This window comes from Oncorhynchus clarkii, chromosome 16, assembly GCF_045791955.1.
Source record: "Oncorhynchus clarkii lewisi isolate Uvic-CL-2024 chromosome 16, UVic_Ocla_1.0, whole genome shotgun sequence".
NCBI lineage: Eukaryota > Metazoa > Chordata > Actinopteri > Salmoniformes > Salmonidae > Oncorhynchus > Oncorhynchus clarkii.
The window spans coordinates 58,929,482-59,001,570 of NC_092162.1; the positions used below are offsets into that span (position 1 = coordinate 58,929,482).

Genomic DNA, 72,089 nt, shown 5'->3' on the forward strand with positions numbered 1-72,089 from the left:
AACATAGAAATTCTGGGAACATCAGAAGGGGGTGGGGGGAATTAACTATATTCTGGCATTCCGATCAATTGAACATATGCGGTGGTACTTAATGAATATGATGTCAGTTCGGTTGTCATCTGAGACATTCTCATCAATGATAAGATGACAAACTCTACAGCGGAAAGTCTACACATCAGAGTTATTGGATTCACATGGAATTGTTGTTCAATTTAAATGTTTGAATATGAAATTATTTGTGATGGGATGAAATTTAATTTTAGCTTCTAAAATGTGAGATTGGGGTTTTCATGCTCAATCAGTGGCCCGCCCCTGTGAAGGGACATGGGCTATAAAACTTTTCAAACACGCCCTCCTCTCCCTTCCTATATAAGCCCTTGACGACAATATAACCTCCTGTTCCAAAGATGTGAGGATGACGGTCCTATGTCAGAATGGTTCAGATAATAACTACAGAACAAAGCCAACATCAGCGTGAGCTTTGGTTATGAATGGTATGAACTTTGAACTCTTATTCACTACAGAAGTGAAACCTCCTAGCCGTTGAGATAGCAACAGCAGATGCAAACGCAGGTTAGGAAGGAACAGACAGAGTATCCCGTCTACCAACCAACGACGTTACTACAACGTATCCAATTGACAACCAGAGACATTCTTCAAAGGACTCGGTTGGGCCACAAGGCCTTCCATCTACCACCAACCTACCTAAGCGCAGCTCAGAGTAAATATTTATTGCATTTTCCCTTTCCAAATGGGCGGTAATTTAGAATGCATCAGATACTGTATTTACAATAGCACAGTTTCTCCCTGTGTCCCTCAGTCTTCCCACTCTTTCACTCAAACCCAGCCCTTTTCCTTTGTGTAACAAGCTGTCATATCTGAACAGATAGGGACGTCATTTCTTGAACCGCTAGGGACGTTTTCCTTCATGACGTAATTTGTAATCAAGTTATGATTTAATTATGTGTATGTGTAATTCTGAGTGATTAGTTAGGTATTTAGTAAATAAATAATTAAACCAAATTTTGTATTGATGATTCAAATTGTTAGCCAGGGTTCGTGCAGATAACCAAGAATTTACAACTTTCAGATGAGACTGAATTAAGATGACGATTGATATTGACTGCTATTGATGTAAAATATTACTAGGTCTTTAAGAGTTTATTCGGAAGATAACAGCTCTATAAATATTATTTTGTGGTGCCCGACTCTCTAGTTAATTACATTTACATGATTAGCGCAATCAGGTGATATTAATTACGGAGAAATTATTTTATAGAATAGCATGTCATATCACTTAATCCGGCATAGCCAAAGACACGACACTGGTCACAACATAAATACCCACCCGTATCATGCGCTCCAGCAGGTATATTGCACTGGTCATCCCCAAAGCCAACACTTCCTTTGGCTGGAACGAATTGCAAAAATCTCTGAAGCTGGAGTCTTATATCTCCCTCTCTAACTTTAAGCATCAGCTGTCAGAGCAACTTACCGATCACTGTACCTTTACACAGCCAATCTGTAAATAGAACACCTCATCCCCATATTATTACTTACCCTCTTCCTCTTTTGCACCCCAGTATCTCTATTTGCACATCATAATATGCACATCTATCACTCCAGGTTGCAGTTATAAATGAAAACTTGTTCTCAACTGGCCTACCTGGTTAAATAAAGGTGAGGCCTCGACCCTCCCGGTCGAGGCCTCACCTTTATTTAACCAGGTAGGCCAGTCCGTGGGGCGACGCACAATTGGCCCAGCGTCATCCGGGTTACGGAGGGCTTGGCCGGTAGGGATATCCTTGACTCATCGCGCACCAGCGACTCCTGTGGCGGGCCGGGCGCATGCACGCTAACCAAGGTTGCCAGGTGCACGGTGTTTCCTCCGACACATTGGTGCGGCTGGCTTCCGGGTTGGATGCGCCCTGTGTTAAGAAGCAGTGCGACTTGGTTGGGTTGTGTATCGGAGGACGCATGACTTTCAACCTTTGTCTTGTAGAGACAAGATAGTAGCTTCTAAACAATTGGATACTACGAAATTGGGGAGATTTTTTTTTTTTTTTTTTTTTTTTTTAAATCAAAAAATCAAATAAAGGTGAAAAAAAAAAAAAAAAAAAAAGGAGCAACCAAGTAGGCTACATACTTCTGGAATTGTAATGCAACCAGGAGGAGAGGGAGAAGGCACAGTTTATTGACAATTTCCTCTTGAATACTTCCCTAACAGCAATGTTTGGGATTGTTTTTTTTGTTTCTCTCTCTCACTTGACATACAAAAGAAAATCTAAAAGTTGAAAACAATAAACAATAGCCATCTCTTTGGCCAACTATATAGTGAAATTCGATTTAGTACTTTTTCAAATGTATAATCTTTTAACCCATTAAACCACGACTACATGATATTTATTCAACTACATTACCATAATCAGACTGTTACAGTACAACATAAACCAGGATCAGATCGACATGTCCACTTTATACGGCATTATACAGAAAGTGAATGCTACACACAGAATATCACGAATGGGAATAACAGACACTTCCTTACCGTTAATCTGGTTAGCCTGAAGGTAGAGGTTCTCTTGCTGATGGTGGGAATCTTCTCCAGTTTGTTGTGGGAAAGGTCCAGCTCCACCAGACTGCTGACATTGAACGTGTTGGGAGGAATCCCTCTGTCAGTCAACTTGTTATGGGCCAGCCTGACAAACTGCAGCTTGGGATACATAGTGAGGGAAGTTCACAGGGATCTTGCTATGTCGTTAAACTCCAGGTAGAGCTGATGCAACACCTGAGGGAGGTTATCTGGAATCTTCTTCAGTTTGTTTTTCCTCATATCCAGTAGTCAGAGACTTGAGTCCCTTGAAAGCCCCCCTGACCTCTTCAACGGTGTTGGCATGGAGATGGAAGTAAGTGAGGTAGGTCATCCCCTCAAACATGGATCTTGGAATTCTTGTTTTGATCCATGCGTAGATCCTTGATGGACTTGTGTAGGTTCATGGGCACGCGGGCCATCTTGTTGTTATCCAAGTACAAGAGAGCTTGCTGAAGACGTTCTTGCCCACCTTGTCAGAGCTGAGCTGGTTCTGGTGCAAGATGACCCAGACGAGGCTAGTGGCTTGTCAAAGAACCCATCCTGGATGCCTGTGATCTAGTTGCACTGCAGGTAGACGTACTTCATGTGGGAGGGGACATACTGTGCTGTATATTGCGGCTGTGGCAGTACATGGCTACGGGGAAGCTGGCCAGGCAGTCACACTCTAGGGGGCAGTCATCGTCCAGGGATGGTAGCGGCTTCTCAGGTAGTTGAGCCACTGGAGGGCACTGGAGTGCTGGGTGAAGCTCAGGTCCAACAGTCCAGCCACGATCAGGAACACCACCGTCCGTCTGCATGGTCACTGCAGGGAGAGGAAGGGGAACAGAGATCAGAACACAGGTGTACACTGTGGTGATTTAAATTATAATTATTGGGTTACATTTGACTTTTCTTTGTGATTGATTTAAATAAAAAATAAAACTATTTTCTACTTATTACTTACCAATTGTGTTGAAATTGAGTCTAGGAATGATTTATTGTACTTGCCCTTCAGGGCTTCCGAGTGGTGCAGCGGTCTAAGGCACTGCATCTCAGTGCTAGAGGCGTCACTACAGACACCCTGGTTCGATTCCAAGGCTGTATCACAAAAGGCTGTCATTGGGAGTCCCATAGGGTGGCGCACAATTGGCCCACGGTCATCCGGGTTTTGCCGGGGTAGGCCGTCATTGTAAAGAAGAATTTGTTCTTAACTGACTTGCCTAGTTAAATAAAGGTTAAAATACAAAGCTAGGTCATTAGTCATTTACAAGTGAATACCACTAAGACAAAACTGTAAAATCAAGGCTTGATAATGCTTGAAGTTTGCCCATTACTCTCTCAAAACCTTGTTGTTCAATGAAAACTCTGAGAATTTTCAAGTGTTTTTATCCACAAACAATTGCTTTCATTTAAATACATAATTTCTCAAATTAATGGAAATAAACATACATTAAAGTAAAGTAACCAGACTGTTGTTTAGAGGCAGTTCCTCCTTCCCAGTCTCTGTTGCAGTGTCTCCTTCAATCTGTGCTGGAGAGGGGATTTACTGTTGTGTAAATAGCCGTCTCCCCCTTCTTGTCATCCCCAGCTGCAGCCCAGCCACTCTGTCACTTTACAACACACACATTTTCCACTAGCAAGTAAGACATTATACAATGGGTGGGTCTAATCCTGAATGCTGATTGGTTAAAACCGCATTACAGCCGGTGTCTATTCCACAAGTTACCATCGGCTAAATCCATGATGTTAGACCATCTGGTCTTCAACAACCTTGTTTTCCACCTCTCTCTCTGTTGTGCCTTGTCATTAATTCATCTTTACCTTAGCAACAAGGGTTATGCCTTGAGGGTTATGCCTTGATGTTTCTACCAGCATCTCTTTCGGGAAAGAGATGCTGGTAAAGAGGTTAAGGTATGAGACCACATACAATCATACAAAACATGCCAAGGTATGACTGCAATCCATCAAATTAGACCTTCACACCAAAACATACTCCACTCTGTCAGAGCGCCTCGGGGAACAAATTCACAGCTTAGAAGCTTAAATGCAAGTTATAGTCTTTAAACTGTGGAGAAAGTTAGGAAACGCCTTGACTGGCGCCCATTCAGACAGATGACCACTATTCCCTAAAGAGTGTCCCTTTCCTCTATTACCTGGAAAACAGGAGAGAATTACCTGAATTATGCAAAGTATCTCAAGTTCAATTTATCTGCATCCTCTTCAGCTGTGGAAAGGGAAAGTCAAAAACCCAACTGGTGTTGTTAACACTTCACATGTAATTACCATTGTCTGTTATCACAAACACAATGCCCTTCCATTGAATGGAGTGTGAACATGACAAGAGCAATGGATGAATATTGGGTCTACCTGGATATTGCCAGGGCACTGATGGATTTACAGTATCATTGTAAGAAGAACTCTACTAGTGAGGTCAGTAATATGGGCTTACTTGGAAACAACCTCAAACTACAAACAACCTCAGGTCTAAATCCATGACTTCATTCGTTTTTTTGTAGATTAAAATGGCCGGTATATGTCCAAGTGTCTGCATCTAAACCTCAACCTCTGTGATAGGGTGCTGGCACCACTGATTGTGCCTGAGGTAGACTTGATAATTGGTCTCTCTGTGTGTAGTGAAGATTGGCTAGGGTTGTGAACAACATGACACCAAGCAGAAAGAATGCAAAGTGTTTCCTGTTTCAGTGCCTTGGCTTGGTCCTTGAAGTTGAACTCACTGACTATGATTTGGCATGAATATAACCAGCAGTAGGAGCCATCTGTGTCATGGTTTAATAGGGCCATACCTACTACCTCAGGTGCTTAGGTTTCAAACAGGTACATGAAAAATAGGCTGTATATAATGCTACGTTCATAACCAAGTGAGAAGGTGGTATTTGCCACAATACGACTGGGAAAAATCCAGTTGAACGGCCCTCAAACAGGTAATTACTAGTGGGAAACTCGTCTATCATCCCTCAGCTCTGACGTCTCCCACATGCTGAGCTCTGACGTCACCTACTAGGGAAATTACCTTGATAACAGCATTTTAGGCAGTGAAATGCAACAAAACATTATAAAATGTAATCTATACTAAACAAAAATATAAACACAACATGCACACATTCAAAAATTTGACTCAGTTACAGTTCATAGAAGGAAATCATTGAATTTAAATACATTCATTAGGTCCTCATCTATGGACTTCACATGACTGGGAATACAGATATGCATCTGTTGGTCACAGATACCTTAAAGGTGATCAGGCTGTTGATTGGGACCTGTGGAATGTTGTCCCACTCCTCTTCAATGGCTGTGCGAAGTTGCTGGATATTTGCGGGAACTGGAACTGTCGTACAAGTCGATCCAGAGCATCCCAAACATGCACCATGGGTGACATGTCTGGTGAGTATGCAGGCCATGGAAGAACTATGACCCTCACACCCCAAATGCACAATCACCACCTGGTACAGCAACTGCACCGCCCACAACCGCAAGGCTCTCCAGAGGGTGGTGCGGTCTGTCTGTCCTCCAGGACACCTACAGCACCCAATGTCACAGGAAGGTCAAAAAGATCATCAAGCACATCAACAACCCGAGCCACGGCCTTTTCACCCTGTTATCCAGAAGGCGAGGTCAGTATAGGTGCAACAAAGCTGGGACCGAGAGACTGAAAAACAGCTTCTATCTCAAGGCCATCAGACTGTTAAATAGCCGGCTACCACCCAGTTACTCAACCCTGCACCTTAGAGGCTGCTGCCCTATATACATAGACATGGAATCACTGGTCACTTTAATAATGTTTACATACTGCTTTACTCATCTCATATGTATATAAAGTATTCTATTCTACTGTATTTTAGTCCATGCCATTCCATTCTTTTACTTTTAGATGTGTGTATTGTTATGTATTGTTAGGTATTACTGCGCTGTTGGAGCTAGGAACACAAGCATTTCGTTACACAATAAAATGTGATTTGATCTGGGACATTTTAAGCATCCAGGAATTGTGTACAGATCCTGTGCATTCAAATTGCCATCGAAAAAATTAAATTGTGTTCGTTGTCCGTAGCTTATGCCTGCCCATACCATAACCTCACCGCCACCATGGGGCACTCTGTTCCCAACATTGATGTCAGCAAACCGTTCACCCACACGGCGCAATACTACACGTGGTCTACAGTTGTGAGGCCAGTTGGACGTATTAACAAATCCTCTAAAAGGATGTTGGAGGCGGCTTATTGTAGAGAAATTAACATGACATTCTCTGGTAACAGCTCTGGTGGTGTCAAGACCCTCCACGAGAATCTAAATAGGTCACATCAGGTTTGCAATTAATAACTTAAATCCTTTCACCCGTAGAGGAACTAGCGGGGATTAACAACTCATGCCCTGTTGTTCATCAAGGGGAGAAGATTCAGGCCTGCCTTCTCAAGATTCACCAAAGGAATGTTCTTTGATTCAACAGACTTTTTGCCATTGAAAGGTCAGAGACAACCTATAGAACACTAATGTCATTTTGTGATGTCATTACAAATGTTATAAAGGAAATACTGTTACTTGGAAAGTATACACACTACATATACGAAGTTTCCAGTTTTTGCATGCAATATAAAAAAATTGTTTTTGTTAAGAGAGAAATGTGATTTGAGAAGCTATAAGAGATTATTGTTTTCCATAAACTTTGCACAGTGAGTAGTGAGATCACCGCGACGAAGTGAGATCAGAGAGCATGTCAGCCGGCCGGAACCGCCCATTTCGAGCAATCTGTATAAATGATGGGTTAAGAAAAAACGCACATTAGACCAGAAAGACGTGAAGCTGTAGCAGAACATTTAAAGTGATTTGAACTTTGAATCTCAATACGAGGTGGAGACGATAAACTCACCTCCCGGACGATCACTGGTAAGGCTGATTAGCGGTCCGAAGAAAGTATCTTCGAAAGCGAATTTAAGTATGTACATCCTGTTACTCTGCTCAAACCATCTGGCTAGCCTATCTTCAAAGATGCTTCTTACAGAGTGAATGAAAGGAAAGTCAACTATGTAATTCTGTTCATAACTACATGTAAATACATTTATGATTTCTTACTCAAAGCGGGCGGCGGTTCGTGTGCAAGGTATATGGATACTGTATGTGAGAGTAGTTTCTGAATGTACCAATGTTAAGTGTCTCTGTCCCTCTCCCTCACTTCTTTAACAAGCATCAATGTTGTTGCCCACTAGGGACCTGTTTTCAGGTTATTACGTCTCCAGTCAATAACCAGTGCAGAGTGTGTATGTTTATCCTGTGTTCTCACTTAATTAGTTAGTAAATAAATATACCAATTTGTGTAGTACTGAATCATAAGTAAGGCTGGGGTTTTTGCAGATGCAAGGTTATAACTATTCAGAATGATGATATGATACGAGGTTATGATTGATAAGTTGACTGTTTATAGACGTGATAGGTAAAGAGCTTTTAGAGTTTAATTCGGAAGATGGTAACTCATTAAAGAATCACTCTCCTGGTGCCCCAGATCCTAATGAGTTAATTGTTACATGATTAATTTAAAATCGGGTAACAATTAAAAACATTGTTATTTATCTAATTTTCAGCCCATGAAAAATGGGACCAACACTTTTACATGTTGCGTCTGTATTTTTGTTCAGTATGAGGTTTTTGAACACTAATTTGTTTACAAGCATGGCAGCTGTACTTTTAGTTATGGTTGGCGCAGCTTGTTGGCCATTATCCAATCAACGTTTCTCAATAGGTTCTGAAAAAGATCTGTGATTGGTCAAAATACCATTTAGTGGTAAAAATATCAGAATTGAGCTGCCCGTGTAAACGTAGCCTTAGAACCCTGCATTACATCACAAAATCATCCGCTCCAAGTCACGCATATATCAGAGGTTGACTGTATGAGGTTGAATGCTTGTCTTTCCATCTCAATGACAGCAGAGGGTGGTAAAGGGCTGTACAAACAGGAGAACATCTTACATTGCCACAGTATGACATCAAGGCTACTTTAGGATTCTGGCACACCACCAGTCACATACCAATCAACACTTTTGAGAGTACAAGCGACTTTGTACGAGTTTTAATCCACAGTAAAAGACAGCCAGGACATTAGTAGAGCAGTTTGCGACTAGATGTGCTACATTTCATATGTGTACCGCCATACCCCCATGCATTACAATGGTGCCCTTACCCTCAGTGTTCCCCATCGCCTACCACAGCAGAAACCCTGAACAACACTATTGCTGATGTGTGGAAACCGATAGTTAGTGACACTGATGTTGTTGAGTTCAGTAGTGAGAATTCTCTGATAAAATATTCAAAAGAGTGCAATCAGCATTAATCTGTGACTTTCATCAGGAAAAGTGACATGGGCTACACCATCTATGGGCTTTTGTGAGCTCATTCTATGGGGTGGATATTGGATAACAAGGTCCCTGTGCTACTGTCTACCACAAGGTGGCTTGAATATTCCCTCACTGTCATCACATTGGGAAAAATCTAAATTTGAGACTAGTGCACAGACCTTGAATGTGTGTCAATCACGCATAACATCAATGGGAGGTGTGTGAAAAGTTAGGCTACGTGCACAGGTCTCAAGTAAGGATTCGGCCCAATGTCCCCAAGGCACACAGTCTTCTTTTCTAAACAGTCAGTCCACTTTTAATGGTGGTGGTTATAGCTCTGGCTACAGGTGTGTTGGCTAAGATATCAAACCCAACCAACAATGAAAACCCATTAAATTTCAGTCATACAATTCAAAAGTCCAATCTAAAACAAAGCAAAGAGTTCATGGCAAACAAAAACACAACAAATAGAAAATGAATACCGTTGGTGTGAATAAGTATATACAACGAATGACAACTAAAGCAATAAACTAAAATACATACAAATGAACAAACAGAAAACATTGCATCCCCCATTGTGAAGAGTTAACTAATGTGGCCCTTCAGTGCACAGGTAGTGTTTCCAGTGCATAGCAGAAGAAAAAAAAAAATAGACACAGCCATGTCCTTAAAGCAGGGGTAACCACAGTATAACTGGATGCTTCCATGGTCTCTAAGCTACTTACCCACAACAGTATCATCATGAGAACCATGTGGCCAATACTGAGGGGAATCAACATTGAAGAACACAGAACAGAGATGGGTCAGATACTGAATTAGTTACAGTGCTGTCGGCTCGCATATAGTGATCAACAACAACAAAACCCACTGCCTCACAGATACCATGTGATAACCATCTGATCTCTTTGCAGACAAAAAAAGTTATTTACCTTGAATGGCAATGTTAAAAAAAAAACGATTAAAGGGGGTAAAACGATGAGAATAAAACTGATAAAAATTAAGTTAAAAACTAAAATGGAAAAATTTTTCTTGAGATTCTGACTTTCACCCCTTAGCAATCTCTGCTTGTCCTATTAGCTCTCTTTCACCGCATGAGTGTGTGTGTGTGTGTTTCACAGGCCCGGTGTTTCAGTGAGTGCTTTGTTTGCCTTCATTCTTCTCTTCATCAGCAGCGGATTGGTCGAGTCCTTGATGGTCTTGATTTTGATTTGCTCATAGTCCACTCTCATGGTTGCTAAGGCACTTGTCATTTCCTCCTAGTAACAAAAATATAAACATTATTAGCATATCACAGAAACAATTTCAAATCATGTGTAAAGCACAGAGAAAATCCAAAGAAGTGAATACGCAATTGTGTAGAGTGTTTGCTTCTATGTTGTACAGTCTAGAGTAGGATATTATTGTGCTCAATCAGCCGTGTGGATCCAAGTCAGAAGCAGAAAGAACGCTATCAAATCACTACAGTGCCAGTGTCTGTGCATGTGTTCACCTTGACCTCCTCCCAGACGTCCTGCTCCTCCTGCAGCACACGGCTGGTGTGGAGAGGGGTTTGAGGGACCTCCATAGACTGCTGCAGGAAGACCAGCATGGGTTAGCATTAGCACATAGCTTTAGAGAACACATTGTCTCAAACCAAGGCACGTTAATATAGGAGCAAACTGGAAATGTGAAAAGTATTCAGAAACTCTTGGAGGATACTTGATAAGTAGCGCTCCCGAGTGGCACAGCGGTCTAAGGCATTGCATCTCAGTGCTAGAGGTGTCACTACAGACCCTGGTTCGGTTCCAGGCTGTATCACAACCGGCTGTGATTGGGAGTCCAATAGGGCGCCGCACAATTGGCCCAGCGTCACCCGGCCCACCCCGGGTTTACTATTAAGTAAAGATACCTTAATAGAAAATTACTCAAGTAAAAGTCACCCAGTAAAATACTACTTGAGTAAAAGTATTTGGTTTAAAATATACCTAAGTATCAAAAGTAATAAAGTATAAATAATTTCAAATTCCTTATATTAAAGAAAACCAGATGGCACTATTCTTGTTTTTTATTTATGTACGGATAGTCAGGGGCACACTATCACTCAGACATAATTTACAAACAAAGTATTTGTGTTTAGATCAGAGGCAGTAGGGATGACCAGGGATGTTCTCTTGATAAGTGTGTGAATTGGACCATTTTCTTGTCCTGCTAAGTAAGCATTCAACATGCAATGAGTACTTTTGGGTGTCAGGGAAAATGTATGGAGTAAAAAGTAAATTGTGAAGTTGTCAAAAAGATCAATTGTAAAGTAAAGATACTTTAAAATACTTTTTTTTTGCAGTATTTTTTTACTTAAATACTTTACTCCACTGCAAACCAGGCAGCACCATTTATTTATTTATAGATCGCCAAGGGCACACTCCAACGTAATTTACAAGCGAAGCATGTGTTTAGTGAGTCCGACAGATCAGAGGCATTGAAATAAAATGTACATTATTTTATTTAGAAAAATAGTGAAGTAAAAGTTGTCAAATATAAATAGTGAAGTACAGATATCACAAAAAATAACTTCAGTAGTACTTAAAAAATAAAAATCCTCCACAGTGTATTGATTCTGTGCACATTTGTTAATAATAACCTTGTACTATTACATTGTGATCAAAACACACTGCAGCAACAGTTGCTCAATGGGTGTACCACCTAGCCCAAAGGGTAAATTAGGGGGAACACAGAGGGGTGCTGTGCTTACATTGATCCAGGGGTGGTTCATGAACTCTGTGATGCTCATCCTCTGGGTGGGCTCAGTCTTCAGCAAGTGGCGGATCAGCTGCTTGGCTGAGAGAGAGAAAACAGAGGAAATCAGAGTTACAACTATTGTAAGCAATTCATACAGGATTAAAACTACACCTATCCAGTGTATGTGAAATCAAAATGTATATTGTTTTTATACATAATTCCCATCAATGTCATGATATTCATTTTGAATTTGGCCCATATAAATACCCCTGGCTTCTTTTTATTACCTTCTTCAGACACGTCAGACCACTCTGGGTTTGGGAACTCGTACTGTCCGTTCCTGATGCGTCTCTTCATCCCTGGGGAGATGGCCAGGCCATGGTTGGAGTAGAAGGGAGGATATCCACACAGCCTGGGGAGAGAGGCGGAGAGGAACATTTACACAAACCAAAACATGCTACGTCCTGTAAATGCTGCTATTGGGAATTGATTCATGCTGTCAAACTATTTTGTATCACTTACAGAATATACATGATGACGCCCAGAGACCACATATCACAGGATTTGTCGTACTTCTCTGGACCAAGAACCTCAGGAGCTGAGATAAAGGAGGGAGAAAAACCAAGACTAAATAAATCCAAGCATTATATTTAAAGAACATAGTAAATTAATGGCATTGAGATCTTCATGAATAATTACACCAACAAGATTTAGGGTGTATTATAAATCACAGAGACAGCAAGCATGTTGAACAGCAAGCATGCAGACCGAGGGGCATGCCCTTACCAACATAATAGGGGGTGTAGCATGGCGTTGCCAGGGAGTTGAGTGTGGTGATTTCTTTTGCAAACCCAAAATCTGTGAGTTTGAGGAGGGCGTCTGGCCTTTTGGAGGTGTACAACAGATTCTCTGGCTGAGAGATAAGAAAATAGCATTACATTTTTTGACTAAACATGTACATAAAATTTGTTCTGCCTGAAGGCATATACAGTATAATTCTGTTCAGACAGGCTTTACCTTGATGTCTCTGTGAGCAATATCAATGGCATGCAGGTACTGGATGGCTTCACCTATACTCTTCATAATGTCAGAGGCCTCTAGATAGGGGGTGGGAGAGAGGAGAAAGAGTTCAAGGCATAACTGAGCGAGTGAAAAGTTGAATACCAGAGGATTGAAGGGAGACATTCAAACGGTCCAAAAATTTGGAAAAATATGCCTTTACCTCTTTCTGTGAATGCCTGGTTCCCTCGGTCTTGAATATGGCTAAACAGCTCACCGCCATCCATGCTAAAAGATAGAAAAAACATTGAATAACATAGGCTAAAAGGATGTGTGTGTGTGTGCGCGCGCATGCGTGACCTACCACTCCATGACAATGAGCAGGCATTTTTTGCCCTGGTAGAGGTTCTCGTAGACGTCCATGATGCGTACAATGTGAGAGCAGGGCGATGCCCTCCAGTGCAGCTCTACCTCCCGACGAGCCTTCGCACAATCCTGCAGCATCTGAAGAGAGGGAGGAGATGAGAGAAGGGTGAGGATGGAATCAGAGGTTACAACTCATCTTCATGGCTTCTTTCTCATCACCACTGATTATAACAGACTGTAGGCTTTCTACATAAAAGTGAAAGCAATATGACAGACAGTCAGAATTACCGAGCATCAGAAGGGGATTTTTAGGCCTGAACTAATAACCAACAATGACGCAAGCTTATGGTAAACCACACAGAGCCGAGCTGCTGACATCTTTCAAAAAAGGTTACGTAGTCTAGATTTCTCCTCAACCAGTGACTAGTGTACCATTTCCTCAATTACTGAGGATGCATCAGGCCAGGGGTCTCAAACTTTCAGTGTCTAACTTGTCACCTTTGTTTCTAAATGAGAAACAACGCAGTGGCTTTTCCTCAATCAGTCATCAGTTTACTACGAGTTTAGAGAAGACCTCAAACAATGACGGAACAAAAGCCTTCCAGAGGTAGTCACTTCCCTGACTCTGCCATTCAGATCTGATTACGGCAGCCTCAGACATTATAATAACATTTCCCTTCTTCCCAGATGCTACTGCTCCGGAGGCAGCCTTACGCAACCTAAAGACTTTACTTACAACTTTGGAGTGCAAGAACAATACCATATGAAACACCAAGCTGGTGAATAAGGTAAAGGCTTAACCCTCGCCGTGCCTGCTGCGACAGGCTAGTAAACAAAACACACTGTAAACACTTTACAGTCAGATGCATTAATCAAAGAGAATCTTGGATTGGCATCAATTCTCCAACGTGTTCTTCCTCCAGATTAAGCTGGCTGTAAACTATATTACTTTAAGTGATTAACGTCCACTAGCCTGTGTCACATCCTGAGACATGAACAGTGTAGAGGCCAGTTAATAGTGACGTGTAGCAGAGCAGTTTCATGGTAGGGAAAGGCTTCAGGAACACACACAGAGACAGACTGACATTTAAAAGTATAACTGACAGTGTTTAAGCAACATGAAATGTTAATCAAATCTTTTCATATACACCCTCACGGCTTCTAAGCTAACATATGGAATTGTTTTAAGATGGTCATACCTTGGGCTGTGGCATTCACAAAATTTAATCAGCCAGTGATTGTCAAGAAAATAACGGTCGGTCTCACGGTAACACCACGGTCTCAAGAGGGCCACCATTGTTCCTGTTCCCAAGAAAGCTAAGGTAACTTCCATCATCATGAAGTGCTTTGAGAGACTAGTCAAGGACCATATCACCTCCACCCTACCTGACACCCTAGACCCACTCCAATTTGCTTACCGCCCAAATAGGTCCACAGACGATGCAATCTCAACCACACTGCACACTGCCCTAACCCATCTGGACAAGAGGAATACCTATGTGAGAATGCTGTTCATCGACTAAAGCTCGGGATTTAACACCATAGTGCCCTCCAAGCTCGTCATCAAGCTCGAGACCCTGGGTCTCGACCCCGCCCTGTGCAACTGGGTACTGGACTTCCTGACGGGCCGCCCCCAGGTGGTGAGGGTAGGCAACAACATTTCCACCTCGCTGATCCTCAACACTGGGGCCCCACAAGGGTGCGTTCTGAGCCCTCTCCTGTACTCCCTGTTCACCCACGACTGCGTGGCCACGCACGCCTCCAACTCAATCCTCAAGTTTGCGGACAACACAACAGTGGTAGGCTTGATTACCAACAACGACGAGACGGCCTACAGGGAGGAGGTGAGGGCCCTCGGAGTGTGGTGTCAGGAAAATAACCTCACACTCAACTTCAACAAAACTAAGGAGATGATCATGGACTTCAGGAAACAGCAGAGGGAACACCCCCCTATCCACATCGATGGAAGAGTAGTGGAGAGGGTAGTAAGTTTTAAGTTCCTCGGCGTACACATCACAGACAAACTGAATTGGTCCACCCACACAGACAGCATCGTGAAGAAGGCGCAGCAGCGCCTCTTCAACCTCAGGAGGCTGAAGAAATTCGGCTTGTCACCAAAAGCACTCACAAACTTCTACAGATGCACAATCGAGAGCATCCTGTCGGGCTGTATCACCGCCTGGTACGGCAACTGCTCCGCCCACAACCGTAAGGCTCTCCAGAGGGTAGTGAGGTCTGCACAACGCATCACCGGGGGCAAACTACCTGCCCTCCAGGACACCTACACCACCCGATGTCACAGGAAGGCCATAAAGATCATCAAGGATAACAACCACCCGAGCCACTGCCTGCTCACACCGCTATCATCCAGAAGGCGAGGTCAGTACAGGTGCATCAAAGCTGGGACCGAGAGACTGAAAAACAGCTTCTATCTCAAGGCCATCAGACTGTTAAACAGCCACCACTAACATTGAGTGGCTGCTGCCAACACACTGACTCAACTCCAGCCACTTTAATAATGGGAATTGATGGGAAATTTAAAATATATATCACTAGCCACTTTAAACAATGCTACCTAATATAAATGTTTACATACCCTACATTATTCATCTCATATGTATATGTATATACTGTACTCTATATCATCTACTGCATCTTTATGTAATACATGTATCACTAGCCACTTTAACTATACCACTTTGTTGACATACTCATCTCATATGTATATACTGCACTCAATACCATCTACTGTATCTTGCCTATGCCGCTCTGTACCATCACTAATTCATATATCTTTATGTACATATTCTTTATCCCCTTACACTTGTGTCTATAAGGTAGTAGTTTTGGAATTGTTAGCTAGATTACTTGTTGATTATTACTGCATTGTCGGAACTAGAAGCACAAGCATTTCGCTACACTCGCATTAACATCTGCTAACCATGTGTATGTGACAAATAAAATTTGATTTGATTTTTAACTGACTTAATGAACATAAAAACATTAAGCTTCTACTGGCTTACACACAAGCCACTGATGAAGACCTTTGGAACATCTACATTTTAAAAGTCTAATACAGTCATGTTATATAGCCTACACCTACACAATAAATCCATTGCTCATTTTAGACAGGTCTAAAGAAGCAAGTTGTGAAGAAAATTTATATTTCAGAAGTACATGATTGCATACTCTGAGTTGTCCTTATGTTAGGTCCTGATCTGGCTACGCCAAATGGTTGTGTGCTACACAATTTTAGCAGACAAGATTTGCTTAGAATTCAGTTGCATTACATTGAACAAAGCTAAATAAAATATAAAGGATATTTTCTCCAAACGATTTGAGGATGTGCGCACATGCGGCTATTCTGTGAAATAGGTATTCCTCTTTATGCTTAATTTAGAATGATTCATGTAACTTTAGTTGTTCTACAAATGTTGGGCTATATGTTGATTTTTTATACATTGTAAGGCTGTATGATGAGACTAATGACGATTTGAAAAGTTGTTTGAAAAGCATGTTTTTTGTGCAGGTTTTACACTCTATATCAGTCACTCATTCACAATTTCACAAGCACTTGATAATGCCTAGAATCTCACAGCTGCATCCCCTTTGTGTGGCTGTAATGCACCCTAAAAAAAATACAAAAAATACATGCCTTTTGCGGCCAGTGGCCGTTGTGGCCTTCTCCCTGAGTGCTGCACGCTCCATCACATGATTGGGTCTTTCTAACAGGCTACAAGTGAAGGCAGACACATCGGGGACGCAACTACGTGTTCTTATCCAATTCCGAGGTGCATATTGAAGATATTGGAAAAACTGTCCATGTTTACTTTGTCAGCGAACAAGATGAGTAGGCCTAACGAATAGCAAAAACACTAGCTTAATTCATTCCACTATCCCCCATAGTACAAAGGTCGACCTATTCTATTCTGTCCGAGAAATAAATATTCCAAACATAGTCTGGGACAGTTGCGGAATGCGATAGAGGTTGTATTAATTTGGGAACTATCATAAAAAAAAGAAACTTTTTTACACAATGTGGCTAACGCAACAGATCAAAACGTTTAGCTTCAAATGTCTTCACATTATACGCGCAGCAATGCACACATGGTAGATGGCTATAAGCGCAAATGTTCCATTAGCAGAAAACACAATTATCGAAAGTGACCGCAAATGCAATTCGGCATGTAATGCCTTTTATAATGAAAATGTGCGTTGATCTTTCCCAAAATTGAAACTCACACGCTGCTTATTTAGGCCAGTTATGCTCTACACCCCTGTAAAGCGGATTAATGTACTTAATTTTAAGAAGTTATTTGGCCACTTTGTATCACTAAAGCTTATTAAAACATATAGGCCTATGGGCTTGCTACATGAGGTGTGTGACTATGACTAGAAAAAGTCACAAAAAATGCATTGTTTCCTATGCTGGGCATCATTCACAAGTAATATATATAAGTTAAGGGTGACAATATTAGCCTATCAGACTATTCTTGATTTTAATCTCGTCGTCTTTACATATACAAAAAAAAACAATGTGAAATTTGTTTTGATTTAGAATGGACCATTATCATGCACCTCTATCGAAACGGGCAGCGGAAATGTCATTATGCACTTAATAGCGAATGGAGGACACTTTTCCCTGCGGTTTTTTTTCATGCCAGCCAGGTAGGCTATACTCCCGTTGTAAATTAGAAATTCGCTTAACATTAGGAAAGTAAGATAAATAAATATAGAATGCCTAGTCTATAGAAAGTTGATCCCCCTCTTTTTAGTAGAGGCCATCCCGCTGTTCTCTCGCACAATTACATAGACTATTGAAATGTTGCGCAACATGAGCCCTCATGAAGTGTTTGATTAGATTTTCGTAACATTTGCATTGATGTCAGGGACAATATGATTAGAGGGACAATAGCAGTAGGGTAAAAGTACTACTTAAGTAGTTTTTTGGGGTATTTTTCACAACTTCTACTTCACTACATTCCTAAAGAAAATAAATTTACTTTTTACTCCATACATTTTCCCTGACACCCAAAAGTACTAGCTACATTTTGACAGGAAAATGGTCCAATTCATACACTTATCAAGAGAATATCCCTGGTCATCCCTACGGCATCTGATCTGGCGGACACACTAACCACAAATGAGTCGTTTGTAAATTATGTCTGAGTGCTGGACTGTAACACGGGTTATCCGTAAACAGTAATTAAAAATAATTAAAAATGGTGCCATATGTTTTAGTTAATATAACAAATTTGAAATGTATACTTTTACTATTGATACTTAACTACATTTCAGCAATAACATTTAATTTTGATGGTTAAGTATATTTAAAACCAAATACTTTTAGACATTTACTCAAGTAGTATTTTACTGGGTGACTTAAGTCATTTTCAATTAAGTTTACTTTTACTCAAGTATGACTATTGAGTACTTTTTCCACCACTGGACAATAGAGTGCTGAGTACCAGGCAGTTAGTAGCCTACCAAACTTACTAATGACCAGCAGCAGCAGCAGAGCTTGGAGAAGCCTAATTACCATGACTAAACGGTCACACGGAATTTGACTGCCTTCATGACCGCAGGTGTGGGGGTAATACGGTCACACCAACAGACCTAGTCAAGCTACCATTGTGGGCTAAGGGTTAAACACGGCAATAAATAAAATGTATTATCCAAGACCTGAGTCTATGCAGAGCGGTGTGCCATAGCCGATCAGAGATACAGTAGGCCTTTATGCAAATAAGCCATTGCCACACAGGCCTGCCATCAGTCACTTTGAAATGGACTGTGTGTACAGGCAGTAGCAACAGTGCAACTTTAGCTCAAAGGCATTCGTGAAAAGCCACAAAATTCACCCGAATGGATTTCTGCAAATACCACAGGAGTCCCCTTACATTTGGGAACTTTACAGTCCTATTGATCAAACCACCATGAAAAAGGTTGGCTCGCTCTCCCTCAGGTACACACATCAACTAATGCAAGCCAGAGCGAGATGAGTCAAACTAACAAGTGAACATTAGCGAAACCCTCTCAATCTTTTCAGCTAGTTGGCTGTCAAAATAGCACTGATAAACAATGGCGTAGCCTAATCTTCCTTATGCAGCTTGCCTGTCAATGCATGCTTGTCCCACCAATGCATGCTTGTCCCAAACCATGTTTTGACAATAATGTGAACTTGCCTGCTCGCCCATTTGATTGATGCCAAATACATTGGATTGACAACCAAAGTTATTTTTTTATAAATTTCCTCCAGTGTGTCAGTAGGCTTGGGGATAGAAGAACAGGAATAATGAAGGTCATTTAAATGTAGTTAGGCCGTGACTGGCCTCACACTCCAGTAAAGTAGATGGTGGGGTATGATCCCAGCGTTCCTAACAGTGGCAGTCAAGCACCAAAGCTAAATGGCTAAAGTTGGCTAGATACTTCCAGACAAAGGAGAGAACACTTCACTGACCATTTCTCACCCTAGCAGAGCTGGTTAGGCTGTTAACATGTTACTAACTCGCAACACTGGCTGAATATGACCAAATGGATAGCAGTCATTCAAGTGCAGCATAGCTAGCAAAGCAATTCACATTTCTTGCTAGCAAACCAAATGACACCTGCATCTCTAGCTGTAGCCACCGAAAAACAATATGAGTGGAAAAAGTTGGTCACTCACCCAGTCCTCCAATGACATGACATCCTCCCAGCAGCTAGCTAGCTAACGTTAGCAAGCTAAAAACACAAGAGCCTAAGTAAATAGCTACATAAATAGATATACTAGCCTATTAAATCATGTTATCACTGCCCTTGCTAATTTGATTGTATTGACATTCACAGAATTCGTTACATTCCTCTGTTTTTCTGACAAACAGTGCATCCCAAATGGGTGGAGGCAGCAAACAATGTACCAGTCCAGCTGTGATTTACAACCTGATATAACCTATTTTTAAAAACCTCTTATAAAAAGTTGGTTTAGCAGCATAAGCTGGGAATTTGAAGTCATGGACAATTATGATTGTCTTTCATATTTGCTAAGTACTTAAAACGCTGTCAGTTCCACTTTAAGGCTCTTCTGGAATGTAAGACCAAACACTATTCTCCTCAATAAAGTATTGTATGAATGTGGGATTATCCAGTACCTTTGACTCCTGATATTGACTTAATGCAACTCGTCCTTTGCACTAAACCAGAACATGCAGAAATTCGAAGCAACTAAAAAGTAGGAAAATTGATTTTACAAGTGAACAGCACTTGTAGGCTTAAAGAGAGCTCGCACTTAATGCATGTCGGAGGTTCGAGGCCCAAGGTGTCAGTGGTGTTGTGTCCTCCTGGCTGTTTACTGTACGAAATAGGCTTGGGCGATATACTGTTTATCAGGGTATTTCAAAATACCAACTGAATGATTTTCAATACCGGGGGTGCGTGCTACGCCCCTGCTTATAACTAAGTTATTTATAACTATAAGAAATCTAAGATGTTAAAGCTCCAGCTATGCATTTGGTTTGCTAACATGCTATCTAAGTGGCTAGATGTCAAGGTAAAGCATCTTGGCAAAATTGTTCTGTGCATAAAAATCCATCCATCCATAGTACCAGTCAAAAGTCTGGACAAACCTACTCATTCAAGGGTTTCTTTATTTTTACTATTTTCTACATTGTAGAACACATGGAATCATGTGGTAACCAAAAAGTTTTAAATCAAAATAGATTTTATATTTGAGTTTCTTCAAAGTAGCCACCCTTTGCTTTGATGACAGCTTTGCACACTCTTGGCATTATCTCAAGTAGCTTAATGAGGAATGCTTTTCCAACAGTCTTGAAGGAGTTCCTACATATGCTGAGCACTTGTCGGCTTCTTTTCCTTCACTCTGCGGTCCAATTCATCCCAAACCATCTCAATTGGGTTGAGGCCGGGTGATTGTGGAGGCCAGGTCATCTGATGCAGCACTCCATCACTCTCCTTGGTCAAATAGCCCTTACACAGCCTGGAGGTGGGTTGGGACATTGTCCTGTTGAAAACAAATGACAGTGGGACTAAGCACAAACCAGATGGGATGGTGTATTACTGCAGAATGCTGAGGTAGCCATGCTGGTTAAGTGTGCCTTTAAATTCTAAATTATTCACTGATAGTGTCACCATCAAAGCACACCATCACACCTCCTCCTCCATGCTTCATGGTGGGAACCACATATGCAGAGATTATCCATTCACCTACTCTGCGTCTCACAACGACACAGCGGTTGGAACCAAAAACCTCAAATTTGTACTCCAGACCAAAGGACAGATTTCCACCGGTCTAATGTCCATTGCTCGTGTTTCTTGGCCCAAGCAAGTATCTTCTTATTGGTGTCCTTTAGTAGTGGTTTCTTTGCTGCAATTCGACCATGAAGGCCTCATTCATTAAAAGTAATGATGGACTGCCGTTTCTCTTTGCTTATTTGAGCTGTTCTTGACATAATATGGATGTGGTCTTTTACCAAATAGAGCAATTTGGTAAAAAGCATTAAGGAAAGAATTTGCACAAATGTACTTTTAACAAGGCACACCTGTTAATTGAAATGCATTCCAGGTGACTACCTAATGAAGCTGGTTGAGATAATGCCAAGAGTGTGGAAAGCTGTCATCAAAGCAAAGGGTGGCTACTTTGAAGAATCAAATATATTTTGAGTTGTTTAACAATTTTTTGGTTACTACATTATCTTGTGTGTTATTTCATAGTTTTGATGTCTTCACTATTATTCTACAATGTAGAAAATAAAGAAAAACCCTGGAATGAGTAGGTGTCTGAATTTGACTGGTACTGTATATAAAATTAAATGTAATGGTGGCCCTTGCGTGCACTTCCAGTAATACCGTGTACCCGGTTTGATACAGAAACAGTATGAGTTATGAAAATCTGGATATCGCCAAACCCTAATTTGTAGCCTACCCACTTGCACATCAACAAACAAGAGTCACTCCCTGACGTCATTCAGTATCCCTGGGAGGAGGGGGCTCTGTACAGCTGGCACTGTCATTCCCTCAGCATAACACACACCAACCACGCGTATGTACCCACACACGTCAGACATGTTTATGGGACACCTGAGCCTTGCAATGAGAACTACACAAAGCGCAGAATAAATATCAGCCCATTGAGAGAAGCAGGAGATTGAAATTCACTCAACTTTTTGATTGAAATTCACTCAAGAGTTTTCCCTGTTAGTTAACACTATCAATGTTTCCCTTCACAGTGTCAATTGTGATCGAATCAATGCAATATTAGCCACTTTCAACAAAACATACCGAAACAAACTATGCAAGAGACTGTTCCTAGGCCGTCATTGAAAATAAGAATTTGTTCTTAACTGACTTGCCTAGTTAAATAAAGGTAAAATAAAAATAAAATAAAAATGTTGTCGGCAGAAGGCATGGGAGTAGGATTTTATTGCACACAATTCAGCCTGTACTCTACACAGACCGGTGCGGCATAGCCAATCAGAGCTGCAGTAGGCTTATATGCAAATAGACCATTGCCATATATGGATCTGTGCCATTAACTTTTTTTTGTGGCCTGTTTACAGCAGTGGTCCTACAAATTGCACAAAATGTGCTCATTTCTAGACATCTTTGAAAAGCGAGTCAGGTAAAGATCTGTTTTGTTAGGGGCAGTGTTGTATTTTGAGACAGCCTTGAATAAGCTAAGTAGCCAATAGACAGAGGGGTAGCATAATGTGTCTGATTCTGTTTATTATATTTTGTAAAGTGGTTTCATGCAAACCAAACATGTTGAGTCACCTTGTCTGAAGGACAAGCGGATAAACAGGTTAATGTCAAGCCTGCATGGTTTTTTTTCAAATGTCTCATGGAATGTTTATTTTACCTTTATTTAACTAGGCATGTCAGTTAACAAAGAACAAATTCTTATTTTCAATGACGGCCTAGAAACAGTGGGTTAACTGCCTTTTCAGGGGCAGAACGACAGATTTGTACCTTGTTAGCTCAGGGATATGAACTTGCAACCTTTCAGTTACTAGTCCAAAGCTCTAACCACTAGGCTCCCTGCCGCCCCATGTAGGCCTACAATAAACACCACACATTGGCTGCTACTGTAGGCTGAATGATAGAACAGCTACTGCCATGTTAAAATTATATGGGATGCATTTTCGCCACAGTTTTTATGGTAGGCCACTCTGGTAGGCCTACACTATGATCAAATAGCCACAGTAGTCTACTTGGCCACAAAACTAATTGAAGCAGGAACAGCCTCAATGTTCACAGTTGCAGATGATTTTCACAACGTTCAAGTTTAGCTAAAAATGCCAACATCAGTATCGGCCCGAGATCTAGTTTAATGCCGATGTGCAAAACCAATGTCAAAGCTGAGGTGCATACCGATATACATGACGTAATGATGCCACATAAAATTTTGCGCTACACTTGCAAAACAGCATCTCTAACCTAGCACACAATGTCTGCTGTGTGGATCAAGCAGTCATTTGAAAGAGTAAAAAAAAAAATTCCGCGAGACAACTCAAAGGCGAAATCCCTTAAAATCGGCAAGATGATGGAATTCATTGCACTTGACAATCAACCGTTCTCTGTCGTCGCTGAGGTTGGCTTTCGTGACTGGTCGAGCACCGGTACACACTACCAAGGGCCCTATTTTTCAGATGTTTCCCTACCAGAGTTACACAGTAATAGCGTCACTGCTATTAGCTTCACAACATACTATGGAATGCCATTTGGGTCTAAAAAAGATAAACGTCAAATAACACTATTTGATAAATAAGTTAAATAAGCCTTTAACTTGACACATCAAATAACAGTTTTATTATAGAATGTTGTGTGTGCAGAATTTGCACGTGCAGGCCAGGCGCCACTACTACTATCAGTAACACTGTCAAAGCTGTACAAAAAAAGTCTGCAAACAAGCAAAGACCGGCCACGAAGGATGTGTTTACAATATCGCGCTGGTAATAAAGCAATATTTGCTTGACCACAACTTCCGGGTTAGCTAGCTAGCTTTAGCTTGGTACCTAGCTAGCACAAATACAACCAGTCTGAAAACAATGACCAGTAGAAACTCCAGTCATTTTCATTATTCTTAGCAATGATTTAGGAATCCTTGTGAGTAAGTATTAGCTAGGTAGTCACTTGTTGTTCAATTACTGAAATTGAACTTCAGTTCATGAAAATAAATAGCTAGCCAGCTACTTAACCCTGTTGCCCAAAGCTAACGTTATAAGCAGCCAGCTAGCTTCATCTGGCTAGTGAGGCTCGGACCAGACTGGGTTGTGAAGCTAGCCATAATAAGGATTAGGCACAAGTGGAATTTGCGATTGCCTTCAAAATAAAAGTCCCTCTTTGAAAGTGCCGCAGAAGGTTACAATTGGTGGAATCATGCCATATTTAGACTAGATAATGTTACACAATGTTGGAACATGAAGCAATGAAATGCGGTATCAGTCTACTCGGTGACACCTACAGAACACAACTGAAGAGTTTACGCAAATATTAGCATTGTATCTCTTATCGCGGGACTGTGAACATGTGAAATCACCTCCCCAGTCACCATATTTGGGGGGTGTATGGACATTCATATTGCACTGTACAGCTTTACCTAAGGATTGGGGATCAATGAAATGGGTTATCTGTCTACTCAATACCCAATATTTTTTTCCCCCCAACGTCCTGCCCAGGAGTTATCAGACCGCAAAGTGTTCAATACACATAGCTTGAAAATAAATGTAGCTCAACGCCGTTGTTTCAGAGTCCCGCAATAAGAGCTACGATGCTAATGTTTTCTGGATGTCACTGAGTAGACTCATACCTATAGAATGTGGCTCAATGACATGGGGGTAAGGCTGTGAAATAAGTATGCCCCAATGCAATTCTAAAGTATAATACATCCAGTGTGATTTCAACATTGTCAAATTAACAAAATTGTCTTTTGTTGATTTTATATAACATTCCAACCTTATTTAGCATGATCTATTCAATTATGGCAAAACTATACTATTTGTATTCATTTGCGTCACTGTCAATTACATACTTTTATTTTGAAGGCTAATCGCAAAGTCCACTATTGTGGATAGCTTCATATAGATGGTCCGACCACTATTAATGAAATAAGAACTGTCTTATAAATAAGGGTTATTTTAGATGATACCTAGCTATAGCTACTGAAACAGAAACAGACATTAAATTATGTGACGTGCAGTCATTCAGGTCCTGATTGGTCAACGAGCTTATTTGACATGTCAAATAGTGTTATTTGTAGAGGTCAACCTATTAAATCGGAATGGACGATTAATTAGGGCCGATTTCATGTTTTCATAACAATCGGTAATCGGCATTTTTGGACACCGATCATGGCCGATTACATTGCACTCCACGAGATGACTGCGTGGCAGGCTGACTACCTGTTATGCGAGTGCAGCAAGGAGCCAAGGTAAGGTGCTAGCTAGCATTAAACGTATCTTATTAAAAAACAATCAATCTTAACATAATCACTAGTTAAGTACACATGGTTGATGATATTACTAGTTTATCTAGCTTGTCCTGCGTTGCATATAATCGATGCGGTGCCTGTTAATTTATCATTGAATCACAGCTTACGACGCCAAACGGGTGATGATTTAACAAGCTCAATCGCAAAAAAAGCACTGTCGTTGCACCAATATGTACCTAACCATAAACATCAACGCCTTCCTTAAAATCAATAGAAGTATATATTTTTAAACCTGCATATTGCCTGCTAACATGAATTTATTTTAACTAGAGAAATTGTGTCACTTCTCTTGCGTTCTGTGCAACAGAGTCAGGGTATATGCAGCAGTTTGGGCTCGTTGAACATGCGTGAAGACCATTTCCTCCTAACAAAGACAGCCAACTTCACCAAACGGGGGATGATTTAACAAAAGCACAATCGTTGCACGAATGAACCTAACCATAAATATCAATGCCTTTCTTAAAATCAATACACAGAAGTATATTTTTTAAAACCTGCATATATAGTTAAAATAAATTCATGTTCGCAGGCAATATTAAACTAGGGAAATTGTGTCACTTCTCTTGCGTTCGTTGCACGCAGAGTCAGGGTATATGCAACATTTTGGGCCGTCTGGCTCGTTTAACTAATTTTCTAATTCAATGACATAACATTGAAGGTTGTGCAATATAACAGCAATATTTAGACTTATGGATGCCATTCGTTAGATAAAATACGGAACGGTTCCGTATTTCACTGAAATAATAAATGTTTTGTTTTCGAAATGATTAGGTCATTAATATGGTCAAATCTGGAAACTAAGGCTCGTATTTCTGTGTGTTATTATAATTATGTCTATGATTTGATAGAGCAGTCTGACTGAGCGGTGGTAGGCAGCAGCAGGCTCGTAAGCATTCATTCAAACAGCACTTTACTGTGTTTGCAAGCAGCTCTTCGCAATGTTTATGACTTCAAGCCTATCAACTCCCGAGATTAGGCTGGCAATACTAAAGTACCTATTAGAACATCCAATAGTCAAAGGTATATGAAATTCAAATGGTATAGAGAAATAGTCCTATAACAAAACGCCAACCTAAATCTTCTTACCTGGGATTATTGAAGACTCATGTTAAAAGGAACCACCAGCTTTCATATGTTCTCATGTTCTGAGCAAGGAACTTAAACATTAGCTTTTTTACATGGCACATATTGCACTTTTACTTTCTTCTCCAACACTTTGTTTTTGCATTATTTAAACCAAATTGAACACGTTTCATTATTTATTTGAGACTAAATTGATTTTATTGATGCATTAAGTTAAAATAAGTGTTCATCCAGTATTGTTGTAATTGTCATTATATACAGACACACATTTATATTTTAAAGAATTGTCAGATTAAAGCGGGATCTGCTTTTTTTGGTCCTCCAGTAAATCGGTATCGGCATTGAAAAATCATAAATAACCTCTAGTTATTTGACGTGTATAGTTTGACACGCAAACGGCATGGTCAGTGTGGTGTGAGTAACTTTACTTAACTATGCAAGTCAGTTAAGAACAAATTCTTATTTACAATGACGTCCTACCCCGGCCAAACCCAGACGACGCTGGGCCAATTATGCGCCACCCTATGGGTCTCCAGACCAAGCACGGCCTGATGTGATACAGCCTGGATTTGAACCAGGGACTGTAATGACGCCTCTTGCACTGAGATGCAGTGCCTTAGACCGCTGCGTCCATGTGTGTGTGTGTGTTAACTATTTAACTGTACTAGAACGCTGAAAAAGGTCACAAAAATTTGAAAAATTGGTTATATCGGTATTGGGTTTTTTTGGCAAAGAAAATAATCGGACATCGATATCGGCCAAAAATGTCATGTTGGTGCATCACTAGTCGCAAAATCTATATTGTTTAGATGTCGTGACCAATGTTCCGACCAAATAATTTTTGGCACCGACCAAATTTCAGGTCTACTGAAATATTATATATATATATATATATATATATATATATATATATATATATATATATATATATATAAAAAAATATATATAAGTGGAGACCACTACCAGCCCAGTCAGTTTTAATCGTAAGATTCAGTATTCTGCTATACCGGTTAGCTGATAATTCATACAGGCAAAAACGGGAAGGAGTCTCTTCCCTCCTCACAGACAGCCTAGCCATTGGCAGAGATACGGGAAGAATCTTCCCTCCGTATACCGACAGGCATTTGCAGACAGGGAAGAATCTGCTTACACAACAGCCCCTGAAAGGACACTGTCGGGAAGGGCAATGTTGTTCCATTTCCAGCACAGAATCTCTGACACACATATATACACACACACAGCAGGCGATTCATACAGTACTATGCTCAAGAGACCACTTGATAATCAGAGGCTAAAGCACATACAGATCTGAGGCTAGGCTAGTAGGCAAACACCTATCCAAAGAGGGAAAGGCCATCTAAAATGGTGGTTCGTCATTCCAGGGAGGTCTCTCCTCTGGTTTGCCCCGTCTCAGGACACCTGCCCAATAAAAGCGGAGTGTCTGCGTGGAGCATGGTGCTGTACGAATCCAGACCGAATAATCCCCCAGTCATCTCTGGACTCTTGCGCCAGGCTACTTTTAGAGCTCAGACACACCGGAAGGACCGTCAAAATGTTTGCAGTACTCTGTACCTCTGTACAGTGTCGGCAGTCGATGTCTTTTGTGTTCACACAGCAAAGACCTTAAAGTCGTCAGCCAAAGCCCTGTTAAAATACTTCAAACCAGGTGGCAGTAGCATTATTTGGCAATGGATGTCTGTGTTGCTTTTAGGGTCTAGTTCCCTCAAACTCAACTCTGGACCTTGAAGCCAGTTCCTCAGCCTTTCTTCATTGTTCTCCTCGAAAATCCAGGACCGATTTAGACCTGGGACAGGTTGATTTAATTAATCAGATAGAACAGAAAACCATTAGGATCCAGTCCTCGTAGGGTACGAGTTGAATACCCCTGGTCTAGTCAATGTTTGCTAGCTAGCTGATATAACAAGCTAGCGAGATCACAAAGAAACAATTATATTCAATATCCATAATCACATTCATATATAATATATACATTTTTGGTAACGTTAGCATGACTCACTAGCTGTTGTGCTAGCTAGGTAAAGACAATGCATTGACTCTTTTCAGCCAGCTACTTCATGGAAACTAATCTATTGTGATTTAATTATGTTACTAGCTACAGTGGCCAGATAGCTAGCATGGTAAAGCATTGAGTGTTGTGTGCATTGTGCTGCACTTACCACCCCATTCATTTCATAAGTAGTGTGTGTCACTACCGTGCTCAGTTAGCAAGCTAACATTAGCTAGCTAATAAACAAACATGATAAAAAAAATAATTCAAGGACAAAACTCCTTAGACATAAAAGATGTTAAGTACTGCTCTAGATTTTTTTTGCAGCTTTATTGTTTTAGTTAGAACAATGCTGTCAGCTCCCCCACGCGGAGATTCACGCCCTCTGATTGGCTCAAAGTCAAGTTATTGACCACTGCTGAGCATTGTGAATCCACAAGTAAAAACGGCAGGTTCGTCGGTACACAGCAGGTACATATTTTGTTCTAGCAAAAGAAGGCCTCCTACTGTGATGCACCTACCAACAGTCAGATTCTCAGGTTGTTTTATGCTTTAGACATCGGCTTTTTCTCCACCAGCTAATAGTATTAGGACGGGCCAAGCAAGGAAGGAAGAGACAGCAGGGACGGGGTTACTAATAGCAAACCTTTCAGCTTCAGATCGTAGAATAACTCGACTTTGAGCGAATAAACGCACCAATTCCGCATGTTCTCTCTGTTGCTCTTTAAAGAAAAACAAGATTTCAATCTGGGGGGTTCGATGTGGCAGTTAATGGTGTTAGTCCACCCATGAGACATAGGAACAAAGCCAGTATCACTTCCTCAAAATCATCAGAATGAATCTAAGATACCTAAAAAATGCATTTTAAAAAGTAATTAATTGACATTTTTGCAGAGGTTTTTGTCACTCAATTTTACATCAAGTAAGTGCACAATGCTGCTGGGCTGGTCTGTCCTACTGTCTGTGCGTTCTGCGGTAGGATTGTGTAGAGCAAAATCACCGCAGCTGTGTATCCTGGTGTTAGTGGGCAAGTGAGCATTGTCAAAATCAAAACCCAACCCTGAAGTAACTCATGACAAAACTAAATTTTGGATGAAACTGACCAAAATTATGCTATTTACTTCGTAGTCAATTTTGACACTAGAATAAACGTTTGTCTAATATCGATGCCACATAGGCCGTTTTTGATCAGAAAAGTTGTTTATTGCTTTCAGTTGCGCTTTAAGGTAGAGTAAGAACAAAGCAGTGGCCAATTACTCAAATGTTGTAAAGGGAACATGTGCTCTTCTCTCTATCCCCATTAGGCCTAATAGTATTAGCCTGGCCCGGGCAGTGGAGGAAAGGGTGTAGACTAAGCCTAAAAGCAAAGCGCTCATCCTCAAGACTTTGGACGCAGTAGAAAAGGAAGGATTTGAGAGGTCACAAATATTCAGAGGTTCATGATCTTGAGTCTTTATTCAAATATATAAATCTTTAGCCTTATATAGACTATATGGGAAAGGAAGAATGACATCTGTTCTTGTGCAATTCCTCCTAAAGGCAATTTATAAAATGCAACACTGAATGAAGCCCTTCTACAGCATACCAGCTTAAGGGGCCTGACAGTCAAAGCCCTGGTCACAATTAGAGCTGGGGGGGATAAACCGAAAATGAACTGCAACGACCACTTATCGTGAGCATTTTCCTGATATCGTTCATTACAATAAGTAGCCTATACTAGAGAAATGTGAAGTTCAAAATAAGCTTGCTAATATGGGTTATTGTTAATGGGACAATTGATGGCTACAAACTAGTAGTATAAAAGTTTTTTTTTTTTTAAGTTAAAAGTATCGTTATTAATTCTGTCAATTTATTGCGATATAGATTTCTATCCATATCACCGAGCTAGTCACAATACAACATTACAAGCTGATCAATAAACCCATATACCAGAGGTGTCAAACTCATTCCACAGAGGGCCGAGAGCAGGTTTTCGCTCCTCCCTTGCACTTGACAGATGAATTAAGATCACTAATTAGTAAGAACTCCCCATACCTGGTTGTCTAGGGCTTAATTGAAATGGAAAAACCTGCAGACACTTTTATTTTTTTAAATTTAACTAGGCAAGTCAGTTAAGAACAAATTCTTATTTACAATGACGGCCTACGCTGGGCCAATTGCGCGCCGCCCTATGGGACTGCCAATCACAGCCTGGATGTGATACAAGCTGGATACTAGGCCCTCCATGGAATGAGTTTGACACCGCTGCCATATACACATCTGACACCTCATCCTCATCTCCACTGCAAAGTCAAGCTGTGCTCAGCATCACAATGCCACCAACCCCAGTTGCCCAATCAGAGCAGGAGGATACATGCATCAGGGCTGACCAATAGATCCCAGAGGAGCAGACTGAGGAAATATGTGGGGAAGTTATCAATTTTCAATTATCTCTGCCTGAAGGCTAACACTGGGGCTCAGCAGGCAGAAACACTGCCCCGAGGGGCAATGAAAGAACATAAGACTGTGTCTGTGAGATGAGGAGTGTGTGAGGTGAATGGAGAGAGGTGGCAGGATGCTGCTATTGTTTAGGGCTTATCTGGGAAACCTAGAAATTAGCATGGGACATCTGTTTGTTTCAAGTCTGTCAATGATCTAGAAATTATTTTAGGGTTGACAAAGAACAATGCACTGAAGTGAACAAATGAGTGGTATATGAGTTTCTGAATTTCAGAAATAACAGTTGTCATACATTTTTTTTTTTAAACAGCCTTTTTCTGCAAATTTTCCTGGGAACCTGTTATAAAAGCTGATAGCACAAAATAAACAGATGAGTTTTATTCCGAAACATATTTTCACAAACAATGGATTATTCGTGACTCATCGAATTTGACAGTTGCTGAATATGCCTGTACCTGAAGCCCAGCCTACTAAGTCAATAATGTCAGGGCAAAGACACAGAATTACTATTTAACTACGTTATATAAATAGGCCGACAGTAAGTCAAATAATGGCAGCAGAAGACCTTTTGTTAGTTTCCGTATCTGCTTCAGGGTAGACAAGAGGCCAGAGCTATTTGGGGACCAGAATGACAGCTGCGGTATGACGATCACGAACACCAGCAAAGAAAAGCCCTGGTTGAAAGCAATGTTGATACTAAACAACAGCACCAACTAGGCCTAAATACAGACATTCAAATAGGATCAGAAAGTTTTCCCATTTTAAAGTGAGAGGAGAGGCTGACCTTAATGTAATCAAGAGCAATGATTTGCTCTATCAGCCATCCTGATGGTCGGATATGAATCATAGGATTTCTAGTGTAGAGTCAGGGCCTCAGAGGAAGTGGCACCCACAAGAGATTAACTATGCCACGGAGGTACTCTGGTCTGCTCTCTTGTGAGCAGTATAGTAGTAAACAGATTTCTTTCTCACTCAAATGGAATTGAAAACTTGAACACAATAAAATGTAAATGTACTCACACTGAAAACAGTCAGTGTGTCAGTGCAACAGACCTATTACACTTCAAATCTAGGTAAAAAATAAATACAAATCTAGGCTTAGGCTATATCACATTGATAAAGAAAATGAGAGCTGCACACCCTAGGAGCTCCGATGCAATACATTTATAACCAACTTTGACAGGGTCGAAATGTTGGTTATAAAATGATTGCATGGAGCTCTCCTTTTCTTTTTCCAATATTATACTCCGCTAGCCAGCGCCGCTGGCTAACCAGGTGTGCGTTTCTCTCGCCTTCAGATAGAGCAATCACATTGATAACATTATACGGTAACAAAGTAGCAAGTGACACTCGTGAACTTATTCAACTGCCACTCTGGAAATGGAATAAGGTGGTGCATTGTGTGCTTTGAAAAGCGTGGGTATGTTTTGAGGAATTCCTAAGCATTTTTTCTGTCCAAATGAAAGACCTTTTGCAGAATGGCAGTACAATACCATAATTGGTCATTCATAAGTGGGATGGGGGGGGGGGAAATAATCATACTCGATTGAGTTCTCAAATATGCACGGCTATAAAAGCCCCATTCTTTAAAATGACATTGTTTCACTTGGACGGTTTACGTTTTAGTATAGTCTCAAAATCACAAGAATGCACAAAACACATTTACCTTCAAAGCGTATTTATCTCCACTTCCTTTTTGGAATATCTCCAATACTTTCCCATTTATGCCCATGCCAAGGACTTGACTTGTAACTTTGTAGTCGTCAGTTATGGCATTCTTTTTTATCTGAAGAGGGTTGTGGGGTTTGACGAAAAACGGAGGAAAGGGGGCAGAGTTCAGATTTGGCGCTTGCTGTTGTTGCTGGTTCGGAAAAGCCGGTTGGTTCTGGTTCTGAGCGTTCGATAACATTGTTCTGATTTGGTTTGAGAGAGCGGGTTCACTTATAACAATTCCAATTTTACGGCAGGGAAATCCTCAGTTAAAAATAGTGGTTTCCTAATGCTAGCTACCTGCTGATATGTGGTCGAACTCGCATGCTAACATTAGCTAGTTATACAATCACAGTGCCAACTTCCAGGCGAGACTCAAGTGGCCTTAAAATAACTTTAGTTAGATTACTATCTAACACGCTTATTGGTTAAGCTACTTGCTCATGAACCGTCCCTTAATATTCAAAGTTATCTCGCGACAAAGCTAACGCTCCGAAGCTTCTAAATTCATTCGATTCGACACTCTACCACCTGCATTGAAGTGAAGTCACCACCAGAAATAGGAGGAGCTTTTTTTCGTTACGCATCCGCTTTCCGTTCTTTGAACATGTGTTTATCTTGTCCAGTATTGGTGGCCTTTCTATATTTTCAAGGTAGCTCCCACTGAATAAAATCTTCAGACTTCAGTATCGAACGTCTCAGTCGACACGACTTTCAGGTTGTATCTTGTTTGTTTTTTCCCCACTATCGCTACTGTCTGTCATAATGACCTCACAAGTTTAACTCGCTCGAGACTCGAATCACCGGAAGATCTCAATTTCTACCTACTTGCGCCTTCTCTCCGCGTATCCTTCTCAAAACCCATTGGACAAGAAAGCCAGAAGTCCCTCCTCTCTGATCGTCTCCTCCAATGGGTTTCGAGAAAGAGAAGAGAGGACGCGAGGATGATGCGATAAATTTACATTTGAGATCTTCCCACAGATTGGATATTTTAAAGGCCCAGTGCAGTCAAAATTCAGTTTAAAGGACCTTCAGGCTTTGGACACACCGACAGCTTTTGGCATTTTGGTACAGCAGAATTACATACATTTCCAATGAAACGCTGCGTTTGCCTTGCGACATTGCGTTGCAGGTGCAGTGCATACATTGGATTTATCGGTATTTAAACGGTGTGCGTAGACGGTTTGACAGCAATGGTTGCAGAAGGTGAATGTTGAACTTATCCAGATGCTGCGTACTATTGTGTTCGAAGCGTTAACGCCTCATATCCACCAGATCCATCGAGCTCTTTCTGTTCCACGGAGGTCATTCATTTTCAATGGAGAAGTCCGCAACGCTACTTTGGCGGTGCCGTACTAGGTTGTGGTGCATTCTCTGTACCGCATGCATTCAATATTTCTTATCCTGCATTGCTTTACCTTGCGGTGGTACCAACATAAGTACACACAGACTCCAACTAGCTATCTTTTAGCAAGTTGAAAGCGAAGCAAGTGCCTCAAGTACAGAAAATGGGGACTAGACACAGCGAAACATCTGCATCAGATGGACATTGTGCATAAAGGTCCAATGCGGACGTTTTTATCTCAATATCAAATAATTTCTTATTTGTAACAAATTAATTAAATCATTAAAATTGTCAAATTAACAAAAACAGCCTCTTAGCTAAATGTAATTTCTCTGACTAAAAGTGCATTTTCATAATTTCCCAGTGTTATTTCAACCTCATAGTCGGGATATATATAAAGCACAGTAATATCACGTGTTTGACTGCACTGGGCCTTTAAGGTATCTCATAGGACTGAATTTACGGCAATTGGCAGAATCCTTCCGGACGTAGTTTGTGATGCACCAAAATAGCTGCTGTCCATTTTCGTGCTGAATGTTTTTTTTAAGAACTTGCGAAGTGTGGGTTTAAACTTAGCTAGTAAATATAATCGAATACATTTTAGGAGTAAGAACTTGAGTTGACGACGGTGACGTTTTCAGTATGTTTGCGAAGTCCAACACAGTGATTAAACGCTCCGATAGGCGAGGAGTCACTCGTTCCACATTAAACTCAACGATTTACAATGGAGTTGAGCGACGACGAGTAGTGTGGTGGGCCGACTGGAGCTCCGACGTTTTAATGGAAAAAAAACGACACATTTCAGCACCCAAAGAATAGGCAGCAATTACACACGATATTTTCTATTCGCCGCTCAACTCAACAGGCATCCAGCCTCTTTGGTAGCTAGAAAGGTACCCAGACAGCCAGAGTGAGAGGAGTCTGGAAAAGACTTGCAATTTCATATATGCTAGATTGTGACTGAGACTGAATGCCAAAAGATTCAGTAGAGGAGGTGCCTAAAGTTGGCCATTTTTGCATACTCCACCATACCATGAGGCATCCATGTCTTCATCAGTGGAAAAGATTAACGGTCGAGTTTGATATAATTTTAAAGCTTACAAGAATTTTTTCAAACTATTTGATCATTTCTATAACTTTAAATTGTTTTTGTATCTTTAATTTAAATTATCAAAAAATGCATAAACTCAGATTATTTTCAATTTTTGCCTATGTTGTAGTTTATGTGTCGTTAAAACAACTGGGGACTCTGAACATTACCAGGTCAAATCATGACATCAGTGATCTTCAGGTCAGAAAGTAGGAGCTCTAGAAAGAGGCCCGAATTCCGAGTTGGATGACTGTTCAAATAGATTTTTTCCCCAGTCGGCTCTCTTTTCTTCGAGGTCCAAGTTGTTTTTAATGCACTTAAGTCAGAGAGTTCCGAGCCCCCAGTTATTTTGAACACAGCATTAGACCCTATTTTATATCATCCGAAGTGTTTGAGTTTTGGCCGCCATCGGTTGAAACCATAGAGATAGATAAGAGGACTCGGCTTTGTGTCTGTGACAGCATGGGCAGTGCCATTGAGGCTATCTCCATTTGACGTAGTCCATTTTCACGACTCCAACAGGGTCACCAGGAGAGATCAGCCAATGAAGTTGGAAGTCATACCTGTTGACTACATTAAAATGGTGGAAGCCCTCAATGATGCCTCCCATGCTAATACAGCTTTTTGGCCACTATGATTCATTATGATTGAGACAGCATGCTCTTAACACAAGGTGGGTGTTAAATGTACTAAAATGGGAATCAAATGGTACACAAAGATGGTTGGATATCTACACATCAGATAATATTGACTTGAATGGGAATATCAGTTATTTTAAAGTACACTGTCAATCTTCCATAGGAAACCTATTGAAATCATAGAAATATTGATAATAGAATAGACATTCCCATTTAAGTTTACATTCGACGATGGGTGGACCAACGGCCATCTTTGTGGTAGCAATCAAATTACAATTTCTAAATTGCAGTGGTCTGAAGGATAGGTTCATTCTATTAATTACATTTCTATGATTGAAATGACACCCACCCTGATATCAAACTCAACCGTTCGTATTTTCCAGTGATGAAGACATGTATGTCTCATGGTATGGTGTGGTATGCAAAATGGGTAAACTTTCGGCACAAATCTCCTGAACGTTTTTGCATTCAGGTCCAAAAAGTCACTTTCTGACCACTTCTAACATGGGCAAATATGTATGGAAAGTTCCATTCAAATGTCAAGGGTGAGGTCAAAAAGTAATTGAAATCAAATGGAATAACCCCTGTTCCATTTTCTAGAGTCACACTCACAAACAACTAAAGATGTACATGGTGCTTATAATTCACTTAGGATTTTTGTGGAATGAAGCATCACAACATTTCCTGAAAACAGAAAGGGTTACAGTCAACATGTCTATCCCACAGGTAGGGTTAAAGTCAACATGTCTATCCCACAGGTAGGGTTAAAGTCAACATGTCTATCTCACAGGAAGGGTTACAGTCAACATGTCTAGCCCACAGGTAGGGTTAAAGTCAACATGTCTATCCCACAGGTAGGGTTAAAGTCAACATGTCTATCCCACAGGAAGGGTTTACAGTCAACATGTCTATCCCACAGGAAGGGTTACAGTCAACATGTCTATCTCACAGGTAGGGTGGGGCGGCAGGGTAGCCTAGTGGTTACCGGAAGGTTGCAAGTTCAAACCCCCGAGCTGACAAGGTGCAAATCTGTCATTCTGCCCCTGAACAGGCTGAACATGCATTCTGAAATTCTCATGAGATCCGCTTCTCCACAGATCTCATGCTGGTGCCTCCAAGTGGTCTCCCAGAGGTGAAGAAGGGGGACTTCTGTGCTGTTAAAGTTGTTAGCAACAGGTAAGTTGATTGACTGAATCCATTTGCAGTCATGATTAGCTGTTACCGCTGTCTGTAATGAACACATTGACATACTGTAAACACATTGACAATGGCAGGCTTCATATTCTTGCTCATAACGTGGTTGTTTGTTGCCAGTGATATGTTTCTGCTTATAATTTCAGATATTTTGGTAGGCTATTTGTTAGTCAACTTGTCTATAATTAGCTTTTCTTCTGTCATTATATGTTGGCCTAGAAGATAAACCCAATTCTGCTTGGATGCATATTTGATGTGATTAAAATACTATCAGCTTTTATGGTGCTGATAAAGATAGCACCTCTACAGACGGTATCTAACTGCACATTTGCATTCTCTCAAGATGCTGAAAGAAAGAAATCATATTTCTCCACTCTTTTTCCCCAAGTCAAAATGTAGCCTACATTTGAAGGAGTTAATATTAAGGCTATGTGAGAGGTTATAGACATACAGTCAGTGTCCAGATTTCAGTTTCCATTTAACCCATCTGAACAGTAGGCTACAGTTCCCTTGACAGGCCATGGCCTATTAAGTCCCCGTCTTGTGACTGTCGAATTTGTAGGCCAAACCGCCTCACAATCATCACACATAACGTAGCCGGGACTGCTATAATCCTCTTTTACCACTTCACTAAATATTACTTTTTTGGCCCTCCCTTCTCTTTATTTTCAACTCTCCAATTCACGGCGCTTCTCTTATTGAATTAAACTCAGACATTGTCCTTTTTGTTTCCGTGGATTGACGTTTACTTTTTCTGCCCGTTCCCAAAAGCATTTGGCATGTAAGCTATTTGCCGCGTGTGCAGTTAATCCCTAAAAGTTTAGGCTAATGCACTACTACCATATAGCCTAAAATAATACAAGAAAAACCTCAATGTAGCCTATATATATATGTGGAAAAAGTCAAGGGGTCTGAATGCTTTCTGAATGCACTGTAACTGCCATTTTAAAGGGAACACCAACATAAAGTGTCTTAATAGGGCGTTGGGCCATCACGAGCCACCAGAACAGCTTCAATGTGACCAGTGCGAAAAAGCACGAAAAATGTATGCACTTACTACTGGATAAGAGCTAAATGACTAAAATGTATAATGTAAAGTCATGATGCATCACAGCGTCATCTTGTGTCCACAGGACGCTAGACAAAATGCAGCACTGCCACCAGCTGGTCTTCCCTGGCCAGCCACCCGTAGTAAAGAAGGGCCACATTGAGCCAATAGACATCTCTGTGGCCTTCAGGAACTCCAACAAGAAGGTACTGCCTTGACAACATCTTTACAATCTTTCTTGTTTTAAATCAGCACTCCTCAATCTTTGTGATTAATAAAATATCTGTTCCCCCGCAAGTACATCCAGGGTCTAGACAAAGTTCAGAAGCCTGAAAAGAAGAAATAATATAACCTCAACATTTCATCAACAAGTACAGTGGGGCAAAAAAGTATTTAGTCAGCCACCAATTGTGCAAGTTCTACCAAAAAGATGAGAGAGGCCTGTAAATTTTCATCTATGACAGACAAAAAAAATCCAGACAAAAAAAATCCAGAAAATCACATTGTAGGATTTTTAATGAATTTATTTGCAAATTATGGTGGAAAATAAGTATTTGGTCAATAACAAAAGTTTATCTCAATACTTTGTTATATACCCTTTGTTGGCAATGTAAGTCTTCACAAGGTTTTCACACACTGTTGCTGGTATTTTGGCCCATTCCTCCATGCAGATCTCCTCTAGAGCAGGGATGTTTTGGGGCTGTTGCTGGGCAACACGGACATTCAACTCCCTCCAAAGATTTTCTATGGGGTTGAGATCTGGAGACTGGCTAGGCCACTCCAGGACCTTGAAATGCTTCTTACGAAGCCACTCCTTCGTTGCCCTGGCGGTGTGTTTGGGATCATTGTCATGCTGAAAGACCCAGCCACGTTTCATCTTCAATGCCCTTGCTGATGGAAGGAGGTTTTCACTCAAAATCTCACGATACATGGCCCCATTCATTCTTTCCTTTACACGGATCAGTCGTCCTGGTCCCTTTGCAGAAAAACAGCCCCAAAGCATGACGTTTCCACCTCCATGCAACTCAGCATTCTTTGTCCTCCAAACACGACGAGTTGAGTTTTTACCAAAAAGTTATATTTTGGTTTCATCTGACCATATGACATTCTCCCAATCTTCTTCTGGACCATCCAAATGCTCTCTAGCAAACTTCAGATGGGCCTGGACATGTACTGGCTTAAGCAGGGGGACACGTCTGGCACTGCAGGATTTGAGTCCCTGGTGGCGTAGTGTGTTACTGATGGTAGGCTTTGTTACTTTGGTCCCAGCTCTCTGCAGGACATTCACTAGGTCCCCCCATGTGGTTCTGTGATTTTTGCTCACCGTTCTTGTGACCATTTTCACCCCACGGGGTGAGATCTTGCGTGGCGCCCCAGATCTAGGGAGATTATCAGTGGTCTTGTATGTCTTCCATTTCCTAATAATTGCTCCCACAGTTGATTTCTTCAAAACAAGCTGCTTACCTATTGCAGATTCAGTCTTCCCAGCCTGGTGCAGGTCTACCTTTTTGTTTCTGGTGTCCTTTGACAGCTCTTTGGTCTTGGCCATAGTGGAGTTTGGAGTGTGACTGTTTGAGGTTGTGGACAGGTGTCTTTTATACTGATAAGTTCAAACAGGTGCCATTAATACAGGTAACGAGTGGAGGACAGAGGAGCCTCTTAAAGAAGAAGTTACAGGTCTGTGAGAGCCAGAAATCTTGCTTGTTTGTAGGTGACCAAATACTTATTTTCCACCATAATTTGCAAATAAATTCTTTAAAAATCCTACAATGTGATTTTCTGGATTTTTTTTCTCATTTTGTCTGTCATAGTTGAAGTGTACCTATGATGAAAATTACAGGCCTCTCTCATCTTTTTAAGTGGTAGAACTTGCACAATTGGTGGCTGACTAAATACTTTTTTGCCCCACTGTATGTATAGCTGTGTAAACAAATTGTTTACAAATTGTCTATCATGAAATAAAGTTTACTCCAGGATTAGCTAAATTTATGTTGTCATTAATGTTACATTGTGCTAGCCTAGATGCCAGCCTGAGATGTCTGTTCAGTTAGAATATTCCACTCAATTAGAATATGACCTGTCCAATCACCATCCTCTGAGTCTATGAGTGGAGTTAGCAATCCCTGACATTGACCATGGTTACTGATGAAAAGGTGAACCAATCATTCAAATAGGCTGTGTTCCGTAGAAACAGCACTCATTAATGAAACAATGCCAAACAGTTTCTATACCAGAGTTACCAGGCTGAGAAAGTCTGTCTTGCATCCAGGCTAACATTGTTCTCTCTGTAGCCTCAAAATCAGGGAAACTTTAAATAAATAGGCCGTATTATTGTACCTAAAAAAAGGGTATTATACTGATAAGAAGCTATTCGATTTTTCCATACATACAGTATATGACGTCTGCTTTGAAGAGATTTTCAGCTGAATGACTCAAATGTCAGTGTCCACAAACAATTCCATAGTGACAGACAGAATGCAATAACTTGTCTCTGACAACATCTGAGTTGTTAGAAAGACTTGTTTTGTAACTGATGGTACACCACAAAATCAATAGCTAAGCAGTAAGCCTGTCATATATTGGCATGTTTTGAAGACATCAATAATGGGAAAGTACAGTGGTCAAGAGTTGGAGCGTTGCAACAAAACCTACAATCACATACTTCTGTAATGGAGTCACTGGTTCTATCAAGTCACATCAAAGGCTTTACGGGGGTCAGAAGTTTACACTGCATTAGACAACATTGTCAGATGAAATTAATAAATAAAATATGATTTACTTCCTTTACTAATCCATTTAAATGTCAAATGTATTGTGATATCCATCCAAAATGTGTGGTTTAAAAGAAAAAAAATATTATAGCCCATTTGAAAAATAAATATAAGCACATTTAATACTATATTTTTTAAACAGTAGCTAACATGTTTTAAATGCCTTTTGCATGTGGGTAAAGAATGTGAGGACACCATTACAGCAGTATCCATAACAAATGTCCATGGTGACATCACCCTCAATAATGTAGCTTATTTAACTTCAGCTACAGATATTAGGTTGCTGGTTTGGGGCGGCAGTTCCATAGGTCGCTGGTTTGGGGCGGCAGGTGGTTAGAGCGTTCAGCCAGTAACCGAAAGGTTGCTGGATCGAATCCCGAGCTGACAAGGTAAAAATCTGTCGTTCTGCCTCTGAACAAGGCAGTTAACCCACTGTTCCCCGGTAGGCCGTCATTGTCAATAAGAATTTGTTCTTAACTGACTTGCCTAGTTAAATAAAGGTTACATTTTTTTAAAATACATAGATGACCGTCAGGTAGAAGGCGCTGGACTACAGAAGATGAGGAAGGTAACAATGTAGGCTAGACGAGGTTTTGGTATTATTAGGGTTTCGCCATTGGAAACAAATGAAGCATATAATCATTCATGCAAAGTATAAACCAAGCTTATACCAGCCTTCTCTTAATGTTACTGTAGCCATATATCATTTAATCAAAGAAAGATTAATTATATTCATTATCCTTTAAATGCAGTATACATCAGATATTACTAGTTAATTTGTGGAAAAAATAACATGTATATTCTGATAAATATGTGCCGAGCAAATTAACACATTTTACTACTACTTCCCTAGTTATTGTACTCATCCATCTGTTTAAGACAGCATTAGATACCCAGCAGCAGTTAGTTCTATAGGTATACTTACAGGGGATGCACACTATACCCAGGGCTTGGTAGAACACACCCTGCAGAGTGACCATCCAGTGTTCCTCTTGAGGAATTTACCCACCACATATACTGTATTAGCAGAAACAGCATCCAGAAGAGTGCCTCTCCTCTCACCAGCACATATCTGTGCTATGGTCATATCACTGGGGGTTAACCACGCACACATACAGTGCCTTGCGAAAGTATTCGGCCCCCTTGAACTTTGCGACCTTTTGCCACATTTCAGGCTTCAAACATAAAGATATAAAACTGTATTTTTTTGTGAAGAATCAACAACAAGTGGGACACAATCATGAAGTGGAACGACATTTATTGGATATTTCAAACTTTTTTAACAAATCAAAAACTGAAAAATTGGGCGTGCAAAATTATTCAGCCCCCTTAAGTTAATACTTTGTAGCGCCACCTTTTGCTGCGATTACAGCTGTAAGTCGCTTGGGGTATGTCTCTATCAGTTTTGCACATCGAGAGACTGAAATTTTTTCCCATTCCTCCTTGCAAAACAGCTCGAGCTCAGTGAGGTTGGATGGAGAGCATTTGTGAACAGCAGTTTTCAGTTCTTTCCACAGATTCTCGATTGGATTCAGGTCTGGACTTTGACTTGGTCATTCTAACATCTGGATATGTTTATTTTTGAACCATTGCATTGTAGATTTTGCTTTATGTTTTGGATCATTGTCTTGTTGGAAGACAAATCTCCGTCCCAGTCTCAGGTCTTTTGCAGACTCCATCAGGTTTTCTTCCAGAATGGTCCTGTATTTGGCTCCATCCATCTTCCCATCAATTTTAACCATCTTCCCTGTCCCTGCTGAAGAAAAGCAGGCCCAAACCATGATGCTGCCACCACCATGTTTGACAGTGGGGATGGTGTGTTCAGCTGTGTTGCTTTTACGCCAAACATAACGTTTTGCATTGTTGCCAAAAAGTTCAATTTTGGTTTCATCTGACCAGAGCACCTTCTTCCACATGTTTGGTGTGTCTCCCAGGTGGCTTGTGGCAAACTTTAAACAACACTTTTTATGGATATCTTTAAGAAATGGCTTTCTTCTTGCCACTCTTCCATAAAGGCCAGATTTGTGCAATATACGACTGATTGTTGTCCTATGGACAGAGTCTCCCACCTCAGCTGTAGATCTCTGCAGTTCATCCAGAGTGATCATGGGCCTCTTGGCTGCATCTCTGATCAGTCTTCTCCTTGTATGAGCTGAAAGTTTAGAGGGACGGCCAGGTCTTGGTAGATTTACAGTGGTCTGATACTCCTTCCATTTCAATATTATCGCTTGCACAGTGTTCCTTGGGATGTTTAAAGCTTGGGAAATCTTTTTGTATCCAAATCCGGCTTTAAACTTCTTCACAACAGTATCTCGGACCTGCCTGGTGTGTTCCTTGTTCTTCATGATGCTCTCTGCGCTTTTAACGGACCTCTGAGACTATCACAGTGCAGGTGCATTTATACGGAGACTTGATTACACACAGGTGGATTGTATTTATCATCATTAGTCATTTAGGTCAACATTGGATCATTCAGAGATCCTCACTGAACTTCTGGAGAGAGTTTGCTGCACTGAATAAACATATAAAGATTAAATATTCTCTTTGAAAATCTTCCTCTGATTTGTAATCCAAAGGGTCCCAGCTGTAACATGTGGTGTCGTTTTGTTAGATGAAATCCTTCTTTATATCCCAAAAAGTAAGTTTAGATGGCACCATCGATTGAGTAATCCACTCGTTCAACTTGCAGAGAAAGAAATCCGAAAATCTACCCCTAAACTTTGTTTCAACAAGTCAAAATATGTTTCTATTTACTCCTCAGATAGCCTCAAATGTAATCAAACTATAATATTTATTTCGGAAAGAAGTATGTTCAATATGAAACCGATTTTAGCAGGTGCGTAATTTCTTCATGGCGTGCGCAAACACGGATTTCCAAGACTGTCCTACTAAAACTGTTATTTCTTATTCGTTGTTAAAGTTACAAGCCTGTAACCTTGGACATAGACTGCTGTCACCATGTGGAAGCCGTGGGAATTGCATCAAGGGAGCTCTTGATGTCTAAGAGGATGGTCTCTCTCTCAAAAAAATAATTCCGGTTGGTTTTTCTTTGGATTTTCTCCTATCATATCTTTTGTGTTATATTCTCCTTCATTATTTTAACATTTCTACAAACTTCAAATTGTTTTCTTTCCAATGTTACCAATTATATGCATATCCTGCATGATCATAACACAGGGGCATAGGGGCACCTTGTGCTGGGGGGCAATAAAATGCCACTCTAAAATGTGCAGTTTCGCCACACAACACAATGCCACAGATGTCTCAAGTGTTGAGGGAATATGCAATTGGCATGCTGACTGCAGGAATGTCCACTGGAGCTGTTGCCAGATAATTTAATGTTAATTTCTCTACCAGCGTCGTTTTAGATAATTTGGCAGTACGCCCAACTGGCCTCACAGCCCCAGACCGCGTGTAACCACGCCAGCCCAGGACCTCCCACATCCGGCTTCTTCACCTGCAGAATCGTCTGAGACCAGCCACCAGGACAGCTGATGGAACTATGGGTTTGCACAAACTGTCAGAAATCATCACAGGTAAGCTCATTTGTGTGCTCGTCATCCTCATCTGGGTCTTGACCTGACTGCAGTTTGGCGTCGTAACCGACATCAGTGGGCAAATGCTCACCTTCAATGGCCACTGGCTCGCTGGAGAAGTGTGCTCTTCACAGATTAACTCTAGTTTCAACTGTACCAGGCAGATGGCAGACAGCGTGTATGGCGTCGTGTGGCAGAGCGCTTTGCTGATGTCAACGTTGTGAACAGAGTGCCCCAAGGTAGAATTGGGGTTATGGTATGGGCAGGCATAAGCTACGGACAAAGAACACAATTGCATTTGTCGATGGAAATTTGAATGCACAGAGATTCCGTGACGAGATCCTGAGGCCCATTGTCGTTCTATTCATCCGCCGCTATCACCTCATATTTCAGCATGATAACGCACAGCCCCATGTCGCAAGGATCTGTACACAATTCCTGGAAGCTGAAAATGTACCACTTCTTCCATGGCCTATATTCTCACCAGACATGTTTGGGATGCTATGGCTCGACGTGTACGACAGCGTGTTCCAGTTCCTGACATTATCCAGCAACTTCGCACAGCAAGTAAAGAGGAATGGGACAACATTCTACAGGCCACAATCAACAGCCTGATCAACTCTATGTGAAGGAGATGTGCCGCGCTGCATGAAGCAAATGGTAGTCACACCACATACTGACTGGTTTTCTGATCCATGCCCCCAACTTTTTTTAAAGGTATCTGTGACCACCAGATGCTTATATGAACTGTAACTCAGTAAAATCTTTGAAATTGATGCATGTTGTGTTTATATTTTTGTTCAGTGTATAATGGGCCATTACATTGGCCTGTCAGAATGTAAGCATTTCTGACTGGAAAGATCAGGGGCTGGATAGATCAGGGGCTGGATAGATCAGGCTATAGCACTCCATTACTGCAGTTGTCTGTTCCGCCTCTAAGGATTTTATATTTCTGAAGTTGACAACCAAGGGAATGCTTGTCGAAATATCACTTAGTGTCTGCATTCTCTTGCCCAGTCCCTTTTGAAGTGATACTGTGAAAAAAATCATGCAGGCTGTGACTGGAATATGTTTTGAAATATCTCATCCATTTCATTAATGTTCTAACTTTTTACGGTCTCTCAGTCCCATTGTGAGTTGCTTCAGACTAGAATATGCAGACTCACCCTTTTTCTCTCCTCTCATAGCTGACTGAGTGGTGGAGAGGACATCCAGACTCACCCTTTCTCTCTCCTCTCATGACTGACTGAGTGGGGGGAGAGGACATCTATCTGTGTATGTGTCTAGTGGTACAGTATAAAACACAGTTAGCCAGGCAGCATAGCAGCGAGTCCCTAGATGATGCACTCCTAGGCTGGTCCCCATCCACCTGCCACTGCCACAACCTGTAGTCTGTGATGTCAAAAGTAGTGCATTTAAGGAGTAGGGTTACATAACCAAATTTAATGCTAAACATTTGTCCTATGAATTGGTGACACAAATTCTTCCTGCTCCGATCTAATCTCATCAGATGATGCATACATTTTATTAAGGAGTTTAGTATACTGCTGAAGCCAGCCAACAGATGGCACTGTGTAGATATTTATGGTAAAAGGTTCCTTTCCAACGGTTTTATCTTCTTTTAAGCTCACATTTTCAACTCCACAAGCAAGGAATCTGGTCTGCACCACATTGCACAATATTGTACAATCTTACATGGCAATTAGCTGGCCTAAAGACATCTCTGTGCAAATGTTCAACACTGAAAATCATTTACTGTTGTCCCCATGCAATGACTGGCCCCAGGAAGTGAGTGATGGCATTTGGGGCACCGACGGGAACACAATGACAGTAATGACAATAATCATGGCTTCAGGCCTCTATTTAGTAGATAATAGGCTCCAGCAATGTGATTTTCCAACTTAACCTCAATTACTTCTTTGTCTTGGGGTGCTTGCCTGCTTGACATTTTACAGAACGGCACGCCAAACCAGCTGATTATAGGTGGATAGAAAGGGATTTCTGCTGCTCATAAAACATGTTCAAAGCAGAGGGGAATGCCTTGGAGGAAGAGTGAACATCTCCAATAGATTATAACCGCAGACTTCATCTGTCAGTTCCCACCTCCACTCTCAGGCCCCTCTCAGTAGTTACAAACGTCACTTCCAGGCCTGAGACAGGAAGGAAGCAGAAGCTTTTTTTCTGTTTACCACAGAGAGGATAGCGTCCAAACGACTGACAACACACTTTGGGCCAAAACTAAAACACAATGAACATATGAACGGTGCCCAGTGTCCATCGCCCCCTGCCTGCCAAGCACTGTTTTCCCTCAGTTCTGTTAACGTTACATCTGCTATCCAAAGCATCAACAGATTACACATCCATTTTAAGCTAAAACATTGCACATTAGTTCAACTAAAATGATGGCATAGCCCATTGTGCTTTTATTTCTTTTGACCCATATTTTTTTGCATAGACAATCAGGGGAACTCCAGAATATCACGTGTCACTTAAACATAAGCAGGAGATGAGAGGGCCCTGAGAGATGAGAGGGAGGGGCCGGATATATTAGGGGGAGGGGCCTGATATATTAGGGGAAGGGACCTGCTATGTGAGGGGGAGGATCCTGGGAGATGCCTGAGAGATGAGGGTGAGGGACCTGAGAGATGAGGGGGAGAGGTCTGAGAGATGAGGTCTATAGCTGGACCCCTCTCAACAACACAGGCATGTAACCGTTTGAAAAGACAGGAGTAAAGTAGGGGTGGTTGGAATTAGAAGAAGAAAAAAAACGACTTCTGACACGTGCGCTGGTTGCTATATTAGAGGAGGCCTTGTTGCCAGGGAAACCAGGGTTCCGCAATCAGTATTCTGAGCGCTGAATAGGAATAGCTGAGGAGAATTCGATGCCTCGGCTCACATCTAGGGTCATCTCGTACTTCAAACATCCCCGGGCTGTCCACTAAATCTGCCTTCCACCCCCACCATACGGGATCCACCATACGTCACCACCACCCCCTGCTTAATCGTAGTCTCTCACAAGGTGATATGTCGCCATTGATAAAGTATCTGTCTTCCAAAAAGACACATATAGTACAGTACTCTTGACCAGTAGAGCACCATTTGAGCCAGAGCCAGTGTGCCTCTATCCTCATACTGAACATAAACATGAGCGTGATCACTCAGCGCCTGAGGATGTTATGTAACCCTGTAAGCTGTAAGCTGGTCATTAGGAAATATGTTTTTAAACATTTCTGATAGTATTTGGCGTGTGTTCAATCCCATTCAGTAGATAGGGATGGTGGTAGGTAAAGGGTATCATTCTAGTTCAACTGTTGAGGATGGTTTTATCTTCCACAGTTCCATTACCTCTGGCCCAAATTCAATCAAACTCGGGTTGCAAGGCAGGGGTTTGTAACCAAGACATGGTGTAAACATTTCTGTGGCGCGTTCGATAATAGTCCAGCTTACAGTATGTTCTATCTGCTCATTGAAACATTGTACAATTACAGTCATACACCTGTTCTTCAGTATGGTTCAAAGTTTTTTTTTCTTTCTAGATCATATACAGTAGATCTTTGCGATCTATCCATTATTTCTGGAGAAAAGCCAAACAAACACGTGATGAAGTGCTGTAAGGTAGATCTGTAGACATAGCTATGCTCATTGCTCACCAACTGTGTCTCCCTCCTGTGTAGCTGTGCGATCATTAACACATGACTGCCTGTAAAACTATCACCTAAGGGGAAAACCAAGAAAAAGGAAAAGATGTTCTGTGTTGTTTCACAGATTTTCTCTACAGAAAAAAAGGTTTCTTATCTTTTTGTCCTGCTACGCATTATTAGATTGTTGATTGATTTGACTTGGATTTGATTGTGATGGTCCCCAGAAAAAGAAAAAGATGGGGATTCAAGTTTAGTTTGTGATCACTCAGGCTAAAACCCACGGGGCAAAAAAACGGTTGAATCAATGTTGTTTCCCCATCATTTCAACCATAAAATGTAATGAAATGACACTGAAGCAACGTGGAAAACTGATTGTCATCAACGTAAGGAATCTCCTCTTTTTTTCACACAACTTTTAACATAAATCCAATGACATGGTGAAATGTTTTGTTGATTACACGTTGAATTCACGTTAGTTAACAACTTAACCAAATGTAAATAAAAATGGGTGTTGAACTGACGTCTGTGCTCAGTAACAACCTAAAAGAGTAGAAGGAGAGACGTTACAGGTGCTATTCTTTGTTGGTTTTGTTGTACAAGAAAACCGCAGACACCAGTTGAGCTGCTCCTTCATAACAATATGAACTGAGTGGATCTCATCAAATGTCTCTCTTGCCTTGGACAGGTCTGGGACAGGTCTTCACTGGATGTCAAGATAACGCCTTGTCTGGATGGAAGTAAGGTTGGGTTGGGAGTACTATATCCATTACAGATAGCATCAACTGCCTTCGTCAGCTCACATTCCCACTACACTGATAAAAAGGTCCCACGGGACCCATGGTAGCAAGACTAACACCTGTTAATAACTGTGACATGTCACACTGTCTTTGACTTCAGCACCAGTCCATTACCTTGACCTTCTGGGTTTCTCATGAGGTTATGTGGTTCCTGGCGCCACAATCAGATAGGTTGGCCATTACGGCTTGGAAGGGAAAAGTATTTTGATGCTCTAGGTCAGGATTTCCCCTAGCACTAGAGAGCTGATTCAAATAATCAAGCTTTATGATGAGTTGGTTATTTGAATCAGCTGTGTAGTGCCAGGGCAAAAAAACTAATTGTGCCCCCAGGGAGGGCCCCAGAACCGAGTTAGGGAAACCCTGCTCTAGATGACATTGGAACCTAGGGCATCACCTCCACAACAACTTTAAACCAGTGTCAGTAAAACCCAATCATTCATTTTTCTCAGTGGGTTGCTCAGTGGCATCAACATGTCATCCTTAATGTGTGATTCTGGTTGTGCCAAACTATTAATAGACAGGTCATCTACAAATCAGACCAAAGACGTCTCACTCACTAAGCTTATGGTGAACAAGGAGATCTCAGGGATGCAGTCATTGCTTTGAGCTACTACCTGGCTCTAAAGAGCTACACCTCCGCATTGGCACGCAATACACTCTTAAAAGGGGAATTTCACCCTGGGGAAATCTGTCCCTGTTTTCATCATGTCCGAGGTATTTCTAGGACAGTGAGATGTGTTTCACATATAATTGCCCAGGAGGAAGGCAGGTCTGGGCTTTGTGCGCTGAATGATACGGCTGACCCTTAAACTGATATTTGAAAATTAAAGAAACCTTAACCTGACAACAAATGAGATATTGGAAAAACAAACTAACATTTAAAACTAAGTAAATATAAATAAACAAATCTAGTAATGGCACATTGATGGGGGGGCGAGATCTAAAAAGAAATGTAGTCATGCATAGATAATAAACAGTGAGTAGCAGCAGTGTAAAAACAATGTGGAGGAGGGGTCAATGTAAATAACCGATCGCTGCCCGCACCCGCTCGCCTGTCTAGCATCACTTCTCTGGACGGTTCTGACTTAGAATATGTGGACAACTACAAATACCTAGGTGTCTGGTTAGACTGTAAACTCTCCTTCCAGACTCATATTAAGCATCTCCCATCCAAAATTAAATGTAGAATCGGCTTCCTATTTCGCAACAAAGCATCCTTCACTCATGCTGCCAGACATACCCTTGTAAAACGGACTATCCTACCGACCCTTGACTTCGACGATGTAATTTACAAAATAGCCTCCAACACTCTACTCAGCTAATTGTATGTAGTCTATCTCAGTGCCATCCATTTTGTCCCCAAAGCCCCATATACTACCCACCACTGTGACCTGTACGCTCTCATTGGCTGGCCCTCGCTTCATATTCGTCGTCAAACTCACTAGCTCCAGGTCATCTATAAGTCTTTGATATCTGGAGTATTTCTCCTGTCTTATCTGGTGTCCTGTGTGAATTTAAGTATGCTCTCTCTAATTCTCTCTTTCTCTCTTTCTTTCTCTAGATCCATGCCTCAGGACTACCTGGCATGATGACTCCTTGCTGTCCCCAGTCCACCTGGCCGTGCTGCTGCTCCAGTTTCAACTGTTCTCCCTGTGGCTATGGAACCCTGACCTGTTCACCGGACGTGCTACCTGTCCCAGACCTGCTGTTTTCAACTCTCTAGAGACAGCAGGAGCGGTAGAGATACTCTCAATGATCGGCTATGAAAAGCCAACTGACATTTACTCCTGAGGTGCTGACTTGTTGCACCCTCGACAACGACTGTGATTATTATTATTTGACCATGCTGGTCATTTATGAACATTTGAACATCTTGGCCATGTTCTGTTATAATCTCCACCCGATACAGCCAGAAGAGGACTGGCCACCCCTCATAGCCTGGTTCCTCTCTAGGTTTCTTCCTAGGTTTTGGCCTTTCTAGTGAGGTTTTTCCTAGCCACCGTGCTTCTACACCTGCATTGCTTGCTGTTTGGGGTTTTAGGCTGGGTTTCTGTACAGCACTTTGATATATCAGCTGATGTAAGAAGGGCTATATAAATACATTTCACCATAGCAGCACCCACCCGTAGCACACGCTCCAGCAGGTATATTTCACTGGTCATCCCCAAATCCAACTCCTCCTTTGGCACCCTTTCCTTCCAGTTCTCTGATGCCAATGACTGGAACGAATTGCAAACATCACTGTAGCTGGAGTCTTATATCTCCCTCACTAACTTTAAGTATCAGCTGTCAGAGCAGCTTACCGATCATTGCACCTGTACACAGCCCATCTGTAAATAGCCCACCCAACTACCTAATCCCCATATTGTTATTTATTTTTTTTGCTCCTTTGCACCCCAGTATCTCTACTTGCATATTCATCTTCTGCACATCTAACACTCCAGTGTTTAATTGCTAAATTGTAATTATTTTGCCACTATGGCCTATTTATTGCCTTACATCCGTAATATTACTACATTTGCACACACTGTATATATATTTTTCTATTGTGTTATTGACTCTTCGTTTGTTTATCCCATGTGTAACTCTGTGTTGTTTGTGTCGCACTGATTTGCTTATCTTGGCCAGGTCGCAGTTGTAAATGAGAACTTGTTCTCAACTGGCCTACCTGGTTAAATAAAGGTGAAAAAAATAGTCTTGATTAATTGTTCAGCAGTCTTATGACTTCGGGGTAGAATCTGTTAAGGAGGCTTTTGGTCCTCAACTTGGCGCTCTGGTACTGCTTGCCGTGCGGTAGCAGAGAGAACAGTCTATGACTTGGGTGACTGGAGTCTTTGACAATTGTTTGGGCCTTCCTCTGACATTGCCTAGTATATAGTTCCTGGATGTCAGGAAGCTTGGCCCCAGTGATGTACTGGGCTGTACGCACTGCCCTTACCGAGCAGAGCAAAATAATCCACTTTACAGAGCAGTTGCCATACCAGGCGGTGATGCAACCGGTCAGGATGCTCTCGATGGTGCAGCTGTAGAACTTATTGAGGATCTGGGGACCGTCCCTTAACCCGGACGATGCTAGGCCAATTGTGCACCACCCTATGGGACACCCAATCATGGCCGGTTATGATACGGCCTGTGATCGAACCCGGGTCTGTAGTGACGCCTCTAGCACTGCCGAAGCAGTGCCTTAGACCGCTGTGCCACTGATTCCTTCCAAACCACTCATTGTTGAATTTGCGATTTCCAACTTGTTGTGTAATGTTTAGGTGTGTCTTGTCTGTTTAGTGAACAAAATAATTAACTATTAATTTAATTCATTTGAATGTAACATAATTACATAAATAAAATGTGCTGTTCTGTTGTCTTATAATCTTTCTTAGGACCTGTCTAAACAAATACATTTGCACACGGGAGGTATAAAAGGCGTATGCAGGCAAGAATGTGGTAAAAATGGGCCTCTTTGTAAGGGGGTCATATAAACATTGCCCAATTTTTTTTGCAGGCAAAATATCGTAAATCCTATGTGAAAGCAGTAATAAGAGTGAACTCTGGAGACGCTCCTTGTCACTGATCCATTGAACAGATTACGTTGGCATGCTGAGAGGATTGGGCATCTAAAATGGATTACACTGCTTGACTTTTTTTCCCAACACAAACCTGCTTAAGCGCTTTGATGAGAGAAAAAATATAACATTCATGATGACGAAGCCAGATCAGATTTTTTTTGGCCTGATCCTGACCTCCTGGGATTGATGTGGTTGAGTCATGATTAGATGACAGGCATTTGAGGACAACATGGACACTAGAGAGATGTATCACAGCAGCCCCATATAATACAGTGCTATATAGCAATAGTCCAAAAGTGTCTTCCTTTCCTAATTTCCTTTCCTTTATCCGAACTTGTGTAAGAGCTAGTACCTACAGTACCAGTCAAACGTTTGGACACACCTACTCATTCAAGGGGTTTTTCTTTATTTTTACTATTATTTTTACTATTTTAGTAACTACATTGTAGAATATTAGTGTAGACATCAACACTATGAAATAACACATGGAAACATTTAGTAAGCAAAAAAGTGTTAAACAGTTCAAAATATATTTGAGATTCTTCAATGTAGCCACCCTTTGCCTTGAGAGCTTTGCACACTCTTGGCATTCTCTCAACCAGCTACATATGGTAGTCACATGGAATGCATTTCAATTAACAGGTGTGCCTTGTTAAAGCTGGTATTTAAGTTAGTTACAGTAACTCTTGCTTTCACCTATCCTGTTTTTATTTAATTTTAGTTAGTGATTCGTTCAGAAACCAGTGCAGGAATGGAAACAAGGGGAAGAGACCACTGAGACACCCCATGCTAAGATTGTGAATAGGTCTTTTCGCTGTACCTGGGAACAACCCAATGGTCAAAAACTGGTTGAAACAACTTTGTTTCTACGTCATTTCAACACCCCAAAATCAATATGATGACATTGAATCAACGTGGAAAACTCATTGGATTTGTAAAAGGTTATCAACGTAAGGGCATTTCGTCTTTTTTTCACCAAAATGTTTACATAAATCCAATGGCATGGAGACATGTATTGTTGATTTCCCAATACTTGACAACTCAACCAAATGTAAATCAAAACTAGACGTTGAACTCACGTCTGTGCCCAGTGGGAAGGCCTGTGTCTAGAATCTGATCTGGGAGCTTACCACCTCGACAGGCAGATAAATGGGCTTTATGTTCAGCAGAACACTGCAGAGGCCTGTTCATTCGAATTCTATCTGGCATCAAAACCCCGTTAAATCACTTTGTTCCCCTGAGTCTACTTTCAGTGAGTAACCAGGGCTCTAATGGAGACTTTATCACTAAAATGGATTTTTAAACTCAGATTACTTAATTTGGGTACAGTCCAGAATTAATAGCAGCGTCCCGAAAATACTTTGGTGACGTGGAGCAGAAAAGGAGAGGGCAGAGAGAGCGGAGAAAGGAGAGAGAAGGGAGAAATACAGGCATAGTGATTCCTGGATTGCAGCCCCTGCTTGACCAACAGATATACAGCTCTTCATTAGGGTGAATATCTACCATACAGCACAGAGCACTTCCAAGTGCCCTGAACCTTGTCCATCTCTCCTCCCATGTCCCAGTTCTTCTCCATTGTGCTTATCCATCATAAAATCTCCCAGACAATTCTCAAAGGAAATCCCAATAATATTTAACAGGTTAGAATGTGCTGCTACAGATGTCGGTTCTTAATTTGACCCTTTTCATTACAGGAGAAAAATAATCCTGCAACAGGAGGATTTGAATATCTGAATAAATATTTAGAATCGGCGTCAGCGGGCAGCTGGAAGCGGTGTTTCTTTACAATGCAGTACCATACCTATGTAGTGGATATGAATTGGTTATAGTTGCGCACATGATGATGTAGCCTTGCCTGCAAACGTAAAAGCCAGTGTCTGCCCTCAGACCAAGAGGGAATAGACCAGTTTAAGATGTGGGTTGCTCCCGGGGGATATCCAGGTTCATATCCTGTGTGTTACACCTACGTTGTGCAGGATACAGTCACGTCTCATGTGAATTCTTATGTGGATTATAATAAATGTAATTGTAGGGGGTAGCTGTATTATTTGTTAATTAAGGAAAATCTGTTTATTTTTATATTTGTTATATTTTATTATATGTTCAAGCATTAGGCAGAATAAATGATTGGTTGAATCAGTGCCTGTGTGGTCTAACGTTTACAACCCCCAGCACATATAACCTACGCAGATCTGACATGGGTTTGAATCTGGCCCCCTGTCCTTTGACTCTCCATCCCACTATTTTCCCTGTCTTTTCTATCTCTTCAATAAAAGCAAAAAATGACTTCCATTAGTTTATATAGCCTATAGACTATATTAGGCCCACAAGTAAAGTGCATTCATTTCAATGTTTTTCTATGTTTTCAAGAAGTAAAATGAATAGTCTAATAATTTACACAAAGAAAAGTGTCTCAGCTCAACTAAATCCTCTTTGGATAGGATAAAATGCATAAATATCTAGACAGCTTTACGAAATGATATATTAAAGCCACTCAATATAGACATTCAATCCACACCAAAGACCAGAACTATATTGACAAATTATACATAGCCTAACTATAAAACGTGGGCGGACATCCACACTGGAGGAAAGTACATTTTCCTACAGTAGGCCTACATCTGTCAATCAACTGATGTCCCAAATCAACTCAGCCAGGGAAACATAAACAGTAGCCTATTATCGTTTTTTTTTACACCTTTCATTATGTGACAATGGATAGGCTATTGGGTGGCTTACAGAATGTAGCCTATTGGAATATAATTAAATAACAAGGGGCCTATTGCAACCATCGAGGGCACTAGATCAGTCTTTTCTGAGTCAAGATCACTTTCTGACTCAAAATGTAAGTCGAGATCTACCGCCTAATTTAAAAAAAAACATGAGCCTATGCAACATTAACCAATTTATGCAGTAGGCTATAGGCCCAATACATTATCACTGCAAATTGGCTATGCTTGAATTGTCCTGCCAATGTTGTTCTTTTCAATTCGTTAGAAATTATATTTCAAAAATGTAGGTGTATGATCACACTAGTAATAGATCATTTGTTTTATGACTTTTTTTCTGGACTGATGGCCTGCATCTGATGGTCAGTCTGAGGTAAGGGAGCAGCTGTGAGGCTGCCTCTCACCCAACTATCCGCTCCGCTCTCCCTCCTGCCACTGAGAAACAGGGATAGTCTTCCAGCTGATGGCGAAACTCAAGTTGTACTGCATTATTTCTACCTCATGCACCAATGCATTGCTCCTATGACCAGAGAAACTGAAATATTCCTTGCTATTAAAAAAGACACAAATCTCTAATAATAACAACACAAGCCTATCGGAACACTTTGCTAAACTCATTAATTGCAGCTGCAGTAGTGTTTCTAGCATGTGGAAGTAGGGAGAACGCACATTTTATGGCTTAAAAAAGTATTGAACAAAGTGTTGACAGTGCTGAATAACAACTTAAACATGAACTTACTCATAAAAACAGCATTTTTATGCTGTATTCATTGAGTCTGTCTCTAGTCATGGTTTTAAACATTTTGAAATTTCACAAAATCAACTTTTCTGTGCATTCGAGGCTTCTTTTTTACAGTCTGTGGCTCAAGGAAACTGTGCAGACACGGTGATCAGAGCTATCTGATTGGCCAGCGGTAGGCCTATAGGTGCATTTGAATTGCTCTCTGGGCCTGCCGGGTAGGCAGAGTTCTACTTTCAGACACATGAAATGGTTCAAAAGGAGAACACTTTGCCCTTTTCAGGGGTGCTAGGGCTGCTGAATCAAGTGCACCTACCGCCAACAGCGCAAAACAAATAAATAAATAGGAATGCAATGCTTTATCGTTGTTGTTTTTTTACAGAAATGTTTGGTGATCGACCAGGAATGCCTTGTAGATTGACCAGACGATCGCAATTGACCGGATGGTGAATGCTGCACTATATTATCGCCAGCTGATGTCTCATTAAACATTTAATAGACGCTAAATTATGCTAAATTCACCCACACAGCTGATCTCAAATGCAACCATTATTGGTACCTCATTACCGCTCCCTAAAATATGATGGCATTTTTACCCTAGTCCTGCTTGAAACCAACGTCTTTCAAGATATGTGCGCCCTGTGGTTGGTTTTGTCATTGGAACATCTTAGTCCTTTTTGAACAGACTAAGGGCGATTTATCTACTTGACAAGCATTCCTTACAATATAAATAAAGTATTTTTACTCTACTATGGCAATTTACCTGACACTTTGTATGAATGGAAACTAATGTTGGTGTTGCCTACTGTTGTTAGTTTATTCGTTTCTTATTTATGTTATCCAAACGTTTCTGTCTGGTATGGTCATTTCTTATCAAGATTGGGGGTAAAATACCCTTGGAGTGTCCATATTTGAAATGTGTAACTGAATCTCGTCCAACGAGGGGATTTAGTTATTTGTGCCAGAAGGAAGTAGGCTGGAATCAAACCCACGCCTACACGGCAGGCCTATATGTATGCGCTAAAGGCAGATGATAGGATACACTTCACACTTGTATTTCATAGCCTAGTGGAGACCAATATATATTTTGTGTTATAAAACGACAGTTGTGGATATGTATGGCTGCATTTCAGATACATGTTTGTATGTTGCGGTAATAGGATCTAGTCCTAGCGTTTGAGCAAACGAGAGAAAATTGTTTTGATAGCAAGCCCCTGATCCTAATGACTCGACCTCCCCCGCATGGAGAGAAAAATAAGTACTCATTTTTACAGACTTACAAGGCTCATTTGAATTTCCTGATGCAACAGGGGAATTCTCTGTGACAAAAGAGTGATCAAGTGAAGACCTGACATATGTATCAACAGTTATGCAACACAAAGTAATGGCTACCTCCCCTGCTAGTACAGTTTCTGATGATGAATAGGGTTGACCTATACAGCTCCCGGCTGTATACTATAAGGGAAAAGATGAGGGATCATAATGAAGTCCGCTATAAGCCGCGTGTCTAAAGGTCTCCTCTCAGCCTCGGGCATTACTTTACACTGTGTGTGTGTGTGTGTGCTTGTATTTGTGTGGTGTGTGTGTATACGTTCATGTCTCAGCATGTGCTTGTTACAGTTTTCTTCCGGTGAAAGAGAGGAGGACCAAAATGCAGCGTGGTTATTCACAAACATCTTTAATGAAAGATGAAACATACGAACAATTTACAAACTAAAAACCGTGAAAAACCAAAACAGCCCTATCTGGTGCAACAAACACAGAGACAGGAATAATCTCCCACGAAACACTCAAAGAATATGGCTGCCTAAATATGGTTCCCAATCAGAGACAACGATAAACACCTGCCTCTGATTGAGAACCACTCTAGGCAACCATAGACTTACCTAGACTACTTCACTAAACCACAATCCCATAACCTACAAAAAAAACCTAGACAAAACACACCACATAAATACCCATGTCACACCCTGACCTGACCAAAATAATAAAGAAAACACAAATTACTAAGGCCAGGGCGTAACAGTGCTTGAGTGAGTGTGCGTGAGTATATATGTCTCTGCTGCCGTGCTTTCAGATGTATTTCATACCAGAGCTAGCTGTTGCAAATTGCACTTTCATGATGTACTTCTCTTTGGAATCCTGATTATGGTGACAATAGTGAATTATGTATGTTTGCTGCGAGCGGTTGTGGCTGGAGAGAAGAGCTAAACACGCTGCTCTGAATTCTGATGACGGTGCTGGCATTTCAGGGCCAGGCTACAGGGAAAAGCATGCTAATTATGTCTAACGATATGAACCTACTGTATGATTTGATGTGCTTATTAACAATAACAACTGTCACTATCTACAGTAAGTATGATATGAAATATGGCTAGTGAAGACATTTTAGAGCATTCACATTTAAGTTCAATGGCCTTTAATCTATGACATGAAATCGATCATTTCAGTGCAGTTTTCGAAGTTCCACTCAAAGTAGGTGAACAATTTTTTGTTTGAGTAATAAGCACATGTATTTATACAGGATTAGTTCCTCCTTTAATGTCTTAACAGTAGCTTGCCATTTGGAAGATGAGTCATACAAGATTCATTGCCAGCAATCCAGAATTGACTTTGCATGAAAGTTCTGCATATTTCTAAACTTTGCACCCTAATAGTTAGGAGCAGTGTCTTAACTAATGACTTCTTGAAACCAAACACACATTTCCCAGTAATAATTAAAATGTCATTTCAGTTGTAAAATATATTGTCTAAATGTCTGCTATCTTCCCCAGTATGTATCATTCACACACACACACCATGCATACACATTATACATATATTTTGGGTTAGGAGATGATTGGGTATTTCGCACAGAGACACACACCAGCGAGATACAAATCAATGAGAGGGGAGCTCTTTTTAATGAAAACATACAATTCTTCTTTAGCTACGAGCATGCACATTTGGAGCCATGCACTATTTCCACTGTGAGGCTGAATTAAACGCAGCTGCATCAAACTCAAACATACTTGGAGGCTGCCGTCATGGAAGAATGTTCCATTTTCTTTTTTTCCCCTTATCCAGGAAAAACAGTTAGCTTTTTGAATGAACAGAGCCAAGATAGTGTGTGTGTATCTGAGCTAGCTAGCTAGCGTTGTCCCAGTAAGTGTCTCCAGCACAGGCCACTGGACTGATACTGTGCATAAGTGTGATGTGTACACATCCTGATTGTCATCCTGAATATCTCTCACCGTCTGTTTTATAATTCATCAGCCGAGACTCTTTCCACCTCCCTTCTCTGGGCTATTTATAGCCCCGCCTCACTCTTAATTCATTTACAGACCTCTTTTCTCTCCATCTAGGCTGTTACAGCACAACAGCGCCTTTATGTTCTCATCAAAAAGCTCTCTCTCTCTCCATCTCTCTCTCTCCATCTCTCTCACTCCATCTCTCTCACTCCATCTCTCTCTCTCTGTCATTCAGTCTTCCCCCTGTCTCCCGCTGACACACTCTCCATCATTCTCTCCTCTCTCTCTCTCTCTCTTTGTCCATCTCTCTCTCTTTCTCTCTCTCAATCTCTCTCTTCATCTCCCTCTCTTTCTTGTCCAGTCTCTTCCTATCCATTTCCTCTAGGCCTTGGAGGGAAAAAAGTGGGAACCCTGTTGTTCCTTAATAAGAGAGGGAGCATAGGATATCTTCCAGATTTCCCTGTAAAAAGTGTCAGAGTGTACTAGGATTTCACATACAGTATGCATGTACTGTAGATTACACTCACTCAGTAGGCAATTATCATGTCTGGAAAGTCTTGATAATTCATAATTCATACTCCAGATTACGCACATTTTTAGACCCCTTATTAATGTATTAACATTTTATGAGCATTCGCTCTTCCACAAAGAGGAAGTCAAACTTTTCATAATTTGATACATCTGGAATTTCTTCTCTGAACTCACTGAGAAGTGTAAGGGTAATCTTCAACACTTCACATTCTACAGTGACATAGAACAACCGATTATGTAGATCTGAGAGAATGAACAATGTCGTTGCATTCCAGCAGTATTATTAGGAGCAGTGAATCCATACGTTGTTAACAGTCTGTTTAATTGCGGTGGCCTTGCCTAAATGGCCCCGCAGACTGCTGGTCTCACCAGGTCTCTGAGGTCTCTGAAATCAAAGCCGGAGCTTCTGATTCTCATTCCTCTCTCTGCCTCGCCTTTATTTTGCCCAGCTCAGCTCATTACCACCCTACAAACGCTGCATATTCCACATTGTGTAGTTGAATCTTATGTCCTTTAATGTTATCAGACTTCTAATATCACACTCGCACAAAACGCCTGCCTACTACATTTTCAATCACCCGATTCCCCGCCCCCGCCTCCCCCCCTTCTCTCCTCTGTCTCTCTCTCTATACCTATCTAATTTTATTTCTGGAACATGGTGTATATTGGAAGAATCTCCTGTCGTTTTCCATACAAGGACTTATGCAAAGGTAGACAGGCAATGTAAAAGGAAAAGGGCTTCGGAATAGAAGGTGCATTAAAAGATGTTCTAATCAGAGAGCTCCTGTCAGAGATGTTCCTGTTCTTCCAAGGCCTGGAGGATGACTCAGTGTGTAGGCTTGGTGCTGTCTCTACTGTCTCTGATGCCTGTGCTGCCCTCGTGGAACGTAACCATCCTATCCTTTCAGCAAGGGGATGAGGGACCTCTTGTATATACAGGCGCTTTAGGTAGAAGTTGGTCGTAGACACAGATCTAGAATCTTTACCCTTCCAATCTAGGGAGGATGGATACAACTGACCTTAGATCAGTAGGGGGCAAGTTCATCCTACTCGTAGACAGTCAGTCTGAAAATATATTCTGAGATCACTCCTTATGCTCTTTATTGACATTCCAATATTTCATCCTTATTGATATTGGCCATCAATCTTTTATTCAACCATAATTGGAGAAAGAAGAATTGTCCTGTATGAATCTCCTGCGGCAGACATTCCATAGGATGTCCACGAGAATGACTATGTAAATTAAGGAAGAGTGTGATTGATGCATGTGTTATCATGCATGCGTGAATATTTATCATCATGATATTAGATATGTATATAAAGGGATATAACTGGGGCAGTCTCCATGGAGATGACATGATTATGATGTCATAGTTATATAGTATTGACATTATAAAAAGTCAAATCCATATAATGGAACCAAGATTTACATATGCTGTAGGTAGATGTATGGGCAGAACAACATTAGTAATGTATAATTATTCAGAAAATGGCCTTTACAAATTGTGTGATGCGTCATAGTACAAGAAACAAGAAAAATGTTTTAGCATATTTGCTGAGCATCCCATTTAGATGACATTTACAGTGCCTTCACAAAGTGGAAGTTTTACCATTTTTATGAATGAATTAAATAGAAAAACTGAAATTAGTCTATAAGAATTCAACCCCTTTATTATTGCAAGCCTAAATAGGAGTAAAAATGTGTTTAATAGGTCACATAATAAGTTTAATGGACCCACTCTGTGTGCAATAATAGTGTTTAACATGATTTTTGAATGACTACCTCATCTCTGTAGCCAGGCAGGTTTTCCAATGCATGGCAAAGAAGGACACCTATTGGTAGATCGGTAAAAAAATAAATTAAAAAAAAGCATACATTGAAAATCCCTTTGAGCATGGTGTTAGATTCTAAATAAACAGAGTAAAAACTAACGGACAACTAGTTAAAGCTCAAACCAAGTTTATTCACCCACTGGGTCAAACAGCTGAAAATACATGTTTCCAGCAGCACAAGTATTTATACCCCCCCTTTAGGTGGAGTCTCCTACTTTTCTCTAAACATTACATCTTTGATGCTAGGCAGAAAAAATTAAATGATGTTGGTAATAAACTGTTCCTTCTCTCTTTACGTGACCTGACCTCGGCCCCCATTCCTCACTAATCCACAGCTATCCGCCCTCATTAGTGACCGCAACCATGTGATGGCCTTTTTCCATACTTAGTAACATTCTAAGCCCCTGGCTCTTATCCAACCTCCATTGACCCCATAATATACATTCCTCCTACATATAACCATTAACTTCTGGCAAAGCAATTATTTCAAATTACAACCCAACAATGGTTAAGTATTTCATTACACTTTGGATGGTGTATCAATACACCCAGTCACAACAAAGATACGTCCTTCCTAACTCAGCTGCCGGAGAGGAAGGAAATCACTCAGAGATTTCGTCATAAGGCCAATGGTGACTTTAAAAGAGTTACAGTATAATGTCTGTGATAGCAACACTGTAGTTACTCCACAATACTAATGTAATTGACAGCGTGAAAAGAAGGAAGCCTGTACAGAATACAAATATTCCAAAACATGCATCCTGTTTGCAACAAGGCATTAAAGTAATAGTGCAAAAAATGTAGCAAAGGAAAACCTGTTTCGGCCCGCTTTCCACCAGATACTGGGAAATTAATGCACCTTTCAGCAGGACAATAACCAAAAACACAAGGCCAAATCTACCTGGAGTTGCTTACCAAGAAGACAATGAACGTTCCTGTGTGGCTGAGTTACAAATTTGACTGAAATCTACTCTTGAAAATCTACGGCAAGACTTAAAAATGGTTGTCTAGCAATGATCAACAACCAATTTGGCATGAAGAATTTTGAAAAGAATAATGGGCAAATATTGTACAACCCAGGTGTGCAAAGCTGTTAAAGACTTACCCAGAAAGACTCAACGTTGTAATCGCTGCCAAAGGTGATCCTAACATGTATTGACTCAGAGGTATGATGTAAATTATATACAGTGCATTGCGAAAGTATTCGGCCCCCTTGAACTTTGCGACCTTTTGCCACATTTCAGGCTTCAAACATAAAGATATACAACTGTATTTTTTTGTGAAGAATCAACAACAACTGGGACACAATCATGAAGTGGAACAACATTTATTGGATATTTCAAACTTTTTTAACAATTATTCAGCCCCTTTACTTTCAGTGCAGCAAACTCTCTCCAGAAGTTCAGTGAGGATCTCTGAATGATCCAATGTTGACCTAAATGACTAATGATGATAAATACAATCCACCTGTGTGTAATCAAGTCTCCGTATAAATACACCTGCACTGTGATAGTCTCAGAGGTCCGTTAAAAGCGCAGAGAGCATCATGAAGAACAAGGAACACACCAGGCAGGTCCGAGATACTGTTGTGAAGAAGTTTAAAGCCGGATTTGGATACAAAAAGATTTCCCAAGCTTTAAACATCCCAAGGAGCACTGTGCAAGCGATAATATTGAAATGGAAGGAGTATCAGACCACTGCAAATCTACCAAGACCTGGCCGTCCCTCTAAACTTTCAGCTCATACAAGGAGAAGACTGATCAGAGATGCAGCCAAGAGGCCCATGATCACTCTGGATGAACTGCAGAGATCTACAGCTGAGGTGGGAGACTCTGTCCATAGGACAACAATCAGTCGTATATTGCACAAATCTGGCCTTTATGGAAGAGTGGCAAGAAGAAAGCCATTTCTTAAAGATATCCATAAAAAGAGTCGTTTAAAGTTTGCCACAAGCCACCTGGGAGACACACCAAACATGTGGAAGAAGGTGCTCTGGTCAGATGAAACCAAAATTGAACTTTTTGGCAACAATGCAAGATGTTATGTTTGGCGTAAAAGCAACACAGCTCATCACCCTGAACACACCATCCCCACTGTCAAACATGGTGGTGGCAGCATCATGGTTTGGGCCTGCTTTTCTTCAGCAGGGACAGGGAAGATGGTTAAAATTGATGGGAAGATGGATGGAGCCAAATACAGGACCATTCTGGAAGAAAACCTGATGGAGTCTGCAAAAGACCTGAGACTGGGACGGAGATTTGTCTTCCAACAAGACAATGATCCAAAACATAAAGCAAAATCTACCATGGAATGGTTCAAAAATAAACATATCCAGGTGTTAGAATGGCCAAGTCAAAGTCCAGACCTGAATCCAATCGAGAATCTGTGGAAAGAACTGAAAACTGCTGTTCACAAATGCTCTCCATCCAACCTCACTGAGCTCGAGCTGTTTTGCAAGGAGGAATGGGAAAACATTTCAGTCTCTCGATGTGCAAAACTGATAGAGACATACCCCAAGCGACTTACAGCTGTAATCACAGCAAAAGGTGGCGCTACAAAGTATTAACTTAAGGGGGCTGAATAATTTTGCAACCCCAATTTTTCAGTTTTTGATTTGTTAAAAAAGTTTGAAATATCCAATAAATGTCGTTCCACTTCATGATTGTGTCCCACTTGTTGTTGATTCTTCACAAAAAAATACAGTTTTATATCTTTATGTTTGAAGCCTGAAATGTGGCAAAAGGTCGCAAAGTTCAAGGAGGCCGAATACTTTCGCAATGCACTGTATTTCTGTATTTCATTTTCAACGCAACATACTTTCCCTTTGTCATTATGCGGTATTGGGTGTAGATGGGTGAGAATTGTTTTTTTAAATAATTCAGGCTGTAACACAACAAAATGTGGAATAAATAAGTCAATGGGAATGAATACTTTCTGAAGGCACTGTGAATATCTTTCCAAAAGACCATATTAACGTTAAATGCATTAATATTTGCTACTTGACTACCATGCTGTTTTTGAAAGATTTCCTGACAACAGTGCCAACAACATATGGCGAGTGTAGAGAGTATAGAGATATTGTTATCCACGTCGGCACCAACGATGTTAGGATGAAACAGTCAGAGATCACCAAGCGCAACATAGCTTCTGCGTGTAAATCAGCTAGAAAGATGTGTCGGCATCGAGTAATTGTCTCTGGCCCCCTCCCAGTTAGGGGGAGTGATGAGCTCTACAGCAGAGTCTCACAACTCAATCACTGGTTGAAAACTGTTTTCTGGCCCTCCCAAAAGATAGAATTTGTAGATAATTGGCCCTCTTTCTGGGACTCACCCACAAACAGGACCAAGCCTGACCTGCTGAGGAGTGACGGACTCCATCCTAGCTGGAGGGGTGCTCTCCTTTTATCTACCAACATAGACAGGGCTCTAACTCCTCTAGCTCCACAATGAAATAGGGTGCAGGCCAGGCAGCAGACTGTTAGCCAGCCTGCCAGCATAGTGGAGTCTGCCACTAGCACAGTCAGTGTAGTCAGCTCAGCTATCACCATTGAGACCATGTCTGTGCCTCGACCTAGGTTGGGCAAAACTAAACATTGCAGTGTTCGCCTTAGCAATCTCACTAGGATAAAGACCACCTCCATTCCTGTCATTATTGAAAGAGATCATGATACCTCACATCTCAAAATAGGGCTACTTAATGTTAGATCCCTTACTTCAAAGGCAATTATAGTCAATTAACTAATCACTGATCATAATCTTGATGTGATTGGCCTGACTGAAACATGGCTTAAGCCTGATGAATTTACTGTGTTAAATGAGGCCTCACCTCCTGGCTACACTAGTGACCATATCCCCTGTGCATCCCGCAAAGGCGGAGGTGTTGCTAACATTTACGATAGCAAATTTCAATTTACAAAAAAAAACATGTATTTTGAGCTTCTAGTCATGAAATCTATGCAGCCTACTCAATCACTTTTTATAGCTACTGTTTACAGGCCTCCTGGGCCATACACAGCGTTCCTCACTGAGTTCCCTGAATTCCTATCGGACCTTGTAGTCATAGCAGATAATATTCTAATCTTTGGTGACTTTAATATTCACATGGAAAAGTCCACAGACCCACTCCAAAAGGCTTTCGGAGCCATCATCGACTCAGTGGGTTTTGTCCAACATGTCTCTGGACCCACTCACTGTCACAGTCATACGCTGGATCTAGTTTTGTCCCATGGAATAAATGTTGTGGATCTTAATGTTTTTCCTCATAATCCTGGACTATCGGACCACCATTTTATTACGTTTGCAATTGCAACAAATAATCTGCTCAGACCCCAACCAAGGAACATCAAAAGTCGTGCTATAAATTCACAGACAACACAAAGATTCATTGATGTCCTTCCAGATTCCCTCTGTCTACCCAAGGACGCCAGAGGACAAAAATCAGTTAACCACCTAACTGAGGAACTCAATTTAACCTTGCGCAATACCCTAGATGCAGTTGCACCCCTAAAAATTAAAAACATTTCTCATAAGAAACTAGCTCCCTGGTACACAGAAAATACCCGAGCTCTGAAGCAAGCTTCCAGAAAATTGGAACGGAAATGGCGCCACACCAAACTGGAAGTCTTCCGACTAGCTTGGAAAGACAGTACTGTGCAGTACCGAAGAGCCCTTACTGCTGCTCGATCATCCTATTTTTCTAACTTAATTGAGGAAAATAAGAACAATCCGAAATTCCTTTTTGATACTGTCGCAAAGCTAACTAAAAAGCAGCATTCCCCAAGAGAGGATGGCTTTCACTTTAGCAGTGATAAATTCATGAACTTCTTTGAGGAAAAGATTATGATTATTAGAAAGCAAATTACGGACTCCTATTTAAATCTGCGTATTCCTTCAAAGCTCAGTTGTCCTGAGTCTGCACAACTCTGCCAGGACCTAGGATCAAGAGAGACGCTCAAGTGTTTTAGTACTATATCTCTTGACACAATGATGAAAATAATCATGGCCTCTTAACCTTCAAGCTGCATACTGGACCCTATTCCAACTAAACTACTGAAAGAGCTGCTTCCTGTGCTTGGCCCTCCTATGTTGAACATAATAAACGGCTCTCTATCCACCGGATGTGTACCAAACTCACTAAAAGTGGCAGTAATAAAACCTCTCTTGAAAAAGCCAAACCTTGACCCAGAAAATATAAAAAACTATCGGCCTATATCGAATCTTCCATTCCTCTCAAAACATTTTGAAAAGGCTGTTGCGCAGCAACTCACTGCCTTCCTGAAGAGAAACAATGTATACGAAATGCTTCAGTCTGGTTTTAGACCCCATCATAGCACTGAGACGGCACTTGTGAAGGTGGTAAATTACATTTTAATGGCATCGGACCGAGGCTCTGCATCTGTCCTCGTGCTCCTAGACCTTAGTGCTGCTTTTGATACCATCGATCACCACATTCTTTTGGAGAGATTGGAAACCCAAATTGGTCTACACGGACAAGTTCTGGCCTGGTTTAGATCTTATCTGTCGGAAAGATATCAGTTTGTCTCTGTGAATGGTTTGTCCTCTGACAAATCAACTGTAAATTTCGGTGTTCCTCAAGGTTCCGTTTTAGGACCACTATTGTTTTCACTATATATTTTACCTCTTGGGGATGTTATTCGAAAACATAATGTTAACTTTCACTGCTATGCGGATGACACACAGCTGTACATTTCAATGAAACATGGTGAAGCCCCAAAATTGCCCTTGCTAGAAGCATGTGTTTCAGACATAAGGAAGTGGATGGCTGCAAACTTTCTACTTTTAAACTCGGACAAAACAGAGATGCTTGTTCTAGGTCCCAAGAAACAAAGAGATCTTCTGTTGAATCTGACAATTAATCTTAATGGTTGTACAGTCATCTCAAATAAAACTGTGAAGGACCTCGGCGTTACTCTGGACCCTGATCTCTCTTTTGAAGAACATATCAAGACCATTTCAAGGACAGCTTTTTTCCATCTAGGTAACATTGCAAAAATCAGAAACTTTCTGTCCAAAAATGATGCAGAAAAATTTATCCATGCTTTTGTCACTTCTTGGTTAGACTACTGCAATGCTCTACTTTCCGGCTACCCGGATAAAGCACTAAATAAACTTCAGTTAGTGCTAAATACGGCTGCTAGAATCCTGACTAGAACCAAAAAATTTGATCATATTACTCCAGTGCTAGCCTCTCTACACTGGCTTCCTGTCAAAGCAAGGGCTGATTTCAAGGTTTTACTGCTAACCTACAAAGCATTACATGGGCTTGCTCCTACCTATCTCTCTGATTTGGTCCTGCCGTACATACCTACACGTACGCTACGGTCACAAGACGCAGGCCACCTAATTGTCCCAAGAATTTCTAAGCAAACAGCTGGAGGCAGGGCTTTCTCCTATAGAGCTCCATTTTTATGGAACGGTCTGGACCATGTCAGAGACGCAAACTCGGTCTCAACCTTTAAGTCTTTACTGAAGACTCATCTCTTCAGTGGGTCATATGATTGAGTGTAGTCTGGCCCAGGAGTGGGAAGGTGAACGGAAAGGCTCTGGAACAACGAACCGCCCTTGCTGTCTCTGCCTGGCCGGTTCCCCTCTTTCCACTGGGATTCTCTGCCTCTAACCCTATTACAGGGGCTCTCTCATGCCGTCCCTGGAGGGGGTGCGTCACCTGAGTGGGTTGATTCACTGATGTGGTCATCCTGTCTGGGTTGGCGCCCCCCCCCCCCCCCCCCCCCCCCCCCCCCCCCCCTTGGGTTGTGCTGTGGCGGAGGTCTTTGTGGGCTATACTCAGCCTCGTCTTAGGATGGTAAGTTGGTGGTTGAAGATATCCCTCTAGTGGTGTGGGGGCTGTGCTTTGGCAAAGTGGGTGGGGTTATATCCTTCCTGTTTGGCCCTGTCCGGGGGTGTCCTCGGATGGGGCCACAGTGTCTCCTGACCCTTCCTGTCTCAGCCTCCAGTATTTATGCTGCAGTAGTTTATGTGTCAGGGGGGCTAGGGTCAGTTTGTTATATCTGGAGTACTTCTCCTGTCCTATTCGGTGTCCTGTGTGAATCTAAGTGTGCGTTCTCTAATTCTCTCCTTCTCTCTTTCTTTCTCTCTCTCGGAGGACCTGAGCCCTAGGACCATGCCCCAGGACTACCTGACACGAGGACTCCTTGCTGTCCCCAGTCCACTTGGCCGTGCTGCTGCTCCAGTTTCAACTGACCTGAGCCCTAGGACCATGCCCCAGGACTACCTGACATGATGACTCCTTGCTGTCCCCAGTCCACTTGGCCGTGCTGCTGCTCCAGTTTCAACTGACCTGAGCCCTAGGACCATGCCCCAGGACTACCTGACATGATGACTCCTTGCTGTCCCCAGTCCACCTGACTGTGCTGCTGCTCCAGTTTCAACTGTTCTGCCTTATTATTATTCGACCATGCTGGTCATTTATGAACATTTGAACATCTTGGCCATGTTCTGTTATAATCTCCACCCAGCACAGCCAGAAGAGGACTGGCCACCCCACATAGCCTGGTTCCTCTCTAGGTTTCTTCCTAGGTTTTGGCCTTTCTAGGGAGTTTTTCCTAGCCACCGTGATTCTACACCTGCATTGCTTGCTGTTTGGGGTTTTAGGCTGGTTTTCTGTACAGCACTTTGAGATATCAGCTGATGTACGAAGGGCTATATAAATACATTTGATTTGATTTGATTTGATATCAGTTGCATCTCGTGACTATCAACAAACCATGGCTGTTGTAGCAAAGTCATCAAACACTGAATTACTAATGAGGATCAAATCCCTTTAAAGGTCCAGTGCAGTCCAAAAAGTGATTTCCCTTTGGTTTATATATATTTCCACTATGAGGTTGGAACAATACTGTGAAATTGTGAAAGTTGTGATAATGCCTTTTAGTATAAGAGCGGTTTGAAAAGCAGCAAGGCCACTCAAGATTCACTGAGAAATTGGACGTCCTTCCATGTCCCGAGGATGTCGGGAGATGCCTTCAAAACCCCACCATTAGGGGAAATGGTGAGCGCTATTACCATCATGTAGATTTGAGTTTTGCTAGGTCGATGGGGATGGTAGATGGGCGTAAACCTTGAGCTCCGGCTCCAAGGGTCGCATGTTCAATCCCAGTGCTAGAAACACATTTTTTATTTTTCAGTTTTACCCCCATCCCAAACCTTAACCCTTAATTTAATCATTCCGAATTAATGCCTAAATTCAACCAGCCTCGAGGCACCTTGCCACGAGGCTCAACCGATTGATGGTGGCTACACAAGGTGTTAAAAACAACTTAAAAAGTGGACGTAACTTAGATATTTGACGCGGGAATCTGAAGTCAAATTGTTCAAACTGTGAGCTGTTGTTGTTGAAAAGACCGCCTGAAATTTCAGCCTATTTTGCAGGGATGGAGTTTTGGCCTACCTGGTGACATCACCATGCAGGAAATTAGTTAATACACCAATAAGAAATAAGAGTGCCAAACCTCTCTGCCAATAACAGCTCATTTTCAGTTTTCCCCTCCTCACTCAGAACACTCCCAGACAGTCCTAGCAACATTCTTGCTTGAAAAAGTGCTCTATGCTAAGAAACAATTTTTGTATATTTTTGACCATTTTAATTTAATTAAATACAGTCACAGTAACGTACATAATTGATACCCAGAAATGATTTGATATTGACGTAAAAACAGCTGCATTGGCCCTTTAAAGAAAGAGTGGGTCTTTAAACCAGTCATCACTCTTTGTCCTTCTCCATGTCCAAGGCCAAAATGGAGGATATGTGATTGCATAACAGATGAAAGATTTCCTCTCCACATCTATCTTGCTAGCCCCGGTCTGCTATCTGCTAGCTTGTTAGCTCCGGCCTACTAACTGCTAGCTTGTTTTCCCCGGCCTGCTAACTGTCTGAATCGCCGTGTCCCCAGCCAGCCCAACCACTCACTGGACCCATATGATCACTTGGCTACTCATGCCTCTCTCTAATATCAGTATGCCTCGTTAGTGATTACTGTCTTATTTCACTGTAGAGCCTCTAGCCCTGCTCAATATGCCTTAACCAACCATGTTGTTCCACCTCCTACTTATGAGATGACATCACCTGGTTTAAACGTCTCTAGAGACTATATCGCTCTCATCATTACCCAATGCCTAGGTTTACCTCCAATTAACTCACATCCTACCTTACCTTTGTCTCTACACTATGCCTTGAATCTATGCTATCGTGCACAGGAAGTATCTCCTTTGACTCACTGTTCCGAACGTGCTAGATGGCCAGTTCGTATAGCCTTATCCTACTTCTCCTTTGTTCCTCTGGTGATGTAGAGGTTAATCCAGGTCCTGCAGTGCCGATCTCCACTCCCACTCCCCAGGTTCTCTCATTTGTTGCTTCTGTAACCGTAAAAGCCTTGGTTTCATGCATGTTAACATTAAAAGTTTTACTCACTGCTTTAGCACACTCTGCCAACCCGGATGTCTTAGCTGTGTCTGAATCCTGGCTTAGGAAAACCACCAAAAACCCTGAAATCCCCATCCCTAACTGTAACATTTTCCTACAAGATAGAACTGCCAAAGGGGGCGGGGTTGCAATCTACTGCAGTTAGCCTGCAGAGTTCTGTCTTACTATCCAGGTCTGTACCTAAACAATTTGAGCTTCTACGTCTAAAAATTCACCTTTCCAGAAACAAGTCTCTCACCGTTGCCGCCTGCTATAGACCACCCTCTGCCCCAGCTGTGCCCTCGACACCATATGTGAATTAATTGCCCCCCATCTATCTTCTGAGCTCGTGCTACTAGGTGACCTTAACTGGGAAATGCTTAACACCCCGGCCATCCTACAATCTAAGCTTGATGCCCTCAATCTCACACAAATTATCAATGAACCTACCAGGTACAACCCAAATCTGTAAACACGGGCACCCTCTTAGATATCATCCTAACTATCTCGCCCTCCAAATACACCTCTGCTGTTTCAATCAAGATCTCAGCGATCACTGCCTCATTGCCTGCATCCGTAATGGGTCTGTGATCAAACAACCACCCCTCATCACTGTCAAACGCTCCCTAAAACACTTCTGAGAGCAGGCCTTTCTAATCGACCTGGCCGGGGTATCCTGGAATGACATTGACCTCATCCCGTCAGTAGATAATGCCTGGTTATTCTTTAAAAGTGCCTTCCTCACCATCTTAAATAAGCATGCTCCATTAAAAAAAAATGGAAACAGGAATAGATATAGTCCTTGGTTCATTCTAGACCTGTCTGCCCTTGACCAGCACAAAACATCCTGTGGTGTTCTGCATTAGCATCGAATAGCCCCTGAGATATGCAACTTTTCAGGGAAGTTAGGAACAAATATACACAGGCAGTTAGGAAAGCTAAGGCTAGCTTTTTCAAACAGAAATTTGCATCCTGTAGTACAAACTGAAAAAAGTTCTGGGACACTGTAAAGTCAATGGAGAATAAGAGCACCTCCTCCCAGCTGCCTACTGCTCTGAGGCTAGGAAATACTGTCACCACCGATAAATCCACTATAATTGAGAATTTCAATAAGCATTTCTATACGGCTGGCTATGCTTTCCACCTGGCTACCCCTACCATGGTCAACTGCCCAGCACTCTCCACAGCAACCCGCCCATGCCCCCACCCTTTCTCCTTCACCCAAATCCAGATAGCTGATATTCTGAAA

The 72,089-nt window shown here is 41.4% G+C and overlaps 2 protein-coding genes and 1 pseudogene across 4 annotated transcripts; 1 reads left to right on the forward strand and 2 right to left on the reverse strand.

Moving 5' to 3' along the window:
• Positions 1-2,456: 2,456 nt before the first annotated feature.
• On the reverse strand, positions 2,457-3,692 carry LOC139367358 (fibromodulin pseudogene; annotated as a pseudogene).
• A 4,944-nt stretch (positions 3,693-8,636) lies between these two features.
• Positions 8,637-34,252, reverse strand: LOC139368830 (MAP kinase-activated protein kinase 2-like). Of its 3 annotated transcripts, none has more exons than XM_071108230.1 (10): positions 32,674-34,252; positions 12,995-13,134; positions 12,854-12,918; positions 12,649-12,728; positions 12,418-12,544; positions 12,154-12,229; positions 11,919-12,043; positions 11,645-11,730; positions 10,406-10,486; positions 8,637-10,172 (listed from the first exon to the last, which is right to left on the reverse strand). In XM_071108230.1, exons 1-10 carry the CDS (start codon positions 32,914-32,916, stop codon positions 10,029-10,031), a joined length of 1,167 nt encoding a protein of 388 aa, XP_070964331.1. In that variant the 5' UTR covers positions 32,917-34,252; the 3' UTR covers positions 8,637-10,028. The 3 variants fall into 3 exon arrangements, with proteins under 3 accessions (XP_070964331.1, XP_070964332.1, XP_070964333.1); XM_071108231.1 differs by having other exon boundaries at positions 10,406-10,483; positions 32,674-33,573; XM_071108232.1 differs by lacking the exon at positions 32,674-34,252 and adding an exon at positions 31,792-32,000.
• A 2,589-nt stretch (positions 34,253-36,841) lies between these two features.
• Positions 36,842-52,135, forward strand: LOC139368831 (eukaryotic translation initiation factor 2D-like). The gene is made up of 8 exons (XM_071108234.1): positions 36,842-36,966; positions 38,118-38,238; positions 43,724-43,840; positions 44,161-44,339; positions 44,874-45,056; positions 45,527-45,614; positions 48,666-48,717; positions 50,339-52,135. Exons 1-3 carry the CDS (start codon positions 36,893-36,895, stop codon positions 43,805-43,807), a joined length of 279 nt encoding a protein of 92 aa, XP_070964335.1. The 5' UTR covers positions 36,842-36,892; the 3' UTR covers positions 43,808-43,840; positions 44,161-44,339; positions 44,874-45,056; positions 45,527-45,614; positions 48,666-48,717; positions 50,339-52,135.
• Positions 52,136-72,089: the final 19,954 nt, after the last annotated feature.

Excerpts from the sequence above, each read along its gene's own strand:
- LOC139368830 (XM_071108230.1), bottom strand. The coding sequence starts at position 32,916 with ATGTTATCGAACGCTCAGAACCAGAACCAACCGGCTTTTCCGAACCAG. Across the intron at positions 12,919-12,994 it reads CTGCTCATTGTCATGGAGTG|CATGGATGGCGGTGAGCTGT; the intron begins GTAGGTCACGCA and ends TCTATCTTTTAG. Across the intron at positions 11,731-11,918 it reads GTCTGACGTGTCTGAAGAAG|CCAAGCAGCTGATCCGCCAC; the intron begins GTAATAAAAAGA and ends TCTCTCTCTCAG.
- LOC139368831 (XM_071108234.1), top strand. The coding sequence starts at position 36,893 with ATGCTGGTGCCTCCAAGTGGTCTCCCAGAGGTGAAGAAGGGGGACTTC. Across the intron at positions 36,967-38,117 it reads GTTAAAGTTGTTAGCAACAG|GACGCTAGACAAAATGCAGC; the intron begins GTAAGTTGATTG and ends TTGTGTCCACAG. Across the intron at positions 38,239-43,723 it reads TCAGGAACTCCAACAAGAAG|TTACAAGCCTGTAACCTTGG; the intron begins GTACTGCCTTGA and ends TCGTTGTTAAAG.